The 72089-nt window shown below is 44.2% G+C and overlaps 1 protein-coding gene across 1 annotated transcript; it reads right to left on the bottom strand.

Annotated features, from left to right (window-relative positions):
- Positions 1-2854: 2854 nt before the first annotated feature.
- LOC121877114 lies at positions 2855-36873 on the bottom strand. Its single transcript, XM_042382742.1, has 2 exons — positions 36272-36873; positions 2855-3267 (listed from the first exon to the last, which is right to left on the bottom strand). The coding sequence occupies exons 1-2, from the start codon at positions 36483-36485 to the stop codon at positions 2855-2857; spliced, it is 627 nt and encodes a 208-aa protein (XP_042238676.1). The 5' UTR covers positions 36486-36873.
- Positions 36874-72089: the final 35216 nt, after the last annotated feature.

The raw sequence follows: 72089 nt of genomic DNA on the forward strand, positions 1-72089 counted from the left end.
ACTTCAGTAAGTCACCCACACCATACACCACTCATCCCCCCTCCAACCTCTCCCTCCCTCTCACACCACTCGGCTCAACCTCGCTCCCTCACACTTGAGGAAGTCACTCACACCACCACCCACCTCCCTCTGCCACTAACACCAGGAAGACGTCTGGTAGGTGGTGTGGTACTGAAATTAGTGAATAAATCAGTCAGTCCTGGTAATTGAAGTATTGTAGGTATGGTACTGCGCTGGGGGGGGGAGGGTGGGGGGAGGAACCACCATATTGAGCAGAAGCAACTCTCTCTCTCTCTCTCTCTCTGTGTCCCCCCCCCCCACCTGACTGACCCTGGTAGCGATCGATTTGAACCTCCGGAACATAATGGTCGGACGGACGAGACACATGCACCACCCACACACATCTCTCTCCCTACCAGTCTACCACCATCACCGACACTACCACCATCACTACCACTACCACCATCATCATCACTCGTATCCTAAACATAGCTTATCGTGAACTCTTTCTTGTGTCGCCCTTACGTAAAATATTAGTCAACGGGGGCGAGGCAATTTAGATCAACACAGAGCAATGATGCATTCAGGAGGAGGGAGAGAAGGAAGGGGAAGTGGTGGAGGAGGGAGAGGAGGAAGGGGAAGTGGTGGAGGAGGGAGAGGAGGAAGGGGAAGTGGTGGAAGAGGAAGAGGAGGGAGAGGAGGTGGTGGAAGAGGAGGAAGAGGAAAGACACAGGTAAATAACTCCAGCATTATAACGTGTAGTATTGAAGTGAGAGGAAGGGGTGGTGTTGTGTTATGGTGCTCTCAAAGACACCACACCATCACCACCATCAGGAGCCGAGTGGTGTGAGTGGATGGATTGGGGTAGGTGAGCAGGTAGGTGGATAGGAGTGTGTGGGTAGGTGGATAGGTGGTGGGGCGGTGGGGGGGGGTTAAGCCCAGCCGCCGCCTCTGACACCTAGCGGCAGTGTTGATTTCATGATGGATACGCTCCCCCCGCCCGCCCACCCACCCACCCACCCGGTGCTAGGAATCAATAATTGGTGACCGTAGATGGGTAAGCGGTGGGTTATGCAGCACCAGACCCCACCCACCCCCACCCCACCCACCCCCACCTCACCAACACCACCCAAATCCCACCCATCTCACCAACACCGCTAAATCCCACCCACCTCCACCAACACCGCCCACCCTGCCTCAATCCACTCATTGTATATACTCCTAGTAAGTCCTCGTCATCCACCTGTTAATATACTGTACTGGGTCCACAGAGAGAGAGAGAGTTAAGGCTCCACTCTAATGCCTCGGTAAAAACTAACGATATATAAGTATAGAGGCAAACAACAACAATAAGCAAGAGCCTCAAACAAACAAATATGATAAACACACAAAAGCAAACAACATAACCAAACACAAAAACAAACAAACAAATATGATAAACACACAAAAGCAAACAAACAGACAACTTATACTACACATTAATTCCTGTAATATAATCATGTGGATATATTACACAAATAGAGTCAAAGTGTGTGTGTGTGTGTGTGTGTGTGTGTGTGTGTGTGTGTGTACTGACGGCCGCTTGATTGATGGTTGTATCGCCTGGCTGCCACCAATAATATACAGTACACACACACACACACACGTACGTCTTTAACCACATGAGTACAGTGACAACCCCTCGAGTACGATGGATTAGGGTAGCCTCTGGTTAGGTTAGGTTAGGGTCTGGTTGGGTTGGGTTAGGTTAGGGTCTGGTTGGGTTAGGTTAGGGTAGCCTCTGGTTGGGTTAGGTTAGCCTTTGGTTTGGTTGGGTTGGGTTGGGTTAGGTTAGGTTAGGTTAGGCTCTGGTCTGGTTGGGTTAGGTTAGGCTCTGGTTGGGTTAGGTTAGGGTAGCCTCTGATTGGGTTAGGTTAGCCTTTGGTTTGGTTGGGTTAGGTTAGGCTCTGGTCTGGTTGGGTTAGGGTAGCCTCTGGTTGGGTTAGGTTAGGGTCTGGTTGGGTTGGGTTAGGGTCTGGTTGGGTTGGTTTGGGTTAGGGAGGTAGCCTCTGGTTGGGTTGGGTTAGGTTAGGAGTCTCTGGTTGGGTTGGGTTAGGTTAGCCTCTGGTTGGGTTGGGTTAGATTCAAGGGTCTAATTTGGGTTAAGGCCAACCTCTGGTTTGGTTAGGTTAGGTTGGCCTCTCTGGATTGGAATTGGGGATTAGGAGTAGCCTCTGGTTGGGTTAAGTTAGGCTCTGGTTGGGTTAGGTTAGGCTCTGGTCTGGTTGGGTTAGGTTAGGGTAGCCTCTGGTCTGGTTAGGTTAGGTTAGGTTAGGCTCTGGTCTGGTTAGGTTAGGTTAGGCTCTGGTCTGGTTGGGTTGGGTTAGGTTAGTTTGGGGACTACCTGACCAGGAAAAGCCAGGTGAGTAACGCCCTAGTGTGACATTATAATGGGGACGGCTCACACCCTCCCACCTCCGCTACACACTTCCGCACGAGAGAGAGAGAGAGAGAGAGAGAGAGAGAGAGCATTGTCTCTCTTTGCTTCCCTTCCTCCCCCTCTCTCAGAACGTTCAATAAACATCAAACTGATAAATTAGGTTGGTCTATTAGTCTCCCTTCAAGATGGAGGAGACTTAACCCACCGAGGGAGGTATCATGTTCTCCCTTAAGAGGTGGATCATAGACGACATCTTCAAACTCCCTTTCACGGCGGGCGGGGGGCACTGCCTTAATCATTGTCACCTGTAGCATCACTCACCTGGCGGGGCGGGGAGTAAGATGAACGGACCCGCGTTGTGTACTCACCCACTCAATCATTTATATGGATAACTATGAAACACACAATACACTCACACTAGTTGGGTGGTTCACATTACTGACCTGTAAACCTGGCTAAAGTGACGACTAGGAGGAGGAGTATGGTGAGTATGGAGGGGTGTGAGGGCGTGCCAGTCCTCCACTTGGGAGAGGGTGTGGGCGCACTACTGGTGCTGGAGGGTGGCGTGGGCGGCGGACAGCACAAGTGGTGGGTGGCGGGGGCGGGTGGCAGGCCCGCACTGCCCCCACTGTCCATATTCTTACAGTGCTCACACTGCCCACTCTGGCACCTGCCCCGCCGCCGCCACCTGGGCCCGGGACCCCGCCACCTACACGTCTCCTCCTGCTGCTGCTCCCCCGCCGGGTATTGACTCCTGCACGGTCCCTCACAACACGTTGAGTGCAGCTGCTGGTGTGGCCCTTGTCTCTCGCCCTCGGCTCCGTCCACGCTGCATCGTCGCCAACAACCTGAAAATTGTGAAGAACAAAAATTCAGTTACAAGGAGGACGGTGTGGGGGGAGAGCGCCACCAGTGATGGTGACGGGGCGTGGTCCTCCTACGGCAGGCGGCAGATGCTGTTGCTGCTGGCGGCACTGCACTTGCAGCAGCCTTGTGCAACCCCGCCTGGCTGAGGCGCCGCTCCAAAATAGCGGGTGCCTGGCTCGTGCCTGGCTGACGTCACACTCACACGCCCTCTGCTGCCGCGCCGCCAGTAAACACACCTCGCCCCCACCCACTACGCCTAGGACCTTATCACCCCGGGCAGGAGGGAGAGTGTCCTGGGCGGATGTGGTAGGTCAAGAGGCAGGAAGGAGGCCCACAAGAACCAGACGGCGTGGCTCCCCTCACCTGGTTATCTCCACCACCATACTCTCACAGCCTCCACACCTGGCTCCCTCCAGCTGTCCTGGCGTAGCTCACCTGGTGGGTCTACTGCCGCTGACAGGTGAGCTCCGTGTTGGTAGTCCACCCCTACACACAAACAACCCATGACCCCCTCGGTGTACATGTTGACCATAAAGGCTTAATCTAACCTGACGTAACCAAGACACTGATCCCCCCAGTCCTATACACAACAGGACCACACTCACTACAGCAGAGTCTGGTTTCCTTCCCCTCACGACACTGACCTAACACACTGCTGATACTCGTGTTAGGTCAAGGTACAGCACAGGTCAAACTGGCCCTGGTTAGGTTAGGTTAAGCTAGATTAGATTTGGTTACGTTTGAGTTACGATAAATTAGGTTAAAACGGGGAAGATTAGATTAATTAGATTAGACTAGATGAAACTAGATTAAGCTTCATTAAGTTACATTGGTTTACACTAATTTGACTTAGTAAGGTTATTAGATTAGGTTAAGGGACTATTAGGAATGGGGGTTAGGTTAGGTTAGGTTAAGGGCCTATTAGGAATGGGGGTTATTAACAGTGGAGTCCAATAGTAGTAAGGCCTAGTAGAACTGGGGCCTATAAGCACGGTGAACAGTACAATTTCAATTTGACGCATATGAAGTCTGGGCCCATTGAACCAGAGGCCTATCAGAAGGGGCCCATTGAACCAGAGGCCTATTAGAAGGGGCCCATTGAACCAGAGGCCTATTAGAAGGGGCCCATTGAACCAGTGGGCGTGGGTGGGGTGCAGAGAAAGAGATGGGTGGGTAACACAAGGTCTCCTCAGGTGCAACTGCAACACACACACACACACACACACCGTTGTAAGAGTTCGCTACACCCAGCCAATGACTAGTGTATCTACGTGCAGCGAGACAGTGTATGATAGGTTTACAAGGTGTCTACAATACGCCCTCTCCCTCCCTCTTATTCTCTCTCTTCTCCCTCCTCCCCCCCCTCTGGTGTGTGTGTGTGTGTGTGTGTGTGTGTGTAACAGGGTGGTCAAAAAAAACCCACAAAAATAGTCCAATCTTAGGTACCCATTTACAGCTGGGATCGAACTAACGACTCCCTGGAACAAGAGGCGAGAGTACTGTATCCACTTGACCACCACACACTCGACAGGACGGTAATGAAAAAAAAAATACTTAACACAAGTACATGATGGTAGGGTACATTATGTGACCTCGCTCGGGTCATGATGCTGTTGTGGAAAGGGTGTGACTTTGACCTCTGGTACGCCCCCACCACGGAGAATGTTGGGTGTGGTTGAGAATGGGCGCGGGTGGGCGTGGTGGGTGGGTGGCGGCACATTACCCACAAGGACACATCCTTTACAGAACTCTCAACCACTACCCACCACCCACCTCCTCCCGCCACCACCACCCTCCCACCATCACCACCACCGTCCTCCCACAATCACCTCCACTCCACCACCGTCCTCCCACAATCACCTCCACTCCACCACTCTCCCACAACCACCACCGTCCTCCACAATCCCACCACCCACTCCACCATCATCCTCCCACAATCACCCACCCTCCACCACCGTCCTCCCACAATCACCACCACTCCACCACCGTCCTCCCACAATCACCACCACTCCACCACCGTCCTCCCACAATCACCACCACTCCACCACCGTCCTCCCACAATCACCACCACTCCACCACCGTCCTCCCACAATCACCACCAACCACACTCACCTTCCAGGTACGTATACACAAGAGCCAATTACTGACTGATACACCTGGAAACATCTTACCTGTATCAACACAAACCTTTTGCCTAATGCTCCCCCGCTGAGGTTAACTTCTCAAATCACTGTCATTACCACCGCTAATTCCCTTAACAATATCACTAGCTAGACAAGGGGGTGGTGGTCTTTCCTAACAGTCAATTAGTTTACATTATCATCAAAGTTTGGTTCATTCATTTCAAAATCAAAATCTAATTAAAGTAGACAGCATTAGCCAGAGCCTCGCTATTATATACATTCAAAACACGAATGTGGAATAAGTCATAACTCAAGATAAAGACGGAAAAATTACCCCAATTACCCACCACACGACCTAAATAACTCTCTCTCTCTCTGTCTGTCTGTCTGTCTGTCTGTCTGTCTGTCTCTCTCTCTCTCTCATTACATCTCAATCCCCTAAAGTGTTACTCAAATTATTCAACAACCTCAGTATAGGGCCGAGACACAGACAGACAGAGAGCACAGTATATAATAATAATAATGTCCCACAGTATTTCCCCAGCGCTACACACCCACACACTGCAATATATATATATACTGTATATGGTTTTGCGACACCCTGTAGTGTAGTGTATGTATGTATGTATGACGGATATATATATGTATGTTTGTATGTATGTATGTATGTATATATGTATGTATGTATGACGGATATATTTATGTAAGCATGTACAGGAAGGCTTCACGAGGCATACCTGGTGTCATCGTCCGGGATATCAGTATTGGTTCCTTAACAATAACAAACCGTACATGACGCAAACTGAACAGTGTACAAGCTTCCATTATGGTGACGTAGCATCATCAACAGAGGGGGCAGGGGAGGGGGGCAGGGGAGGGAGAACAGGGGAGGGAGGGGGCAGGAGAGGAGGGGAGGGAGGGAGCAGGAGGGCAGGGGAGGGAGGGCAGGGAGAGGGAGGGTTGTTTTCTCTTCGGTATACACAGGTATTAGGCCGTTGTGGTGGGGCCTTTCACTTACCACACCTCTTTCATAAGCTGTACACCCTGGCAACCAACAATAGTAAGGCCCCTAATGGAAGATGGTAAATACTGCCCACCCCCCCCACCTCCCTCTCATATCAACTGTTATCATATTAGCTCAAGCTTTAACTATTAAGTGGAGTCTATGTAGAGACCCCGTCAAATAACAGTGTTGTTCCCTCTCCAATCTTCCAGGGGAGGGAAAGGAGGAGGGAAGGAGGGGGGAGGGAAAGGAGGGGAGGGGGGATAATTAAGTACAGTCGAGTGGAAGGATAATGAGCAATTCTTCAAGACTCACAAATAAAAATCAATCAAGAAAATATACAATAAATTACTTTTTTTTTTTAAGTTTCAACACCGACTGACAGACAAATATATATTTTTTTCACCCAGTTAATCCTCTAACTGGTGGGTGATGATGAACATTTTATTCTCAAACCCACCTCTACCCACCCACTAGCCCACCACCACTACCCACCCTGATACACTTTGTCACTCACTGGTTGTGGATGAAACGTGGCATCATAACTAGCGCCTCTTCCTCCCTCCTGTAGGTCAATTATTCCCCCTCCTCCCCCCATCTAGACCAATCAAACCCCACCTCCCCCCCAATCTTAACTACCACCTCTAGAACGTAAGACTATAACATTAAAAACAAAACAGGGTCACATTTCGCAAGTTAAGCCGAGATGGGTAGGGGGCGACAACCTCTGTGTGAGTGCTCAATTCCCTCCGCCACTGCTGCTGCCAACACGTTAGCCTAACATACAGTACAGGCTAGGTTTAAATACTTTTTTCCCCCAGTTTCAGAATGGGTTGAGTCAGGTTTGGTTGAGTCAGGTTTAGTTTGGTTTAATCCATGATCCACCTACTGATGAACTAAGATAACTCAATCACAGACACACAAAAACCACACATTAACGTTATTAAAATCCACATACCATAAAACACGCTTGGTATTGTGTTATATTCGTGACGGAAAAAAAATAGTATACGTTTATTTTATATTTTCCGCGAACTGTTTCAATGGATTCAAGAACAGTTTACAACGCAAAAAAAAAAGTTTGTAGAAAGTTTGTAAAAATAAAAGTAGTACGAGGGAATAGAACAAACTGAACTGTGAATATTGAACCATTTTGTCTAGTGTCCAAGTGATAAGAATAAATTTGGTTTTCTGGGAACTGCTGCGGAGGCTACTGTGGTGAAGGCTACTGTGGTGGAGGAGGAGGAGGGGGGGAGGGGGGCTGTGGTGGAGGACAGTGTGGTAGAGGCGGTACAGTTCCCCCATTACCGCCAGCTAAACAACATACATCCACCACAACACTTTTAGCCACACCACCACCACAAGAGTTTCACATTATGACACGAGAGAGAGAGAGAGAGAGAGAGAGAGAGAGAGAGAGAGAGAGAGAGAGAGAGAGAGAGAGAGAGAGAGAGAGACCACCACTCCACAACCAAATTAGGCTCACACAATCGACCCAAATTTGGCGTCTCCTATAAATGGACATGGCTAGAGAGGAATGATCGGGACGACGACGACGCATTTTACGCACACCCGATCGTAATTGACGCTATCTACGGCGTTTCTGGTCACCGTGGGCCGATGTAGAGACGGGGGACAACCTGTGTGTGGGGGGGAGGGGAGGTACTGGGAAGGACCCGTGGGAAGGATGCACATGAAGAGGGGGTACAGAGGGGGAGGGAAGGGAGGGGGGGGGCGAAGGGAGGGGGTGTCCTTGGGGTACGGGGGGAGGGGAGTTGTGTTACCTGGTGTTAGAGCGTCCACACCACCACCACCACACATACATCACTCAAAACCTTGTTGCGTCACCTGTACCCATCACCACCACACACCCTTAACAACTATGACCCCGACACTGTTATAATGCCCCCACCACTACCCCCACCCCCGACCACCAGGAACAAAACTTCTACACTCGGGTACTAACTTATACCTCCCAGGGTGTGAGGACTGTGTGGATAACCTAAATAAAGTTAGAATGATAATGAACAACAAGCGACCCGGGAGGAGGAGGAGGAGGTGGCGGCGTGTTGGCCCGTGGCGGCTCCCACCAACTTTCTCCCGTGCTCCACCTTACCTTACCTTCCCCTCCCTCCTCCTCCTGCCCGCCCTCCAGCCAGCCCGGCCTACCTTGGCATTTGACACTGCACCCTGGACCACCCATCCCTCTCCTCTGATACATACCGCAAACATAGCATATACTGAAGAGGGAAACGGCTGCGAGTGATGTATGTTGTGGATGGCAGATCAAACTCGCTTAAGGAGGATCGAGGCTAGGTTAGGAAGGGTTAGGATAGGAAGGGTTAGGATAGGAAGGGTTAGGATAGGAAGGGTTAGGATAGGAAGGGTTAGGTTAAGAAGGGTTAGGATAGGATTAAGTTAGGAAAGTTCAGATTAGGATAGGGTTGGACTAGGTTAAGTTAAGTTGGACTGGGTTAATTGAAAAAAAAAACTAATTAATTTACAATCTTAAAAAAAATTCCCGGGGATATAATAGAGGACAAACTAATTAATTAATCATAAACTAATTATTTAACCATAGTGTAGTTATATATTAGCTCCAATAACCTAAACGTTTCTTCCATCACTCAATGTCTTTAGGGCAAAACACTATTTCACCAGTGTAGTAAAGGGGGACGATTGATTAATTACTCGAGTGGTTGATTGATTGGTTGATTAATTGGTTATTCGATTGATTGATTGGTTGGTTGGTTGGTTGGTTGATTGAGTGGTTGGTTGAGTGGCTGGTTGGTTGAGTCGCTGGTTGGTTGGTAGGAACCTTGAGTATAGAGACAGGTTAAAAGCAATTTGCACTCCTCGAGACGTAGAAGGGGCGCGACTAGTAGGGTGTATAAGTGGAAGACAGGGCTAAACAAAGAACACAAGGTACTCGATTGTCAGCAAGGCGAACTCGTAGCCTGTGGTTTTCAAATTGAACAGAATTTTAGATTTAGGCATTGAAATAGTGTACTGGTTTTGGAAGCAAATGGTGGATAAGATGGAACAAGTTACCAAATATCATCATTGCTCGGAAATACGCTGAATTGCTTCAAGCATAGGTTGGATGCTCACTTATGAGCAATAGGGGTTGGGTGTAAACAGGACTGCCAGTATGGAGCCAATAGGCCACTGCGTTCCTCCGATGCTTATGTTATGTTCTTATGTCGAGTCGTTGGTTGGCTGGTTGGTTGTCGTTGGTTGGTTGGTTGATTGAGTCGTTGGTTGGTTGATTGAGTCGTTGATTGATTGGTTGGTTGGTTGAGTGGTTGGTTGGTTGGTTGATTGATTGGTTGTGGTAATTACATCCCTGGCGACGCAACAGCTTAGGTCATATGCCGCCGAATTCAAATAAAAGTTTAAAAGACTGACGATGACTAGTTTCTTAAAGCAATATTAAAAAAAAAATCGCTATTTTTTATCTTCACGTTTTTTGCTATTTTTTATCTTCACGTTTCCTGCTATTTTTATCTTCACGTTTCCTGCTATTTTTTGTACTTTACCATTAGGTTCGCGGTCTAATTTTCCGTCTGTGGTGTTTTGGCGGACATGGCTCCAAAATATGAAAGAACTAGGCACAGTCCCCTTCACTAGTGCGTTTACAGGGGCTCGTCATATAGCCTAGGTACAGTCTCCTTCACTAGTGCGTTTACAGGGGCTCGTCATATAGCCTAGGTACAGTCTCCTTCACTAGTGCGTTTACAGGGGCTCGTCATATAGCCTAGGTACAGTCCCCTTCACTAGTGTGTTTACAGGGGCTCGTCATATAGCCTAGGTGCAGTCCCCTTCACTAGTGCGTTTACAGGGGCTCGTCATATAGCCTAGGTACAGTCCCCTTCCCTAGTGCGTTTACAGGGGCTAGTCATATAGCTATATGACGAGCCCCTGTAAACGCACTAGTGCAGGGTGACTGTACGCTATCAGAAGCAAACGGCGTCACGAGGCTACTGGAGGATAATGAAGTACAACAAAATATCTCAAAGCAAAAAGTTTTCATTAATGATTTATTAATTACGAACAAGTGAAGATCTTACGTGCATAAACTGGACAATAAAGACCATCTATTCTTAACTATTTGAGCTTAACGACACGCATTTGACCGGGATTGGAAAGGCCAAAATTTTCAAGTCATACATCCGGTTAGAAAGTGTTTTTTTTCCGCACCCAATAATATTCTCTACTTTATTGTCACTTAATTAACGTGGCTGAGGAGTGATTGTGTGAACCGCGTCTTGGGTAGTTTAGCGTGACAAAATACCTCCCATAGTCTATGATAAATGTGAGCAATCTGTTCAGAGAGTCTTTTGGAAAACAACAAACACATTCTTCTAAATACAACAAATTCCCCTGAAAACAAGAAACAATCCCGGTAAAACAAGAAACAATCCCGGTAAAACAAGAAAATCCCGGTAAAACAAGAAACAATCCCGGTAAAACAAGAAATAATCCCGGTAAAACAACCAACAATCCCGGTAAAACAAGAAACAATCCCGGTAAAACAAGAAACAATCCCGGTAAAACAACCAACATTCCCGGTAAAACAAGAAACAATCCCGGTAAAACAAGAAATAATCCCGGTAAAACAAGAAACAATCCCGGTAAAACAACCAACATTCCCGGTAAAACAACCAACATTCCCGGTAAAACAACCAACAATTCTTCTGACAACAGCGTTTGTTCGGAGGCCATAAATGTGGTGTTCTTCATGTTCTTCTACAGTAGATCTCTCCAGCGAGTTTATTTGCCTGTCGTCAATCTTCTATCCACACTGTGTCTTACGTTCACTCGGTTGAGACAAGTTTGTAGAGCGTGATGAGGTAAGGGGTGATGTGGGCGTGTCTCCTCTCCTGCCGTGTACCCGCCCACCCCGCCTTCCTCACATAAAAACACCTAACTAAATTTACAAGCCCCCCAGCTCACAGGGCGCGAGAGGAGAGGGTAAGACGGGGTACTTTTATCGCTTTGTCTGGTTGGGTGTCTGTGGTGGGAACAAAATACCTCGCCAATGAGTGGTCGAATACTGGTAAAACCTCAGCAGAGAGAACCCAGCGGCAGTAACCTAACCAAAAGAAGGAACAGGGAATACTAAGGCAATCCTGGGTCGATCACGGTACCTAGCCACTAAAAACTTCAATGGAGGGGCCAAATGCAGGTCAGGTAGGTTTTGGTTGGAGTGACACCAGGTTACAGGTCGGGGTTAGAAATCTTTACCCAGTGATCACCACAATATTTAAGAATGAAGAAATCGATTCATGTGAGATTTGACGCCGTTCAGACACATACGAACGAACTAGATTATGATCCAGGAAGGTACACTGTAAAGAAATACTTACTATACATCAGGACACACTACCAATAACAGGTGTATCGTGAAAGAGGACCTGGAAATATTAAGAGTGTGGATGTGTATTACTAATGGCGCTGGAACACTTTAATGGCGTCACAAAATATATTATGAATGGCGACATGGAATTCTAACGACGGTGAACCATGAACTTATTGTAACTAAGATGTTTACTGTAATCTCTAACAAAATATTAAATAAGAAAAAAAAGCAAGGAAATCTGATGAGAGCTGAAAGAATCTATTTGAATTCCAGACACTAGGCATATCACTACGGATCCAAACACAACACAATATTAAATTTATAATCAATTCAAATATTCCTATGGTACGTAACTATCCAATTCATTCCCATTTTCTTATTCAGTTATCAATTCATTCAGATAACTATGTATTCTCAAATGAAAACCCAAATTCAAAAGTATGTGTATGTATAAATAGGAGATATATCAAGGAATACATTAACAGTATCAATCCCGTCTTTTAAAATCAGTCACATGCTACAGTAACGCCGCTCAACCGTATATTTGACATCTTGTTATAAACCCAGATAAATTCGTTATAAAATCTAATGGTAGTTGTCAGTAGTTGTCCAATAGTGTTTACAACTTCCCAGGCGAACGAGGAGCGGGCGAGCGTGGCGAGGTGCGGGCGAGCTGGGTGGTTGTAAGGAGGGGGAAAGGCAAGTCTTCAGAATGTCACCAGGGAGGAGGAGCACACAGTTTATACACTTCCTGTCCAATTAATATCAAAGAGAAACGTCTAATTTAAACCTATAACACCACGCTTCACTTAAACCTAGAACACCACGCTTCACTTAAACCTATAACACCACGCTTCACTTAAACCTATACCACCACGCTTCACTTAAACCTATACCACCACGCTTCACTTAAACCTATAACACCACGCTTCACTTAAACCTATAACACCACGCTCACTTAAACCTACAACACCACGCTTCACTTAAACCTACAACACCACGCTTCACTTAAACCTACAAACACCACGCTTCACTTAAACCTACAACACCACGCTTCACTTAAACCTATACTTAAACCTACAACTTCACTTAAACCTATAACACCACGCTTCACTTAAACCTATAACACCACGCTTTAAACCTATAACACCACGCTTCACTTAACCTATAACACCACGCTTCACTTAAACCTATAACACCACGCTTCCACTTAAACCTATAACGCTTCACTTAAACCTATAACACCACGCTTCACTTAAACCTATAACACCACGCTTCACTTAAACCTATAACACCACGCTTCACTTAAACCTATAACACCACGCTTCACTTAAACCTATAACACCACGCTTCACTTAAACCTATAACACCACGCTTCACTTAAACCTATAACACCACGTCTCACTTGGCTATCGTCAGTCAACGTTAAGTGAAACCAGATCATTTCCTCCAACGCTTTTAACGAATTCATGTCACTTAATTCAGTCTCTCCGTCAACCTCAATCTGTTTAGAGCTGAATGAGGAAGGGGAGGGGGGGGGGGAGACATGCACTAATTCTCATAGAAAACAACACCAGACTTACACGGTCCTCAAGTGAGTGATTTATCATTAGTAACGTATCCACATGTTTGGAAATTTTCACAACTAATCCTTGCCGTGTGTGTGTGTGTGTGTAAGATGTTTTACGGGATACAGTGACCAGTGTTATTTTTATATTTTAACTAAGGTCAAACAGTTAATACATCCAGTACCTCTCCACCTAAAAACAATCTTAATTTATCCGACAACACAAAAAAAAAAACTAACCTAACCTAACTTCCAAATCACTTGTATAAATTCCATTACTCATAATCATTGTTAAAGGTTCAGTGTTTAATATACGTATATGCCGCAGACCAGCCACGTCATATAATGCTCTACCTGAACAGTCAAGAGAGTGTGTGTGTGTGTAGGGTTGTGGGGCGTCAACTCTATGGATAAACTTTTTGTGGAGGAGAGGCAAGAGTGTCGGCGTCTGAGGGTGGCCCCACTCACCATCTCTGACCGAAGCAACAAACACCCGCACTAAGTCAACACCACCTACAGTACTACATTCCTAGCTGACTTACCTACGGTGTTGCCGGTGTGGTGGTGATTGCAGGTAGACGCAATCACACAAGGGGTTTAACTATGCCGTAAGTGACCTTCACCCACTGACCATGTGGCCTGTGAAACCACATAGCTACAAAAATCTAAGACTCACTGTGAGTCTCTACCGCGCCTGGAAATGACGACACCATCAGTACAGAGTTGTGTCGACATAAACAAAGTGGAAGACAGAGGGAGCAGCCCAGTACCATGAGGCTCACGACATCACCAATATACTGCATGACTGTTCAGTGGCAGCTACACCAACAGTACTACTGGTCAGTGGCAGCTACACCAACAGTACTACTGGTCAGTGGCAGCTACACCAACAGTACTACTGGTCAGTGGCAGCTACACCAACAGTACTACTGGTCAGAGGCAGCTACACCAACAGTACTACTGTTCAGTGGCAGCTACACCAACAGTACTACTGGTCAGTGGCAGCTACACCAACAGTACTCCTGGTCAGTGGCAGCCACATTCAACAGCAATTACTGGTCAGTGACAGTTACACCAACAGTACTACTGGTCAGTGACAGCTACACCAACAGTAATACTGGTCAGTGGCAGCTACACCAACAGTAATTACTGGTCAGTGGCAGTTACACCAACAGTACCACTGGTCAGTGGCAGCTACACTAACAGTACTACTGGTCAGGAGGCAGGTACACCCAACAGTACTACTGGTCAGAGTAAGTGCCACACCAACAGTACTACCGCTGGTCAGGTGCAGCAGCTACACCAACAGTACTACTGGTCAGTGGCAGCTACACCAACAGTACTACTCGTCAGAGGCAGCTACACCAACAGTACTACTGGTCAGTGACAGCTACACCAACAGCATTACTGGTCAGAGGCAGTTACACCAACAGCATTACTGGTCAGTGACAGCTACACCAACAGCAATTACTGGTCAGAGGCAGCTACACCCCAACAGTACTACTGGTCAGAGGCAGCTACACCAACAGTACTACTTGGCCGAGGCAGCTACACCAACAGTACTACTGGTCAGAGGCAGCTAAGAATTTTAACAGTACTACTGGTCAGAGGCAGCTACACCAACAGTACTGGTCAGTGACAGCTACACCGACAGTACTACTGGTCAGGCAGCTACACCGACAACAGTACTACTGGTCAGTGGCAGTTACACCAACAGTACTACTGGGTCATGGCAGCTACACCAACAGCACTACTGGTCATGGCAGTTGGCACCGCCCAGCACTACTGGTCAGTGGCAGCTACACCGACAGTACTCCTGGCTGCAGTTACACTGACAGTACTACTGGTCAGTGGCAGCTACACCAACAGTACCCTGGTCAGAGGCAGTTACACCAACAGTACTACTGGTCAGTGACAGCTACACCAACAGCACTACTGGTCAGTGGCAGCTACACCGACAGTACTCCTGGTCAGAGGCAGCTACACCTCGACAGTACTACTGGTCAGTGGCAGCTACACCAACAGCACTCCTGGTCAGGAGGCAGCCACACCGACAGCAATTCCCTGGTCAGTGCAGCACCGACAGCACTCCTGGTCAGTGGCAGCTACACCAACAGTACCCTGGTCAGTGTAAGTGTTACACCGACAGTACTCCTGGTCAGTGGCAGCTACACCGACAGTACTACTGGTCAGTGACACACACCAACAGTACTCCTGGTCAGTGGCAGCTACACCGACAGCACTACTGGTCAGTGACAGTTACACCAACAGTACTACATTGGTCAGTGGCAGCTACACGACAGCACTACTGGTCAGTGACAGCTACACCAACAGTACTACTGGTCAGAGTAGCTACACCGACAGCACCACACAGTGACAGCTACACCAACAGTACTACTGGTCAGGTGTTACACCGACAGCACTACTGGTCAGTGACAGCTACACCAACAGTACTACTGGTCAGGAGGCAGCTTACACCGATTAGTACTACTGGTCGCGGGCAGCTACACCGACAGTACTACTGGTCAGCATAGCTACACCAGACAGTACTGCTGGTCAGTGGCAGCTACACCGACAGTACTACTGGTCAGAGTGCCACACCGACAGTACCACTGGTCAGTGACAGCCACACCGACAGTACCATTGGTCAGTGGCAGCTACACCGACAGTACTACTGGTCAGTGGGCAGCACACCGACAGCACTACTGGTCAGTGGCAGCTACACCAACAGTACTACTGGTCAGAGGCAGCTACACCGACAGCACTACTGGTCAGTGACATACACTAAATATACTACTGGAATAGTGGTGTTACACCGACAGCACTACTGGTCAGTGACAGCTACACCAACAGGCTCATTGGTCAGGAGGCAGCTACACCCCGACAGTACTACTGGTCAGTGCAGCCAGCTAATCGACAGTACCATTGGTCAGTGGCAGCCACAATCGACAGTACCACTGGTCAGTGACAGCTACACCGACAGTACTGCTGGTCAGTGGCAGCCAGCACCGACAGTACTATCGCTGGTCAGAGGCAGCTACACCGACAGTACTACTGGTCAGTGATGTTACACCGACAGTACTACTGGTCGCGGCAGTTTTCGCCACCGACAGTACTACGCTGGTCAGTGGCAGCTACACCGACAGTACCCTGGTCAGTGGCAGCTACACCAACAGCAATCTCTGGTCAGTGGCAGCTACATAATCGACAGTACTACTGGTCAGAGGCAGTTACACCAACAGTACTACTGGTCAGTGGCAGCTACACCGACAGTACTACTGGTCAGTGACAGTTACACCAACAGTACTACTGGTCAGAGGCAGCAACACCGACAGTACTACTGGTCAGTGACAGCTACACCAACAGTACTGGTCATCGCGGCAGCTACACCAACAGTAATTACTGGTCAGTGCAGCTAACACCAACAGTACTCCTGGTCAGAGGCAGCTACACCGACAGTACTACTAGTCAGAGGCAGCTACACCAACAGTACTACTGGTCAGAGTAAGTAGTTACACCAACAGTACTATTGGCTCAAAGTAGTTACACCTGGGGTACTAATACTGGTCAGTGGCAGCTACACCAACAGTACTCCTGGTCAGAGGCAGCTACACCGACAGTGCTGGGTCAGTGACAGCTACACCAACAGCAGCCATTGGTCAGTGGCAGCTGGCACCAACATACTACTGGTCAGTGACAGCTACACCAACAGTACCATTGGTCAGTGGCAGCTACACCGACAGTACTACTGGTCAGTGGCAGCTACACCGACAGTACCTTACTGGTCAGTGGCAGTTGCTACACCAACAGTACTACTGGTCAGAGGCAGCTACACCGACAGTACTCCTGGTCAGTGGCAGCTACACCTCAACAGCAAGTACTACTGGTCAGGAGGCAGCTACACCAACAGTACTCCTGGTCAGTGGCAGCTGCTACACCAACAGTACCCTGGTCAGTGGCAGCTGCTACACCAACAGTACAGTTCCTGGTCAGTGGCAGCTACACCGACAATACATTACTGGTCAGTGGCAGTTACACCGACAGCACTACTGGTCAGACAGCTACACCGACAGTACACTGGTCAGAGGTAGTTACACTGACAGTGCACTACTGGTCAGTGACAGCACCAACAGTACTACTGGTCAGAGGCAGCTACACCAACAGTACTACTAGTCAGAGGCAGCTACACCGACAGTACTACTGGTCAGTGGCAGCTACACCAACAGTACTACTGGTCAGAGGCATACACCAACAGTACTACTGGTCAGAGGCAGCTACACCAACAGTGACACTGGTCAGTGGCAGCCACCGACAGTACTCCTGGTCAGAGGCAGCTACACCGACAGTACTACTGGTCAGAGGCATGCTAATCGACAGTACTATCAGTCATGGGTAGCTACACCGACAGTACCCCTGGTCAGAGGCAGCTACACCAACAGTACTACTGGTCAGAGGCAGTTACACCAACAGTACTATCAGTCAGTGGCAGCTACACCAACAGTACTACTGGTCAGAGGCAGCTACACCAACAGTACTACTGGTCAGGAGGCAGCTACAATCAACAGTACTACTGGCCGAGGCAGCTACACCAACAGTATTCCTGGTCAGTGGCAGCTACACCGACAGTACTCCTGGTCAGAGGCAGCTACAATCAACAGTACTACTGGTCAGAGGCAGCACACCAACAGTACTACTGGTCAGGAGGCAGCTACACCAACAAGGCTTTACTGGTCAGGTGGGGAGGCACACACCAACAGTGCACATTTTATCGAGGCAGCTACACCAACAGTACTACTGGTCAGAGGCAGCTACACCAACAGTACTACTGGTCAGAGGCAGCTACACCAACAGTACTACTGGTCAGAGGCAGCTACACCAACAGTACTACTGGTCAGAGGCAGTTACACCAACAGTACTATTGGTCAGAGGCAGCTACACCAACACTACTACTGGTCAGAGGCAGCACCAACACTAATATTGGTCATCAGTGGCAGCTAGCACCAACAACAGTACTACTTCGTCAGAGGCAGTTACACCAACAGTACATTGGTCAGTGGCAGCTACACCAACAGTACTACGGGTCAGAGGCAGCTACACCTCAACAGTAATTCTGGCTCAGTGGCAGCTACACCAACAGTACTACTGGTCAGGAGGCAGCCATAATTCAACAGTACTACTGGTCAGAGGCAGCTACACCAACAGTACTACTGGTCAGAGGCAGTTACACCAACAGTACTCCTGGTCAGTGGCAGCTGCCACCAACAGTACTACTGGTCAGTGGCAGCTACACCAAACAGTACTACGGGTCAGGAGGCAGCTACACCAACAGTACTCCTGGTCAGTGCAGCTAAGCACCAACAGTGGTCATCATCAGAGGCAGCTACACCAACAGTACTACTGGTCAGGAGGCAGCTACACCAACAGTACTACTGGGTCAGGAGGCAGCTATTAATTCAACAGCAATTCCTGGCTGCGGCATACATTCAACAGCATTACTGGTCAGTGGTAGCTACACCAACAATTACTGGTCAGTGCAGCTACAACAGTACTACTGGTCATGACAGCTACACCAACAGTACCTGGTCACATACACCAACAGTACCCTGGTCGCGACAGCTACACCAACAGTATTCCTGGTCAGTGACAGCCACCAACAACAGTACTCCTGGTCAGTGACAGCTAATCAACAGTACCTGGTCATGACAGCTACACCAACAGTACTCCTGGTCAGTGACAGCTACACCAACAGTACTACTGGTCAGTGACAGCTACACCAACAGTACTACTCGTCAGAGGAAGGCTACACCAACAGTACTACTGGTCAGTGACAGCTACACCAACAGTATTCTGGTCAGTGACTGGTCAGTGACAGCTACACCAACAGTACTCCTGGTCAGTGACAGCTACACCAACAGTACTCTGGTCAGTGACAGCTACACCTCAACAGTATTCTGGTCATGATAGCTACACCAACAGTACTCCTGGTCAGTGACAGCTACACCAACAGTACTCCTACATAGCCACACCAACAGTATTCCTGGTCAGACAGCTACACCAACAGTAATTCTGGTCAGCACAGCTACACCAACAGTAATTCTGGTCAGTGACAGTTACACCAACAGTACTCCTGGCTCAGTGACAGCTACACCAACAGTACTCCTGGTCATGACAGCTACACCAACAGTACTCCTGGTCATGACAGCTACACCAACAGTACTTCCTGGTCAGTGATTAGCTACACCAGCAGTACTCCTGGTCAGTGACAGCTACACCAACAGTACTACTCTTGATACCACATCACCACCACCATTCAAGCCAGTAGTAAGAGCGACCCCTAGGTAGAGAGTACTGCCCTAGGCCCACGGGAGATAGTTTCTCAGGTCAGGTGTAGCCACCCACCAGACACAGGTGGAGCCACCCACTACCAGACACGGGGGTGGAGCCACCCACCTACCAGACACAGGGTGGAGCCACCCACCTACCAGACACAGGGTGGAGCCACCCACCTACCAGACACAGGGTGGAGCCACCCACCTACCAGACACCGGGTGGAGCCACCCACCTACCAGACACAGGGTGGAGCCACCCACCTACCAGACACAGGGTGGAGCCACCCACCTACCAGACACAGGGTGGAGCCACCCACCTACCAGACACAGGGTGGAGCCACCCACCTACCAGACACAGGGTGGAGCCACCCACCTACCAGACACAGGGTGGAGCCACCCACCTACCAGACACAGGGTGGAGCCACCCACCTACCAGACAGGGTGGAGCCACCCACCTACCAGACACAGGGTGGAGCCACCCACCTACCAGACACAGGGTGGAGCCACCCACCTACCAGACACAGGGTGGAGCCACCCACCTACCAGACACAGGGTGGAGCCACCCACCTACCAGACACAGGGTGGAGCCACCCACCTACCAGACACAGGGTGGAGCCACCCACCTACCAGACACAGGGTGGAGCCACCCACCTACCAGACACAGGGTGGAGCCACCCACCTACCAGACACAGGGTGGAGCCACCAGACAGTCGCAGCGCCCATCATAAAAACACGAAGGAGATTTCAATGTTAGTCGACCAAATATAACCCACAGTGCCTCTGGGGATGCCTTGACGAACTCTCGCTTGCCAAACTATGTGAGGTTGTCCCCACCCCTTACATCTTCACTACCCTCCCCTACTTCGCCCCTACACAATCTTCGTTCATACCTGTGTTCAGTACAGTTCAGTAAATACAGGTGTTATGAGTGATCCAGCCCTCCCACACTCCTCCCTCACGCGTTTCCCACCAGGGGCCCCGACACACCAAGCACGGAGGTCAGGTGTGATGGTCGTAATGACGACGGAGTGTGAAGGGTAGCGGTGAGGGTGTAGTGTGTGAGGGTGGTGTGGGTGTGGTGGAGGGAGCCGTACTGGTAAGCGTCATCTGGTGGGGTCAGTGTGTCGTAGACGGGTGGACTGCCTGAGTGACCCCACCTCCCTCTTCCACCACCACTTTATTTTGTAGAGAAAAAGAGGGTGAAAATTAGAGGTGGAGGAAGGAAGTTATAGTTTGAAAATTGAAGCAATTTATGAGAAGGCGAGCTGACAGCCTTGCTGTGGGTTGACTAAGCTAATAGTGTAATAATAATAATAATAATAATTAACGGTGTATTGAAAGAGCTTGGCAGCCTGAAGGCTGAAAATATACAGTTACATATTTGGGGAATGGGTTAGGGTTGTCATTGGTTAGTTATTGTCCGTCGGTACAGGCACTAGACAGCCTACCCTATCCCATATATGGGTGTTTTGAGGGCCTTATTTTATATTCCGCCGACCCTACTGGCGGATGCTGGTCTAGGGAGGTTGTCTATTGCCTGGCCGTATAGATCGGGGGTGGTAATGGACCTTTTGAGATTTGGTAACTTTTTGGGAACCATGTATGGTTGTTGTCGTTAACTGGTGGGAGTCTTTGAAGTTCTTGCTCTGATCGTTCTATCTTTTGCCAGACTGCTGGCCAGGGTGTGCAGCTGCTGGTTGATGGGTTTTATTCTCAGGTCTCTATGTATCTCGGCTGTGGTTCTGGTGAAGGGGTATCTTTCACCTGTGACGAACCTCAGGGCTTCATTTTGGACCACCTGTAATTTTAATATTTGAGTGGTGCTCATAGTATGAAGAGGTACTGCTGGGTAAGTTAATATCGGTGTGATAAATGATGTCACCAGGCGGAGTTTTATTTTCTCAGGAAGCGCTTTAAAGCGGTATAGTTTTCTCAGCTCTCCTTGCCTTTTCCTTCCTGGTGTAGACATGATGGGAGTAACCTGTCGTGGATATATGCAGGCCCAGGAGGGTGCCTCTGCTTTTGTATTCTATCTGGGCATTATTGGTTACTAATGGATGGGTTTTCCTTCTGCATAAGGTTATCACTGCCACAACTGCCCCCTGCCTTATCAGTCCTCTCCTCTCCCAGGAAGGCGAGGGGCAGCGCTGGTTCACTCACTCAGGCTGGTGTGTACCGTGGAGCACTACACTATGGGACCACCTCACCTCAACTGACCTCGCATTCACTCGAGAAATAGGTCACACAGTCAGTCCTAGTGGGCCCCAACTCTAGCTCTGATAAGTTACAATAAATTGGTGCCTAATACCTCTGGTCTGGTACCTATTTCACCCGCTGTAACTATCCTCACCACCAGTTCGCCTCGCTGACGATTGCCACACTTTTCTTGAAGATCAAAACAAGTCACTGTTTCATTTCCACTAAGTAGTAAACATTATAAATACTGTAGACAAACAATAATAATTTATGTTGGGTCTAAGTTCTTCAATCTTGGATAGGGAAAATTGACCAGCAGTAGAGGGCAAGGCAACAGTACATTCTGAGTAGTGAGGGAGAGTAGTGCGTGTGGTGAAGGCCATCCTTTCCACACCACCCTCCTCCGTGTGTGGTGAGGGGGGGGGGGGAGACAGTGGTGGTGCATGTGGTGACGGCCGTAACCCTCCTCCTACCATGCAACACGCCCCACCAGCACCAACAGTGAGGCAAACTGACGTTGAACGGAAACCCACAATATAGATCAAGAAAAAGAGGAAAAGGAAACGAAAAACGGGAATAAGAGGTAGTAGTAGTAGGAAGGGAACCTGAGGTAACCATGGGAAGGCCTCGCGGGCAGGGTCGACACACAACCACCCCCTCCCTACCCGACACAAGGTTGCCACTCCCATAACTCTCTCCTGCATTTCTCTTCCCTCCTTAAATAACTTCAACACTGACAACAACAAAATTCACAAGTAATGATTATACAAATATATTACGGGTGTGTATGGGGGGGGGAGGGGGGAATACACGCGTGGATGGGTGTAAGGTACAGTTCACACTGGTACCATGTGCACCTGACTGTAACACCGCCCACACACACACATTCCAAACGGGGTTGATATAAGTAAACTAACCTTTTCAACTACACTGTACACACAACTCCCCCCCCCCTCTCATAAAATGTCAAGATATCGTCACACGAACACAGATACCACCACCCTCTACTATAATTATCTACAAACGCAAGGACAATTAACACCGCGTAATGGTTTCAACAATCCTTCCTAAGAGTAAACAAGTATATGGTTAACCCGGAGTTAGTGAGATGTGCGTGAGGCAGTAGTAGTAGTAGCAGTAGGATTAAGAGGGAAAAAACACAACTAAACCAGCAGTCCATGAGGTGTTTACATGACTCCGCTCCCGTGTTCTGCGCTGGCCTGGAGTTAAGGGGGTCCTCGTGCCACCCACCCGACATACACTACCACTCAAAACGTGACTTAAATCTTTTTAGAGTAGTGACTGGTCAATATCATACGCACAGGGGCCCACTTGATCTGTGTGTGTGTGTTACGTACGGACCGATATACTGTAATTGGATTGGGGAAAACTTTTGACACAATAGAGGAACTAGTTATGGGTTATAAGTGGTAAGGTGGTGTTCCCAAAGTAATTTAGTGGTCGAGTCTGGGAAGAAACATAATGGCCTCGCTTGTATTTCTTATGACACAACAACGTCTACCAACAGTCACTTCCCCCCTCACCAACACTGGCTCCTACATCTTACAATACCGTAAAAAAAAGATAATCATATTATTTAGCCACATATTACTTAGCCACCGAGTGTACGATGAAACCTTATATCGAACACACGTATTATCCCCGAACAATTCCCTATCTCTCTCCCCTGGTGTAATCATATCAAGGCTAATGTACTGTATTGCCAAATTCATTCGAGCTTCAGGGAACTCCGTCCTACGCATAGAAGATAAGTCACGGACACTACAACAGTACTAAGATTCCGTATATAACCCGTAAACTTGTAGGAATATATAAAAAAAAACATGAAACTAAACCAAGAAGACAACTTTCACATTTCAAAATCCTGATAAATGGTGAATGTACAGTACACATCTACCTATTTCCTGAGCGCCATATGTCGTGAGATGCCCACCCTGCAGGAACACACCTTTGTTTAAGCTACACCATCATCAATAAGACATCTCCAAGTTACACTACGATGGAAGAATAACACAGATACAGTATATTACCCACAACAGTCGCGTCCGGGGAGGTATTCGTCCTAACCATACAAACTCCCCTTGACCACCAGTTGTCGGGAGATCACGTGGATAACAAAACAGTAATTACTACACAACTTGGTGTTTATAATGTATCTACTGGTGATGATAGACGAGGGACAATTATTACACACCAGGGAAACATATCAAGTACAGAGGGCCATTGGGTAGTTATGTTAATCTGAGCATTTCCTTGTATTCACTGAACTACACCTCTGTCAGATACGGTATACTCTTAATTAATACAAGTCGCTAAAACACCAGTACTTACTAACCAAATACACGAAGGTAGTAGGAGTCCCCTTACCGGTAGGAACTAATCAAACTACCTATACAGCAAAACGAAAATATTACACCTTTAATTACGAAAAAGACCACTCAGTGTGTCAGTACAGTGTGAGGTAGGGTGATGGGAACAGTGTGAGGTAGGGGTAGGGTGATGGCTACCAGGTGGTGAGTGTGGACGGGGGGGAGGGGTGAGCACCACTAGTTACCACGGATGTAGCCATCACGAGGAAGAGGTCCACCAGGTGTTGTGCACGTGTCGCCTCCTTCCCCAGCTTTGAGTCATCCATCCTGTAACATCTCCTGCCCCTCCTCCCTAAGCCACGGAATCCCATCTCTTCCCCCTTCCCAAGCCACCGAATCCGATTTTTTCTTCCTCCTCCTCAAGCCACTGAACCCCATCTCCTGCCCCTCACCAAGCCACGGAACCCCATCTCCTGCCCCTCACCAAGCCACGGGACCCCATCTCCTGCCCCTCACCAAGCCACGGAACCCCCCCAACACAAGTTCACTGGAGTTGATAACGAACCTGAAATCGCTGTCAATTTCACCAACTGAGATATTTATACCTAGTAAAGAACTGAAGACTTGTGTTGAATTATCATTTCCCCAAGTCGCTGGTTGATGTTAGTTACGGTACGCGGGACAACAAGCACGGGAGAGCAGAGGTCACAATTACTATTTCACGGAGGTTCACATAACAAGGATGTATTCAAGAAGCCACACTAGTCAACTGATCCCGTGTTATTCGTCGACCATGTCCACAAAAAATATAATCGGTAACATGGAAACCCGTGAAATGGCTCATGAAATGCCTACAATGTGGAGGAGTAATGACAAACACGAACAACCGAAAATTAAAGTTAACGCTATATACCCCTTCCAAATTCGTTACGGAGTGTAAAAAAAAATAGACCTGGGATAACAATAATAAAGATAAACAATTATTCTTTGGGTTGTTTCACCTCTCGGTTCTGTGTGTAAGTGTGGTTGGTGTGAATGAGTCTCTTACCCACTGCCAGCGTGAGTGTGTAACAGTACGCGTCTAACTTGCCCACGATACTGATCCTCTTATATCGTTGGCTGTAAGAGATGTTCCACCACACACGGGTAGTGGACTAAACAGGCTACAACACGACACACTTCAATACCTCGCCATGGTCGGGGCTAATGCTCACATCTAGGCCGTTACTAACTTTAGCTGTCAACCTCAACCTCTTCCGCCATGTTGTTTGAGAAACTTTATCTTAGCGTTCATCATTAATGTAGCTTTTGTTTTAGCTTGAAGAACATGAATCACAAAAACAGTTGCCAAACCGTTAGCAAATTCTTAAGAAATTATGATTAAATTTGCTCGTTCAAAAGAAGTAGGTAACCGGTTGCTGTATCATTAACACTGCACTAAAACGCGAGCACACTAACCAACCACACAATTTAACACTGGATGCGTCGCCCGAGGATTAAAAAAAAAATCAAGGGTGACTGAGCTGATCCTCGACTGCGTTAAGTGGAAAACCATTTGCAGTCAGATCAGAAAAGGCGTGAAACAGACGAAGTGGAAAAACATCTCGAGTTGTTCCCTGGTCTACCCCCCTCTTAAACCATCTATTGGGGCATCCCGCCAAGAATGATCTGGAGTGCAGAACTAAGAATACATTTGCTGAATCTTTAATAATTTAATATCCTATAATTCGCTATTATTTGTAAAGTAAAAAAGAGAAGGAAAATAATATCAACGTGTGATGTTACTGGGGAACAGGAACACTTTTGAGGGCCACACAACACCAGCCGTATTAGGTGTGCGTAGCGGTGATGATGTTTTAAGAGGATACTAACACCAAGACGAGGAAGCTACCTCACACTCACCCGCCCTGCCACACTAACTGGTCCCGCGTGGCCTGCCAACTGGAAGGGCGAGTTTTTAGATGTATCTACCATGTGGACCATCCTGACAGCTGCGCGCGCAACCACTCCCCCCACCTGCCCATTTCCTCAATGTTAATCACCACAGTAGCCCCAAGTTTCATAACGCCAACGCATACTAATCACCACCACCAGATTCACCAGTTTCACACAAGGCAACAATGAGGTTGATTAAAACTAGACCATATTACCACCAGTTGGCCCTAACACGTTATATACACACCTCCTTCTCTTCAACACTACTGTACAATAAGCAACAGTACGCAATACCTCCCCTCCCACCCCACCACTTTACGCCGGACACCACAAGACTACGCTTCATTCTCCCGTTATCATAAGCGTATATCCACAAACGGATGCAGAAGTACAGACACGGTAAAGAGGACCAGTTACCTACCTCCCTGCTCACCTAACCAAGGTTATTTTGGGCCACTTGACACAACACCGCAAGCATGCAGACTAATGCTGCTACCACCACCCGCTTTATATCTACCCTATCCCCATCCGACAGTCACACTCCCAACCTAACCTAGCCCCATCCGACAGTCACACTCCCAACCTAACCTAGCCCCATCCGACAGTCACACTCCCAACCTAACCTAGCCCCATCCGACAGTCACACTCCCAACCTAACCCCCCATCCAGACAGTCACACTCCCAACCTAACCTAGCCCCATCCAACACAGTCCCAACCCCAACTAGCCCCATCCAACAGTCACACCCCAACCAACCTAGCCCCATCCGACAGTCACACTCCCAACCTAACCTATCCCCATCCGACAGTCACACTCCCAACCTAACCTAGCCCCATCCAACAGTCACACTCCCAACCTAAGCTATCCCCATCCGACTGTCACACTCCCAACCTAACCTATCCCCATCCGACTGTCACACTCCCCAACCTAACCTAGCCCCATCCGACAGTCACACTCCCAACCTAACCTAGCCCCATCCGACAGTCACACTCCCTACACCTAACCTAGCCCCATCCAACAGTCACACTCCCAACCTAACCTATCCCCATCCGACAGTCACCTCCCAACCTAACCTAGCCCCATCCAACAGTCACACTCCCAACCTAAGCTATCCCCATCCGACTGTCACACTCCCAACCTAACCTAGCCCCATCCAACAGTCACACTCCCAACCTAACCTATCCCCATCCGACAGTCACACTCCCAACCTAACCTAGCCCCATCCGACAGTCACACTCCCAACCTAACCTAGCCCCATCCGACAGTCACACTCCCAACCTAACCTAGCCCCATCCAACAGTCACACTCCCAACACGGTGTCTTACCTAACAGCACCTGACCCAATTATATCAAATCGAGGCGACCGAAGTATCACCCACAAAACTAACAATTTTTGACCGATAACCGAACTGTTCGTTTGTCTTTTGGTGGACAGTGAAAACAAATATACCCAATTACTTTCTGTAGTACCAAAGAAAACTTCCAAAAACATAATCTCATCTTAATATACAAATCTACTATGACATACACCTGTTACATTTATTTGGGGTAACCATAAGAAGGCGATCATCGTGGCATAGAGGAAGATGGGTGGTCTCCTATCGGTCTTAAAAGCCAGTTAGCCACACAAACCAAGCCGATAATATTCCTGATTGAGAAGAAAAAAATATAATCAATTAATTTTATCTCCTATACCGATACACTAACGTATCTTCACTACTAAGCAAAACTAACATACACTTAATTATTCACCTGAACATAATTAATCAATAGACAAAATTAAGGGCGAGAATGGAAGTGCTGGTACCCAATCTATACTGTACTGCATTGTAATCTGATAATGAAGATAGAGATGGTATAAACTGTGCCCATTAACCCGTTCCCAAGTGTAAAGAATCAAACGGAACTAACTGATAAAATACTGTGTAAAAACCAGAGGTGCCAGAACACCTTTTTAAACCGTTACATCCAAACACGAGAAGCGTTAACACCAAAACCAGCTGCACACAGAGAGAGAGAGAGAGAGAGACTCCTTGCAACTGTACCCAACCTAACCGACCGTCCGGCTCAGTGAGGACGATATACGCAGGCCCAGTCCCCGAATTCCACACAACTTAGATAACCGGACGGTGATGATGGCCAGGTTAATAGAGACCTAGTTTGGCGGAGAGAAAAAAAAAAACTAACAGTAAAACTACGACGTGTTTACAATGCATCCGGTAGCAACGATGTTTATTTTAAGTGATGTATAAATGGTAGTGACTCGCTGGTCCTTTCATCACAAATTCCAGTGACAACCTCGCGATGAATGATCACCATTTCTCAATGAGGCAAACTCCCTGTATAACTTATGTCCAGGATACGGAAGCCCACCCCAAGTTTGGCTGCCTTATACTGTCACACATGGCAACCCCAGAGAAACAAGTAGAGGCGAGTTTTTGTATGAACAGTGTGTGTGTGTGTGTGTGTGTGTGATAGTAGGCTTTATATACGACACACATCTAAACGCTAATACTGTATAATATTGATAATCTAAATTTACATGTACTAGATTTTGATCAATTCCATGGAAAATATATAAAGTAATAATTATCAGAGAAATATACCATGATAAAATTATTTACGCCTTATAACGAATAATTGCACCAGGAAGTCCATCTCGAACTCGTAAATTATATACAAATCTATTAATAACAGTGGAAACGCCATTCACACGTACAGGGACACTACAGGCGGCAAAAGAACGATTCACGTAAGCAATAGCTTCTCCGACATTACTGTACGACCCGGGGAAACTTGTCAAATAACGTGTTTTTTTTAAGTTTTTCAATTACGACCTTATAACTTGCGTAAAACCATAATATTTTCGAAATGTTGTTCTTTGTACTTTAGCTGGGATTATCTTCACCCTCTTCCCCTTACAACCACACTTATTGCTCATTCTTATCCCCTCCACACCATTATTGGTTTTGCTTACTCAACAAAAGATCTCCGCGTACAGGACTTTGGCTCTTCCCGTCTGGTTCAACTTGTATTTCAGTGTTGGGGTAATACAGCTCTTTCCTTCCAGCACGCCACCAAAAACCTGCATACCCACCAGTCCCGTTCTAACGTATCCAGCATTTCGTATCGTAAAATATTAAAAACCAATTAAAACTAAATCTTAATTTAAATAAAACCAAACTCTCAATACACCAGTTAACTTAGTGTGATACAATCGTAGTAAACAGGACAGCTAGGCCTAAAATAATTACCAGTCATACCTCACAACACCTAAGACAATTCTAATTTATTGTATTTACGTGCGGTGGCGAAGTGGATACAGTGTTCGTTTCCTATGGGTCGCTAGTTCACGCCCATTGGACCCCCCCCCCCCCACGTTTACCCAGCTGTAAATGGGCGCTGAACTTCACAGCTAGAGACGTGAGGGCGGTCAAACAGTCCCGCCCTCACTACCTCCCGGCTGTATCCACTAGGCCTATGACATCTACTTTAAATGTTTACCTGGGAAGAAAAATAATTTACCAGGGATGAATGACTCGTGTAGGGACCTGATCCTGTTACCACGTTACAGTTGACAGCTGTTGCCACGTTACAGTTGACAGCTGTTGCCACGTTACAGCTGACAGCTGTTGCCACGTTACAGCTGACAGCTGTTGCCACGTTACAGCTGACAGCTGTTGCCACGTTACAGCTGACAGCTGTTGCCACGTTACAGCAGTTGACAGCTGTTGCCACGTTACAGTTGACAGCTGTTGCCACGTTACAGTTGACAGCTGTTGCCACGTTACAGTTGACAGCTGTTGCCACGTTACAGTTGACAGCTGTTGCCACGTTACAGTTGACAGCTGTTGCCACGTTACAGTTGACAGCTGTTGCCACGTTACAGATGACAGCTGTTGCCACGTTACAGATGACAGCTGTTGCCACGTTACAGTTGACAGCTGTTGCCACGTTACAGTTGACAGCTGTTGCCATGTTACAGTTGACAGCTGTTGCCATGTTACAGTCGTTGCCATATAGTTTGTCAGTTGCCACACGTAAAAGTAGACAACTGAAACTTACATTAACACAAAACAAGTAATACCCGGCACAGTAAGAGCGAGAATAAGATCATGGAAAAAATATAAACGGGAGTATATACCAAGGAGAGGAATAAGCAGCAATAAAGGAAAAATAATCAAGGGTAAAAGTAAGTTGAGGCGGGGAGGCAGATAGGGTTGATGTAGTGGTGAGGCCAGCTGACCCCAACACACTCTTCCGCCCTCGCCCGCCAAGCACTCCCGCCACCCACACCAACCATCAGTACTAACGTCCAGGGCAGGAAATACCTTAAATATTTCACCCAAACCTTTAAAAAACAATTCCATTTACTCGACAAACTTATCAATCACTTTATATAAGTTCTTTTATGTATACCTACCCCGCCTTGCCATAACTCCCTTCAAAAATGGAAAAAAAAATGCGACAAGATTATCACTGCAACGAAACCAAACTGAAATTGGACAAGCAATTTACTGGGTAGACCAACCTCGCTAAAACATACTATACCATAAAACAGACAACATAAAGCAATCTGGTTCAACCTTCTATCACAAAGTTCCATTAACCACTCTGTTACTGGCGGTAATAACAATAATCCGCCTCTTTCATACACCAGCCGTCGACCATATCCTCAACAGCCAGACAAGAACGCATGGCATGATCGGTATGGTAATCCGACAGCAGCGCAGCACTTTTCAAAACCTTGGCTTACGATAATTGTCCAAGCTGCAATTTTCCTTACAAAAAGTATACGTGCATCAATTGGGTATTGTATACTTTACAACACACAAATTACTAATAAATCACCTTGTTGCAACTACAGTATATGCCGATTTCGCCCGGGGAGAACAAGTCCTCTTGATGTTCTGCCAAATATATTCACATACCGTAGAAATGACTAAAGCTTTGAAACAGAAACAGCGAGACTAAAGGTGTATTACGTATAGGCACATAATAACCCACCAATTTCACCTATAAAACTGAATGGAACTGCCGCATTTCCGCCTCCTTTCACAATCCGCCGGAAGATCACTTTTTCATTCAACCTGACAATTTCCCCAAACCTCCGCCATGTTTTACGGCTACAGTACGGTACGCCCATGGTCATAATTTCCAAGTCTAGTGATTTTCCCCAACCAAAATACAAGTCAAAAACACCATTACAAGCACCAGGAGACAGTTTCACGCCCTACACCTGCTTGTATAATAAGAATGTATACATTAAAGTCATCCAGTCAATTTACGGTAATAATTGACTCACGCCAACAGTAATACAATAATTTAATCGACTCGCATAACGATTAGACATCTTTGTTCACCTGAAGATTGAAAACCCTAACGCTACCTGGGGGGGGGGGGAAAGTTAGGGTTCTTTAATCCAGGGTTGAACTGATATTGGCTTGATCCACTTAATTAAATCAACTACTGTATCCATTTGTCAACGTAGAAAAAAAGGTAAGGGCAAGTTACAGGTAGGATTATTATGCAATTAATTTACGCCAGTGCTTAGTTCCGTTGCTCTTAATGCCAGGGTGTTGCTGGTTCTACGGAATTTCTCTTAAAAACTGTAAACTTTGCTATTACTGTATTATCGTTTTGGTCATCCAGCTAATTTTATAAGGATTTTTAAGTTACCACCGTCCGAGAGAGGTTTAGGTTAGGTTAAATTATGGTTTGAACGATTCTGACCTACTTCCAAATAGGTGGATGACCGAAACGACAATTTTACCAATCCAAAGGGGGAAGCAAGACGGTACGGAATGAAAACACAATTCTAAAGCAGCATTGTGTGAAGCTAAACCAAACGATCCCAATACAGGTCGGGTTAAGTTGGTTAATGAGTGGTGTTCAAACTCGTTGTCTTCTTAATCCTCCCAACGAATTTACAGAATATTTAGTGAAGACGATACCAAAAATTATCACGAAAGAAAGTATATATATAGCTAAGCGTCTGAATATATGATACAATTACTTTCAATATACTCTACTGAAGGTTATCAGGATAAACCGTGGGCGAAAACCAGAGGAGGGTAAGGCAAGGACCTCGACAATGGCCAGATTCTAGGTAAAATATAGACACCTCAATAAAACCATGAACGAACAACCGCATCACTGTCAATAATTTGTAACACAGGCACCAAACGTTTTTATACTAGCAGTTAACGGATCGGGTGTCAGTGCAAGGAAAAACACTACACTATTCTGATATTTACTTTAGGAAGCGGCAACCAAACTGTGAACCCTGTTGGCGCTTCATTGAACGAACAAAAACGAACGAGCCCCTGGGCGACATGTGCTGTACAGAAGTTAGGCAGAACGCGGTGGTTTGTTCATCCTAAAATCAGACTTTTAAGTTCAATGACGGATTTCCTCCAAATCGTCCAAACGCTTAAGCTCAGGAGCTACGGCCTACAGTACTTGTCGTTTCCTGAATTCATCATTTTTCGTAGGTCTACCTCAGGTCCCTTAACGACAAATATCTAAATATTAAATCCCTAAAACCGCCACCTTTGAGGTGCCCTGCAGTATGTTCCACTGAAAGCATGTCAAAAACCTACTGTAAATTGTTCACTAAACAGCAACATAACTGATGCTCACATATATATTATCTACAATAAATATCAAACCATTAATAAAGTAACTTAACTTGCCTTCCCATCCGCAATGTTTAGGCCACCATGATAACGCCCAGTCGGTGAACTGCGTAATAACACAACTGTACGCAAATGTCACTCTCACACGAAAAACTGTTGTGGTTACGTTAACGGACCTGCGCAGAAGTGGGCCGCACCAAGCACTCTCAGTGTCAACAAACACCAGCTCGCTGATTGGCTGCTGCTCCTCACCCACCTAACCTCAACAATGTATGTGAAACTATCATCTAGCCTGAACGATTGTTAAACAAGGTGGTTGTGCCTAACGTCTTCACAAAAGCCATTTTAGGCCTGTATAATAAAATAATAAAACCTTTCACATTTATCAAGATGACTACAGTGTATTTTCCTAAACATTATGTATTGTTAACATCTAAAGAATAATGCGAATTGAAATCAGTTTTAGCTCCAAGTGAACAAAGACCTTAAGAGTTAGTATACTGATCATTACACAACACTGGTCTGCGACTGGTCATCTGGGAAAATTCATATAATTTTCAAAAGTCAAATTTCTTAAATATAACAAGCTAAACCCTAAAAGAATACACACTGAACATAATTCTTCAACCCCCTCCTCTGCCAGGGTACACCAGGAAGTGTCAAGGAGAAAAATGAAATCTTGACAAAACACACTTGATGTTTTCTTAAGTGGGACACTCAGTAGGAATCAACAAGCAGGGGTGTGATGAGCGTGTAAACCAGCTTATACTACTTCACTGTATTACGGTAGAGGGGGGGGGGGTAGGGTGTGCATGGCTGGTGTCCGTGAGCTGACTCAATTTCTTTCGTCTTGATTATAGGGTGCGGCCATTGTCGGACAACACTGATTTCCTTAAACGTTCTTATTGAGTGGATTGACGAGGTTGCATGGGTTTATAAATCCCGAATAACATAAATCAGGCTATAACTCTCAACGTGACACAAGCCGCCCTACGCTGGGAAGGATAACACAGTAATTACAGGGGATATATATCTTACTACCCACAGTCACACGTATATACCGTACGTGCCGGTCTCCATAATATAAATCGATACCACGAGGTCACCTCTGCTCACCACGGGAACCCCCCAAGAGCCCACCCACTGAACATTAACCATAATGAATAGGTTTAGAATACATATGCTGGTGTTAGCTGTCGGCTCAGTTGAGTTGGACAAATAAATCAATGGCCGGTAATGCATGAATAAAGGAATAATCATAATCCTCGATTGTTTACGTTAAGTCAAATGGGCCATGTTGGAGCAACGTGTGAGAGATCTTAGCAATGTCGGCGTCACCATCATGGTCATTTACAATACAGGTATAAGCTATACAGTACTAACATCTGTCCATCTATCACAAGCCATATATAATGTGTGTGTGTGTGTGTGTTTTGTATCTTCATTAGCAATAATAAGACATGCCAGACAGCTGAAAATATGATGGTTCAAAATGTGGGTGAAGCACGAAAGATAGGTGGGGTATGGTCCTTCCCTGGCGTGAGGGAGGCAGGAATGCCACACCGCCCAGGTGCTGGAAACACCCAAGACAACGATAATTCATGCTTCTGTTGTTATGTAACGGTGAATTCAAATACATTTATTCGCGATCTTATCAAAGGCAAGTAATCATTATTCAAACTGGCGAAAAGGTTAAATAAATGGATATATCAAATACCGCGAAAAATACGCCTCGTCAAATAGTTTAGAAGTGTGTGGGTCTGGGCATTTGAGTGAACGACTGAGATGGCGTGCCGACTATATTATGCCAGCACGATTTCTGACACGCCTATCACTTGAACAGTCACATTCAACTTATAAAATCCAACATAAAAATCTCGAGGAAATTATACTGCCTCTTTTGCTTAACGAATACGACAGAAAAAAAAGGTTGAAGAAGTTTAGGCAAAATACGCTGCTCCCCAAGAGGGCAACGAGCGAGGTGGTCTGGTGGACGGAAACAACAGGAACAAGAGACGGGGGATGCTGGACGCTCTCACCACCACTTTATTTTCAATTTCTTGTTCCCTTTTAATATAAAATAAGACCGTAATACAGACCTCCATGATAACACTATCAGTTATTACAATCAATCATGTATAAATAACAAACATGCGCAGCAATATTACAAAGGGAAAATTACCTCCAGTGGTAGGAAGTTGGAAAGCTCCGGCTGTGGCTCCAACGGGGAAGTTATCATCAGCGGGTGGAACAGACACACCGCCACCCCTGCCTCTACAAATACTTGTCCTTTTCCACATTTCCTGTAGTTCGGAGTACTTAATATAAAGCACTTCCCTCATTTTATTATGACTTTTACAACACGACAAGGGTCAAACCTGTCCAGTTGTATTCTTGACGATATATTCTCCAAATAATTAATGTTCCCACGATAACAGCGCGACCTTACTCTATTACGCACGTACCCAAGGAACTGGGAGTGAGGACAATGTCTGAGAGACGACTCTACAAGGGCAATTATAATAGGAACATTATCCATTCTATCATGAAGCCCTACCGTACACCAGGAAAAACCCCTTGTACTATACTCAATGAGGTTTAAAAATTACTGTATCAGGAAGGCCTACATGCGTAATAGGTCGCCACCTCTTACTTTTAACCCCAGTAGTTCAACACATTAAAAAAAAAATAGATTTAAATAATAGATATGTAACACGCCTCAAGTCCCACTGGGGTGAACCGATACACGTCACGGTAAAAAAGAAAAAAACGCACACTCTTACCAAGTCTTCATAACACGCAAACGACAAGTTGATCCAATATTCTAGACAAGATGAAGATTAAGGCGAGAGGATAAAGTTGAGACAAAGATGAGAGCACGGTCTTGGTCGGCTGGTCTTGCCGTCCGTCCGTTGACTCGCCAAGCGGTAGCCACCAAGTACAGCACATCCACCACTCCATCATATAACTTTAGGCCTACTTCACTTGTGGGCCAGTCAGTCTCATAATACTGGTGACTGACATAACGGATCCCAACTGGAGATCCTAACCTAACCTGCAAGGATTGGAACCCAGTCTTGATGTGTTCCAACCTTGATAACTCCTAATCGTAATGCCCTGATTAAGCTGGGACCCTTTTATCGCCGTACTACCCACATTACTGATATATATATATATATATATATATATATATAATTTTGCTTTACCAGCTTATGCTAACCCCAATATGTCTGTCAAATTCATAGTAAAACACTAACCTACTTTAAGCACCTGGCAACCATTCCTTTACATCCACAATATAAAACACAGTGATTATCAAGACATGGATAAAATACTGATACACTTGTTAAAAATATTGTACTTCCCAACTGAAAGAGATCCGACACGTGTATTACAAGGGTCAATACTAAATGTAAATGTCAATCACCAGAATCTGAACATTGAGATAGTGGTGTTAACAATCCATGCAAGGTATTAGAGAAGTACTATAGTTACGGTAGTACCTTGTGAGTACTTAACGACGGTTCTAAACACGCCTGAGAGCTGTTGAGAGCACACATGGGTCATAATTCTGACAAGGTGCTCCGACTGTTCCATCAGCTGTTGCGTCTCCTTCCACACCTTCTCCACACTACTGCTGCTGCTGGAGGTGATGCTGGAAATTTCATGGTGCTCTTGGTCACACAAATCCACAATGGCACCCGTCGCACCACACATCCTCACTACCCTAGGCCTATCCAAGTGCTAATCAGGATTCATAGTTACACATCATAATTACGAGTAACAGATCACATGGTTTGAAGATCGTAAGCACATTTTAAACACATATAACTGATTTTTTCTTTATATTTGGCTAGACCAGGTGTGTGCCGTTACCATAAACACTCAGTGAACCAAATGAACAGAATATCACTTTCCGGCAGACTTTCACAACTTAAAAACTTCGCTGTTATCACTCTGAAGTTATTTTCAGTACACTTATATGTATCCTGTAATTATTTGCGCACCATTTTTACGATTTTATCCAAATGCTCCAAAAATCGGTAGTTGTGAGGTAAAGGAGCGGCAGGCGGACGAGACGCGCGTAGTGTACACACTCGACCACTACTCAACACCCTCTGAGGCCACGACCACTGAGCCGCTCCCCCCAGGCCGCGCACCCAGGCCACTACGTCAGGCTTCGTGGGCCGCTAAATCACCTAAGAATACATATATATTTTTTAAAAAGAAGTTATATAATAAATTCATTTCATATCATGGTTATTCGTAATGTCTTGTTGTTTTGGTTCACCTTATGCAGTTTATGCTATATTTAGAAACCATTCTAGAACAGTTTCAGTGCGAAAATGTGTCGTGGATAAATAATTATTATTCTAAAAATTCTTCTTTCACCAAATAAAATAATTATCTTAATGACTGAAGTCTAGTTCATTGATAACTAAGCATACTTTAACCTAACATATAGAAATCTATTCATATGGTGGAACGTTGAACTCTTTACCTAATACTGACGCAAGGGCATGAGGAGGAACTTTCATCTAGCATGGGCGGATGTTTGAACACCGATAACACGTGGAAGAAACTATTGCCTGATAACATTGTAAGCATACTTGGGGATATAACCGGATTCTCTGGCAGGTTACTATACGGAACTAAAAATAGAAGTGACGATTAATTGATAAGGAATAGTTTTATCACGATTATTTTTATAAGATCATGGCGTAAAGTTTGTTTCACACGTATTAGATTCTCCAGTTAGGGAGTTTCCATCACATTACATAATTACCTTCACCACATTACGATTTTATGATACATATTGGACTATTATCATTGTAGTAGTTCATTGTAAAGTAAGTCCAAATTTTCAAAAGTTCGTACTCTGAATATTCGTCTTAACTGAAGATGTAAGAATGCAACTAAATGGTTTACTTAAAGCTTTAGCACAAAACAGCTAATGCAACGCCCCAAAACAGCTAGACTCTACCTTAACTAGATACGTTCACTTAGCATCTAGTTAAGGTAAGAGTCTCAGTGTAAATTTTTCTCCTAACTGAAACTAAGGGAACGTATCTAGTTAAGGTAGAGCCTTAGTGTTAATTTTGTCTCGTAACTAATGCTAAGTGAACGTCTCTAGTTAAGGTAGAGTCTCAGTGTAAATTTTGTCTCCTAACTGATGCTAAGTGAACGTATCTAGTTAAGGTAGAGTCTCAGCGTAAATTTTGTCTCCTAACTGATGCTAAGTGAACGTATCTAGTTAAGGTAGAGCTTCAGTGTAAATTTTGTCTCCTAACTGATGCTAAGTGAACGTATCTAGTTAAGGTAGAGTCTCAGTGTAAATTTTGTCTCCTAACTGATGCTAAGTGAACGTATCTAGTTAAGGTGGAGTCTCAGTGTTAATTTTGTCTACTAACTGGAACTAAGTGAACGTATCTAGTTAAGGTTAGAGTCTCAGAGTAAATTTTGTCTCCTAACTGATGCTAAGTGAACGTATCTAGTTAAGGTAGAGTCTCAGTGTTAATTTTGTCTCCTAACTGATGCTAGGTGAACGTATCTAGTTAAGGTAGAGCCTCAGTGTTAATTTTGTCTACTAACTGGAACTAAGTGAACGTATCTAGTTAAGGTAGAGTCTCAGTGTAAATTTTGTCTCTAACTTGCTAAGTGAACGTATCTAGTTAAGGTAGACTGATGCTAAGTGAACGTATCTAGTTAAGGTAGAGCTTCAGTGTTAATTTTGTCTACTAACTGATGCTAAGTGAACGTATCTAGTTAAGGTAGAGTCTCAGTGTTAATTTTGTCTACTAACTGATGCTAAGTGAACGTATCTAGTTAAGGTAGAGTCTTCAGTGTTAATTTTGTCTACTAACTGAACTAAGTGAACGTATCTAGTTAAGGTAGAGTCTCAGTGTTAATTTTGTCTCCTAACTGATGCTAGGTGAACGTATCTAGTTAAGGTAGAGCCTCAGTGTTAATTTTGTCTACTAACTGGAACTAAGTGAACGTATCTAGTTAAGGTAGAGTCTCAGTGTAAATTTTGTCTACTAACTGATGCTAAGTGAACGTATCTAGTTAAGGTAGAGCTTCAGTGTTAATTTTGTCTACTAACTGATGCTAAGTGAACGTATCTAGTTAAGGTAGAGTCTCAGTGTTAATTTTGTCTACTAACTGATGCTAAGTGAACGTATCTAGTTAAGGTAGAGTCACAGTGTTAATTTTGTCTACTAACTGGAACTAGGTGAACGTATCTAGTTAAGGTAGAGTCTCAGTGTAAATTTTGTCTACTAACTGGAACTAGGTGAACGTATCTAGTTAGGGTAGAGCTTCAGTGTTAATTTTGTCTACTAACTGAAACTAGGTGAACGTATCTAGTTAAGGTAGAGTCTCAGTCTAATGCTCCTATTGTTATTGGATGTTGTTTTTGTTGATTAAGCAAAGGTCAACCAGTCAGGTATTTTCTCTCATCTTCACTCAAGAGTTATAATCACAGCGCTGGGCTTTGTGAGTCAGACCCTTGAATATTATTATTAGTATTAGTATATATTTTATAAAGTAATACTGTATTACTTTAGAAAATATTTACATTTGATTTTGTTCAGGAGTATTATCATCTGGGCGTTCATGTCTACACGTACTGTATGTCTTCGTCCATGTCTACACGTACTGTATGTCTTCGTCCATGTCTACACGTACTGTATGTCTTCGTTCATGTCTACACGTACTGTATGTCTTCGTTCATGTCTACACGTACTGTATGTCTTCGTTCATTCTATGTCTACTGTACTTCGGTCATGTCTACACGTCCATGTCTACACGTATGAGTCGTTCATGTCTACACACTGTATGTCTTCGTCATGTCGTTACACGTACTGTATGTCTTCGTCCATGTCTACACGTACTGTATGTCTTCGTCCATGTCTACACGTACTGTATGTCTTCGTTCATGTCTACACGTACTGTATGTCTTCGTTCATGTCTACACGTACTGTATGTCTTCGTCCATGTCTACACGTACTGTATGTCTTCGGTCATGTCTACACGTACTGTATGTCTTCGTTCATGTCTACACGTACTGTATGTCTTCGTTCATGTCTACACGTACTGTATGTCTTCGTTCATGTCTACACGTACTGTATGTCTTCGTTCATGTCTACACGTACTGTATGTCTTCGTTCATGTCTACACGTACTGTATGTCGTCGTTCATGTCTACACGTACTGTATGTCTTCGTTCATGTCTACACGTACTGTATGTCTTCGGTCATGTCTACACGTAGTTGTGTTAGGTTAGCGTTAAGTTAGTTTTAGTTAGTTTAGGTTAGACTAGCGTAAACTTAGATTATGCTAGATTCAGTTAGGTTAGATTAGGGTTAAGTTAGATTAAGTTAAATTAGGTTAGGTTATGTTGCCGTTAGGGTGGTTAATGTTAAGGTGAATTACAATAACCTTGATATTAATAGTGAAACAATTTATTTAGCCGGAAGAACACAGATACAAAGTTGATAATCTTTAGGTGATCATGTAATGGAATGTTTCCCTCAAGTTATTTCACTCCTATAAACTTATTCATAACTAATGTACCTACTAACCCAGAACCCACGCTTATAAAATACCTTCATCGTAAAAGCAGTGTAACGTATCATAACAACAGCCCCTTCCCTCCCTATCACTTGCTACACTATTCTTGTGTCAGTCCCACCTACAATTTCAGCGTTTTTCTTGAGGTCTCGTTTCCCTTGAACCCTTACTCCACACAAAAAAGTAAAAGCAGAGGAAATGATGATAGATAGATATGTAAGCAAATAAAACCATAAATTTGAAGGGAATTTTTTTGTATAAAGTGTCAATCTGAAATACTATTATGTCGTCAGGATTGGATAAAAATTATTGTTCTTCATTTAGTTGTGATATAATTCTTAAGTTTGTTCAGCTTATGCAACTTTATGTCTATACATTATATTTGGATACGTTTATGAAAGTGATTATTATTATTATTATTGGTAATAGAAGTAGTAGTAGTCGTAATATAAATATAAATAGTCGTAGTAATAATAGTAGTGGTAGCAGAAGTAGTAAGTTCATGTGTCGATAAAGATATGTGGTAAAGAGAGCTATTGTACGCTTACACTATCAACAGTTGCTATCAGGGATCACATTCAGTTTATAAAAAATGTGATTGAGTGAGTGGTGGTGGTGGCGCTGTGAAAGTGAAGTACTGTACTGGTATGTGTGGAGCTTAAGGAGACGTTCTTGCAGGAGCTTTTCGTCTGTCTGGTGTTAAAGATGTCTGGAGTATTTCTGAAGTTGACCTGTTTGTCCATAAATTACTACATGTGTGTGTATTTACCATTTTATATTCTTGGTTGTTAATGTTACCTTTCTGACGTAACAGAGGTATGCACATACTATAAAACAAGTGATTATTCTTCAGCGTTAGGTCAAGCTACAGCCCGGCGTACTCCCTCCCTCCGCCTGCTTACTATTCACTAGCCATGTCGCCAACAACTCTAATGACGATTGACGACTTCTAATCACGAGCATAGTGTCCATCACCTCAGCCTACTTCACTCAAGGTTATTCATTTTAGACGGATAATGTGATGAAATTAATGAATATAGAAATAGATTATTTCTTTGATGAACACCAGTTGGCGTGGCTCATGGGGGAATGACTCATGTGGTGCAGTGATGCCGCAGTTCACTAGCCTACCAAGTCTCATGCCACGCTCCCTGCGTCTTCCTCTGGTATGACCTATATATTCACTCAGATGATGCCAAATGGTCTTAGCTATACACCTGTTGCAAGATGATTTAAACAGAGCTCTTACATTATCCTCAAACCCGTACAGTAAAATAAGGTGCTGTCTAAACACTCTCTCCCATATACCAGAGGCACCCAGTATCAATATTGGTCTTAATTTCGTGTGAATTTACGTTTAACTTAAAATTCTTGGGTGAGATGTATTGTTTAGGCTTTTCTACACTGTATAAGGTTCCAAGGTTTAACCAAGTTGAGTGACGTGAACTTGAACTTTACTTGATCATTCAATGTCGAAGGAACTGGTTATGGTACAGTCTTCACTTATGATTATTTTGTTACCAGGAGCTGTACTGTACAGTTAAGTTTTACTCTTTTATGGAATGTATAACAAAAAAATTCTTGTCATATTGTAATAAAAATAATGTACATATTTAAATTACCTAAGAACCAGTATAGTTTGTGTCGACTTGTTCTAATATGATATAACCTAATTTCAGGCTTAGAGATTTTTTTTTTACTGAACTAACGTAATTAATCCTCTTAAACGTTCATCACCACCACCACTGTGTTACCGAATATTGAAAACCTGTCCAAATTGGTCTCAGATTCATAGTGGGTCCTAATCCTGGCGACTCCTAATCCTACTGGGTCCTAATCTTGGCGACTCCTAATCCTAGTGGGTCCTAATCCTGTCGACTCCTAATCCTACTGGGGTCCCAATCTTAGTGTGTTGCAATCTTAATGGTTAGGTTAGGTTAAGGCGTACATAAAGACTGGGGCTCCAATGGACGTGTAAGCAGCTGTTCCATCTCTCTCACACAGGCGGAAGGGAAAGTGGCCACCAACAATGACGTCTTATGAGAACCACTGAAGGTTGGTGACGTATGAGCTGTCAAGGGATAATCATGTGTTAAGCCTTAAAACGGAGTGGATTCTCTTGGCTAATGGGGATAATCTTAATTTATAGTCATACGGGAATTAAGGACTATATAGCTTAAAAGTTAGGTTAGGTTAGCTTAAATTTGGTTAGGTTAGGATAGGTTAGCTTATAAGGTTAGGATAGGTTAGCTTTACTTTCTTAAATAGGTTAGGAAGGTTCATATTCTTAAACAAAGGTTAGCTTAAATTTGGTTAGGTTAGGATAGGTTAGCTTAAATTTGGTTAGGTTAGGTTAGGTTAGCTTAAATTTGGTTAGGTTAGGATAGGTTAGCTTAAATTTGGTTAGGTTAGGTTAGGTTAAATTTGGTTAGGTTAGGATAGGTTAGCTTAAATTTGGTTAGGTTAGGTTAGGTTAGGGTGGTTAATCTCTAGGTGAAATAAGTTGGGGTAGAGATTCTTCAGCACATTCCTCACCTGAAGAAGGACTGTAACAACTACTGCAATATGACGACGCAATTGTACGTGTCCACCAGCTCTTACTTATCAACTGAGGTAACGGATTAAAGACTACATATATCTGCTTCAGACTGAACCTTCCCAGCAGCCAAGATCCACGGCAAGAAATCGACTACTGACGGGTTTCTTGTGCGTATTATCCTGGGCACCACCAAACTGAGATCTGACGGAAGCAACTTGAAACGTATAGGTTAATCTTGGTTTATGGGAAGACAAGCACAACACAGGTAGACAAAAACGAATAAAAAGTAGGATTTAGACGATTATAAGTCATTTGAGCTGTATGTTTGAATCCTGTTTTAGAGTAATCCTAATATAAAGCGATCAAGAGGAACATGTCTGCTGAGCCTTTTGAGTAAATAAAATATGAAAATGTTTAAAAAATTATATGAAAGTCACAGAAGTTATAGAAGAAGAGTTAGTGATACATTTATAGCAAAATTAAATCCAGGTAAATTAACCCGATTTTTAAACATATAACCTAACCTAACCAAACCCTGAAGCTACCACACTCCTCAGTTTCTCCTAAACCAGTTTAAGTCACGTTAGTTCACGGTCTGACAAAAAAAAAAAACCATTTATATTCACCCGATAGTGTTCAGAATCGATAGACGAACACAGGATGCCAGTATCTATGTTTAACACCTTCAGACACCGGTGGTACAGGTTACAGTTTCCCCGTCAGGTGTCAGTCTTTCTCCTGACAGTCCAGCTTCGGCTACAGGTAAAGCCTAGGGGGTTTTAGTACCCTGTTTGTAAGTGACGAGGGGGCGATGGTTCTCAAGTACTCTATAACTATACATTTTGGTTAGGTTAAGTGAGATGAGGGTTAGGTTAGGTTAGTTTATGTTGGTTAGGTTAGGTTAGAGGTTAGTTAAAATTACGTAATAGGTAAGAGTGAAGATAGTGGGGGCTCAAATTAGATGTCATGGTAAACCTAACCTAACCTAACCTAACCAAACTTAACCTAATGGATCACAAGATACTATGCACCAAGATAATTTACTGGATTAAGAATAAGAATATAATTACAATAGATATTACGGGATAATTAATTTATATTCTTTCATTTAGAAGAGAGTGAACGAGTGGTCAGGTACGGTGTTATGTCATGGAGTAATTATTGGGAGTAATTTGTCTTAGATTACAGATAACGAGGGAATTAAATTTTATATTCGTGCATAAACTATAATCTCGCGGGTTTTATTCTCTTTAACGAGGAATTCTGGATGAGGTGATTATTATTTGCGGTCATTAGTGTGTTTGCTGGTCTTAGGAAGTGTGTGTGTGTCTAGACTTGCTTGTTAATCACTGACTGATCTATATTATTAATGAATCGTCCTTGACCTTCAGGTTCTGTGTGCGTGCGTGTGTGTGTGTGTGCTGCATTGACACTTACACACCGTGACATTTAGAGAAGTTCCGTGGGTGATCTTTAAGTATGCTCGACTACACCACAAGGTCTGTAAGTCACAAGTATTAATATTGCTGCCGCCCCTCCCGTGGTAGGTGCTGGCCCTTACACACACAAACTAGACATCTGCAGACGGGTACTCGGAAAAAATAGCCCAACTCTCAGTATCATGTGGATGTAAAATTGAACTCTAGAATATCGTGTTTTATTTCTTTAACTTTAGCTAGATACAGTATAATGATCCTTTAATAATGTTAATTGTTTATGGTTTGTGTTAATATATGCTTCTGTATAATAATTCAACAAATTCCTATATTAAAATCTTTTGATATAATAAATGCAATATTTTACATGTCCGAGGGGGAGGGAGGTGGTGTGCAATAAAGTGGACGACCATGCTGATTCCGTGTTGGCCTCCCGAGCTACCTCAGAGTGCCCCAGCTATAGTAATACCCTTCCCTTTACTGCTCCATGATCGTTAAACTATATTGAGTGTTTAAGGTCACCCATATACACGACAGCGCCACCAACGAGACAGGAAAAACGCAATATATTACACGAGATGTCGCTGCAGTGGAGGAGGTCTAGGCTGGTCTAGAACACGTCGCCGGCTATGTCGTGGTGTTGCAACGACGGTCGCCGCAGCATCCAAAATAGCTGGGACTAACACACGGCCAGAGCCAGACAGGGCGTGTGACGCAACATATACTTCCTCTGTGTTTGATCCTCCTCCACGTCCTCCCTTGACCCGACATGTTGTACGCGGCGCCAAAGTCACACAAGTGTCCACTTAATGAAATAAAGCTTTTTACAAGTGATTAAGCATAGCCAAGAACACCCGCTATATGGTCCGATTAATTTGACTTATTTTGTTCACATTATGCAATAAAATCAGTAGAATACGATTTAACCAAATGACTTAACATTAATAATTGTATATCACTGAAATAGTTAATTAATACTTAATTAATCGAGTAAAAAAATAATAATTTAAACCCTTATTTTACTTCTCAACTTTATACATTTTTTTGGCGAATCATTAACAATCCTGTGTTCTGTACCACTACCCAGTTGAAGGTCTAACACTAGACAGGTTAAGATAAGCTACATGTTTCCTTATACAGAACCAATAAGGAAAAAGTGAATAAACCTATGAAATTGTAAGTGGATTTTGCTTCTTCAAAAAGTTTATAATTATCAACTAACCTGAATATATTGACAAAGCTTAAGTACACAACAATATAATATTTCTCCAGAACAAGAATCAGAAGGTGCAGGACTTGGCGTGGTCTGATACAATGGTAACGTCACCATACAGTGTAAGTAACCATGGTGATCATGTTATTAACCTAGAGAGGCTTAGTTTATTAAATACTATAAAGATACTTAAAGTTTATTCCTTGCTAACTGTTGCACTGTCTGTAAACTGTTAACATAAATACTCCTACAAGGATCTATGAGGAACTAAGGATGGATCAACTCAACATCGTGCACTAGTACTACATGTTCACTATAACACTAGTACTGCATGTTCACTATAACACTAGTACTACTTGTTTACTATAACACTAGTACTACCTGTTCACTATAACATTAGTACTACATGTTTACTATAACATTAGTACTACCTGTTCACTATAACATTAGTACTACATGTTTACTATAACATTAGTACTACCTGTTCACTATAACATTAGTACTGCATGTTCACTATAACACTAGTACTACATGTTCACTATAACACTAGTACTACATGTTCACTATAACACTAGTACTACATGTTCACTATAACACTAGTACTGCATGTTCACTATAACACTAGTACTACATGTTCACTATAACACTAGTACTACCTGTTCACTATAACACTGGGACTACAAGTTCACTATAACACTGGGACTACATGTTCACACTAGTACTATATGTTCACCATAACACTAGCTCTATATGTTGACTACAACACTATTACTACATGTTCACTATAACATACTTTAGCACTACATGTTCACAATACTCACACTCACTATTGTGATCACTATAGACCTTCGTTCTCTATACCACTGTAGGTCACTGTATGTGTACAGCGCCTCTTACTACATTCTCTTACCCGAGGGCCTATTTTAACCATACAGTACATACCCTTGGTTAGGTTAATAATATAGAGAAGATCAAAATGGTCCGTAAACAAAACTCTCGCCATAGTGAACTCCGCCTCGGTGTAGGGGTGCCTGGTATTGAGTTCTGCCCGACACTCACCTGCAGGTTGGGGGAACAGAATATTACTCTAGAGGTCGACACTGGGGCCGCCTGTTCCTTTCTGCCGCTTAGTATTGCTGAACAATGTAATATGGCTCACCTGTTGTATCAAGGAGATCTTGGCCCATTGTTCATTGTGAACAGGTTCGGATACCTAGATTGTGTTCTGAAATGCGAAAACAACATTAACCTAAATGTTCGTTTCTGTGTCACACCTAGCTGTCCCCTATTACTCGGGGTTGAGGTACTTTATAACTACTGTTGTACAGTGAAAGTGTCCCACAGTAACCCAATACTAATTGTTCGCGACCGCTATTTTAATATAGAATTTGTTGAGAAACCACCCATAAACAAAGTGCAAGTTGGTGAATTAGAGATCAATGCACTGATTGATACAGGGGGCTACACGTACCTCTGTCAGGATGTGCAAGAAAAATATGGCCAGAAATTGAAAGCAGAGAAGATGTCGTCTGTGATCTCCTTCCTCCACGGCCAATCAGGAACAGACTATCAACTTAACACTGAGGTTAGGAATCAACAAGTGAGCTTTGCCGGTAAAACCCAAACGATGGATCTGACACTTGTACCTCCAATTACTGAATGGTCATTCGTTGATAAACATTACATAGATGACGTAGGTATGCTAATAGGATCTGACTTTTTAGACGGTATAGAAATGACTTTTCTACATTCAGGCAAAGTGAATTTCAGAAAATATTAATAATGATAGGCACTTAAGCTCAAAATTGATATTAAATAAAAATATTTCCCAATATGGTAGTTTTTTTTATTTTAAAATCCTTGTATCATATCCTTTAATTATTTCAAGTCACCTCACAGGAGTATTTATAAGTGGGACGTCTCTGATAACGTCACTATTACAGTCTGATCTCTCTGCCTGTACTTCTTATTGGTTAGAAATAGAATTATCTCAGGATGGATGGAAGCCGTGGGCAGTTTTGTGTAAATAATCAGAAGCACTAACAACTGACGCCATCTCCACTCATTCTATTCAAAATTTGGTCTGTTCCAAATTTTTGAAACTTGCATTAAAGATACAGTTTTTCGTTGTGATTTTAAATGTGAAACTCATGTTTTGTGGAAAAGTTTATTTATGACTTTAGGAACTAAGGTTCGGTAAGTCCAAGTGGTGTTACGGGAAGTGGCCACACAGTTCAAAGTAAATTTCTCCTACTTTTTCTTTAATGCAGTATTGTACTCAGGCTGTCTGTTCTATCTATTTATTCTTGTCCAATAGGTCTGGTGGGTGTCTCATAAATAAGAAAAATGCTATATAGCTGTAGGAAAAATAAACGTATTCACAGACTGCTTCAGTACTCTGTTATAAAGTATCACTACGCTTTAACAACTAGGTCCTTTAAGTATTCTGTATATGTGCGTAGTATAAGTCATTAAACATTAAAAAATCAAGAATACAACTGTTTAATTTATTTTAAAAGACGAAACATAAGCCAATCGCTAATTAGTTGCGAGTTTGTCATTGTTTAAGGTCTCGGTAGATCTTGGTGTTGCTAGTCACTCATAATTTATACCTGTGATTTTTGAACGACGTGCTTTAGGGAACTGGCCTGTGCTTGGTTGGTAGTGTGACACCCAAGACCGTCGATGAAGGAGAACTAATTGGGATGCTACAATAGGTCAGTACTGTACTATTATGAATTAAAAAGTAAACGGTAAATAAATAGAATATACAGTAGTGGGAATTTATTCAAAGTGCAAATGGCGGGAGGGAATTTCTGATACTTTTTTTAATGGTGTAAATTGCAACGATTCCAAGTTTATTCCAGTTCGTTTGATATTAATTTGGTTAAGTTCCTGACAAAATCAACCAAGGAACTCTATATTGATTTGTATATACGATGATTAAAAAAAATACGAGTAAAGCGGAGTTTTTTAATACTTTTCGACAGCAGTTTTATGTCTTTATCGTCCTTTGGTTTTCCCTTTGTTATATTGGGTTTAGGTTTACTCACTGGGAGGTTAGGTCAAGTCCTTTTGGTTTTTCTGGTTTGGTTAAACATATATACTGATATTTAAAATTCGTCTTGATATATTTGTTTGGTAAAAAATAATATTTCCTCCACCTTGTTTTAGATATTCTTGAAAAATTTCCTAACTCGGCTTCTTAATCCAGACACCTGTTCTTAAATATTAGGTAGACTACAATCTAAAATTATCTTTTCTTTTACATATTGGTAGTGGATATTTTACCATGACCGGCTAAGTTCCTACTAACGCTATTTCACCGTGAGGGCACTGATAGGCTAATCATCCATTACTGGCGAACAACGCGAAAACTATATCTCACCATGACTGAAGAGGTGACCCAATAGAACTTGACATAACCAACAAAAGAAACCTACCTAACCTTACCTAACTTCTAGCCTGGGGGGCGGACCCACGTCATATTAAACGAAATACTTAGCCAATCAGAGCTCATTCACGGTAAAATAGCATTTGTAGGAACTTAACCGGTCACGGCAAAATATCTACTATGTTATATATTTAGAGAACAGACTTTAAATTTCATCATAAACCGCTACAATATTGGGTAGTGTTTTAGTTTCAATCATCTGGGGAATCTTTTGGAATTTAACCCCCACCAGAAAGGAGGGTTCAACCCCCTTCGGGACGTTGAAATAGTACCTGTGTTCTGTGGCTAGGTTAGGTGACATTAGGTTAGGTGAGGTTAGATTACATTAGGTTGGTTAGGTTAGATTACATTAGGTTAGGTTGGTTAGGTGAGGTTAGATTACATTAGGTTGGTAAGGTTAGATTACATTAGGTTAGGTTAGGTTAGGTTAGGTTAGGTTGGATATCTAAATACAGGGTTGACTGAAACTAAAAATTTATCCAATATTTTACCATAAATTTCTCAAGGTAAAGGTGTAGAAGAGGGTGACCACCAGAAGAAATTGTCCAAATTGGTTGACATTTTTTCTACCCTCTAATACCATGATATTAAACACAAAAATGGAAACGACATTGCATAGAACCTGACCTAACATACCCATAGGTTGGGTTTGTTAGGTCAGGTTCTATTAGGTTCTCTGCATTATCGTGTTAATTTGTGTCTTAAACAATTTACCTTAATATTGAGGTTGATTATACATCAGCAATGGCTAGGAGGAATACGTGGAAGGGTTGTCCATCATTTAGGAAACGATCATTCTTTTGTTCATGTACTGTTATTTGCTCGAGAAAACAGCCTATTATTGTATTTTTTAGATACCTCTGTCTTTATTACACCCCTTTTCTATCCCTTTTTGTGTATTTATGCTTTATTCGGTGTTTAGTATGGCCGTGCGATGTTGTCTTTATTTTCAACTTGTTTCGTAATTTTTTTTATTATTACTAAAACATCGTGTAATTCTCAGCAAATCTCTATATAATTATACAATGTTTGCATGTAATGTTATGAATGTTTACACAGTTAGGTCAAATCACATTATATTTTTTAATTTCCCAATATAATAGTTACGCGCGGGAAAGGAAGTAGACCATTATTAACAAATTTACTTATGAAATAATTAAACACACACACGTTGTATTATTTGGAATGGTGTATAAATTATTAAGATGCGAGTAAAAGGATAAAGCAGTTATATACAAAAAACATTTATTATATGAGAACGTGAACTTCAAACGGACTCTATGTCACACTGATAAATTTGATAATTTCTTGCTGTTGTTGACTAGAACAGTATAGAAAATAATAGTGAATGATACTTAAAGCTCCTAAACGTTGTAACACTACGAGACATTATAACTATAAGATATATACAGTATTAATTTAATATATTTTAAAGTTATACGTAAAACTCGGAATAAGTAGACTGCTTAACATACGTGTATACATACATGAACGGAATTTAATAATTATCTATTACAACTGAATATTACTTACTCCTAAAATTGAAAGGTTAGGTGTGAGTTAAACATTTATCTTCAAAATGTTAAACAATATCCATCTGTTTGTTATTTTTTGTACACTGGGAAATTCCGAGGGCCTGGATGATTATATTTGTCGTGAATATACTCGAGAATAACTTTTAGAATGTAAGAAATATTTGATTTTTTAAAAGAAATTCCTTTAAGTCTCTTCTTTGTTGGTGTATTAAGATTTAAGAGCAATTGAAGAATGTCGTGTGTCGAGTTGCATGTCCATGTGTACTTGACCCTTGTGATAACTTCCCCCTCCTGAATACGTGGAAGTTCTTACAAAAGTTTGCTTTAGTCGTAAAAGGTATTTCTGTGGCGTGAAAATTATTTGATTTATACATAATTAAAAGGTATTCTCAACAGGTGAGTTAATTAGGTTTGATTAAATTATGTGGAATTACTATTTTTTAACTCCCGAATTAGATGAGATTGGATTGGAATATGTTAGATTAGGTTAAATTTTATTAGGATGGGATAATTTAGGCTAGATTAGATTAAGTTAGGTTAGTTCAGGTTAGGTGAGGTAATGTAGTGAAGTAATACGTACATTATACGTGGCAGAAACCTTTCATCGAGATTGAGGGAGACGCAAACTTTGTAACCTTCCATACTGAGGAATTTATGTTATCGGTACAGTCTTCCTCGGCCCTCTGTCGTATGGTAAATATAGAAAATAAACAAATATTGATAATGTATATTTTTACACCAGTAACAACAGGTACTTGCCACGCAATCGAAGGCGTGATAGAACTTAGCAACGTTTTATACATACTGTCCCCGGTATGTAACAATATGCAGTAATTTAAGCCAAGGTTACGCTGACTTAATTTATACAGATTTAATCTTAAAATTAACGTACATAACAGTATAAAATATTTGTTTTTTGTACTTTTGACTTCGTGCGGTACTGTTTCTTATGCTGTAGATTATACAATGAGTATGAATCACTTTGGTATGATTTTATACACGAGGAGAAGAGGCTGAGTCCCGGGATCACTGATGGCAACAAGGGTGGGAAGCCTGTCAAGACTGCCACACCTCTCAACTTGTCAAACATATACTTAGCATTATCTTACATAGCCTGAGAAGATCACCAAACTAACATGACTTGTCGAAGACTGCATTGGACACATGCTTTAAGTAACTTCTAGTTTCAATTATTTTTCTTTCTGTGACCGCTGCTTAAGTAGTATTACCGGATGATAATTTAAATTTCTAGGGATTTATATTTTAGAAAATTAACTTGTGTTTTACTGAGTGTAACTGTCTGACAGGTAGGCATTTTTAGCTGGGTAATTCAGCTAATGAAAACTATTTTGACAGCCTGTCTGACTGACTGACAGATGTACCGTACTGACTAATTAGTTAACAATGACTGAATGAATGAAAAAAGTAGTATCTAGCTAATGTAACCGAAGATCACTTTTGTTAATAAAAAGAAATTGTATTACCGTACAGCTTAGTAATTTGTTTTAACGTGCCGGTATAGCTACCTGCAACCAGGAAATACAGAAAAAGTCGGAACTTGGCTGCTTTTTTTTTAATTGGGCACACCCCTTCATCCTGTGTAAGGTGAAGCGCAGAAGCGTTTACAGCGCCCAACAGGGAAGCATGCTAAGTTCATGCTTGCCTTTATGTCTCATGAGTTAAGGGCGTAGAAGCCTGAAGAGTCAGTGGTTTATGTCATGAAGTTTTTGGAAGCTCCAACAACTTTCCCTGAATACGAATTCGCAACTTTCGATTTACAACAGGTACCTACATTACTGCTAGGTGAACAGGGACTAATGAGGGCTAGGAAGTATGTCCAAACAACTTTTCCACCGGCCCGGGAATAGAACCTGTGACATCTCACTTGCGAGGCAAGAGCGGTACCGTTCTACCATCGACGCCCCCACTGGGCTGCTTGAAGCTTCCTTGCAAGGTCCAGAAGCAGGACGAAGCCTTCCTAAAGTTGAGGACTTTTAAGACTAAATTATGGACAGGAGAGTAAATACTTATTCCAAATGAACAGAAAACATTCCATTTCCATTCATATTTCTCCACCAAGCTCCACCTTAAAGTATTATAGCGAAAGGCTGCCAAGTGGCCATTTGACCTTATATGGCGGTTATTTGGGTGATTTAGGTACAGTAGGCTAACCACATGGTAACCTTAGAGTAATGTACTAAAATATCACCTCAAGACACAAACTCTGACCAGCATCATGTTATATACCACCAGTAGGTAGTAGGCAGCCACCCAACAGGGAGGTACTACCGCCTGGGAAGATATTGGAAGCATAATGTGTTGTCTAATGGCAGACCCTGCTGCCATATGTGTGTGTGAGTGTATGGATGAGTATGTTAATTTTGTGTTACCTCGTGACATGACCGCTTCCCTCTATTACACTTGCTTTATTTTTGTTTCTTTATGAATTCGTGTGTACGCCGTATATGTAGTGGTCTCAAGAAAGATCAATTTGCCAAGGAAAAATTCTGAAATTCACAAATGGCGTAAAATTCTCCAGCCAGGGTATTTCACCGTCAAAATTTGCTATTAATTTGTATACTACGATCAAATACGTGAGATTGTATATTACTTTAGGTTCTTCTCTCTAATTATGGCATATTGGAAACTCTCAGAGTCTCTTGTCGTGGCAGAGTGCAATTTGTAGATCACGGAATCAAATTTCTCCCGGGAAGCCTGGTACTTGTGAAATAAATCCTTGCCTTTGCTGCCGTGTAATATACCATTCCTTTGTAATTTTATTAGTGTACATTTTTTACTCATATTACCTGTGTGGGATGTAATTATCTTGGTATACCTGTGCACTATTGTTCCTGAATATGTTTTGTCTTTTTTACTTTACGCTGTAGTGTGGTCAAGCTGTGGAACAAGTCTTTTGATAGTTCGTCAGCGCATCAAGTGTTCCTCTAGGCCCGTTCTAAACTCTTGTTGTTCTTCTTTTGTATGAAGGTAGACCAAATCTGTATTCATATTGTAAATTATAATCTGCGGTGTTTCATGTTTGTCTTATATATTTACATGTATGTGTTCTGTCTGAGTGGAAACTTCTGCATGGCGTCCTCAAACTGACACTCCTCACAAGATGTTCGTGTTAATGCAGACACACCAAGTTCAGTACCTCGTCGTTATTGACTTACACCATAGTCTCCCATCTGCATCATATCTTGTGTTTTATAGCAACGTTCTCATTGTTTGTCATGTCTCGTTTATGTCATTAAGTTGTTTCATTGTTAATCAGGTATTTTTTTTTTACCGATGACTCGCCTGTGATTAATCTCGGCGTTTTTGGGGTACAAATTTTCAGACTGTTCGTTTCGTGGTGAACTTATGATTATGGAGGCGTGTTTATTGGTAAACTTATGGCAACACAATGTATACCATACTAAGATACTCCTCTCAGTGGTAAACGGTACTCACTTCAGGGTGCGATTTGCTATTCCCATTTTCCGAGATTTATATATGAAATGGCAAATAGGTCACGGCCTAAGTGTATTCAATTACTGAATTATTGTGTTTAGCAGGAGTAGACAAGTGACTAATACATAGTATAATCAAATTTGGCAAAGTTTAGTAATTTGTTCCTGCTAGAATCAGACTATTTCAGTGTTTGTTTTTAATCGCCGGAGTCTGGTGGAGCACTTCACACGAAAATTTGAAGTAATGAAAATAACAAATCGTGCATTAAAATTACGTAGCCCCAGATCTTTTGTGTTATACCCTACACAAACGGAAGGATTGACAGGCAGAGGCAAAAAAAGTCATTACGTTGTGAATGGGAGAGAGAATGACACTCGCCCGCCCACCCGCCATTGACGTGACTCCCATAACTCGTAACATATTACCACGGTCCATTAATAAAACTATTACCATAAAAACCCATGGTCTTACTGTCACATAAAATCAGTCATTCTTTCTTTTTTTTTGTGGAAATGTAAACACAAGCGTCGTCTCTCATAAGTCAGCGGAGGCCATAAATTTGTCGTTTTCTTGTGAGGAAATTAACGTTAAATAATAATGGCTGGTGTCGGTTCTAAGTCTACCATACAATTATGATAGTTAATAACTGTTACTCTAACCTCAACAAGACAGTTTTTTGACCAATTGGGATACAGTTTTTGTGTCTCGTCACCTGTATATATACTGTATATTACTACAGAGGACCAATCCGTCTTCTACCCAACCTGAGTACATTACCCTTTCAATTTTTTACAGACTCGTGGCACATTTTATTTACCTATTCATTAACGCTAGGGGCCACCGTCTCTTTAACCTAGAGACACATCCATCACTGTTAGGCCCTAAGTAATACTGAGGGTCGCGTGTTTAGTGAGGGAAGAGGGACTGGTGCTGCCCCCCCTGCTGTTCTTATACTGAGGGGGAGTAAAAGTATCAGGGAAGCTTTAATTACACCCGGTGATGGTGCTGGACGTGTACAAGAGAAGTATCCCGACACCCCCTGAGAGGAAGGTCTATTATCGGTAAACACTTAGATCCTTTAAACACATATTGGCCCTGAGTTTATGTACGCGTGGTTATGTTAACGATCACCCGTAGTCAAGAGTGATAAGTTCTACTGTATATAATTCAAGCTATTAACAAGTATCTATGGTATATTTGATTATACACATATTAAAGTGGGGTTTTTTTTTCATACTTGTAAGATATGGAAGAATACGATACATAAATGATATGGAAGGTAGTGGTAGTGATTCATACATGTGTTCAGTTGTGTCCCAAATATTACTTAAAAGGTATTGTTTTACTGTTACGCATAAAACATTACATCTTAACGTCTTTTCAATCACTGTTACTAACTAAGACATGACCAAAGATTTCCCTAAAATAAAAATAAAAATAATAATTGTCACTTCAGATGGTTGTGAAACATGTACTCTTGGGAATGATTAGTAATATATTCATTGAGCCTTTAATATGAGGTGTTTAAGCTGAATGCCCTGTACTGACTGACAGGAGAGAGAGCAACGAGGGACTGAGAAATTAATGGAAGATAATAGAATCGTCCTCATAATGTTTGACACCATTGTTTGACAGATCTTGGTAATGTGACCCAACAGAATGGTCTTATTATTATTCTAGGATAGGTTTGGTTAGGTTTGGTTAGGTTAGGTTAGGTTAGGTTAGGTTAGGGTCCGGTAGGTTATGGGGGGTTAAAGGCGGCCGGCCGTCCATAAAAGAGGGTTAGTCTTCCCCTCGTCCAATTCCATACGAGGCTGCAGGGAACCTTGTCCAACTGATTACTTCTATTTTTGGTCACGTATTTTACCCTGCGGTTCGTTTCCATTGAGTCAGGTTGTGGTGGTGGTTGTGGTTGTGGGTCTTTGGGGTTGTTCCTTGTGGGTCTTTGTGGTGGTTGTGGGTCTTTGTGGTTGTTGTGGGTCTTTGTGGTTGTTCCTTGTGGTTGTTTGTTGTGGTCGTTCGTTCACCACTCACCATTATATAATCATCGTCTCATTAGGGCCTCTGGAATATGTCGGTATATTTTTTTGGTTTAGAATTGTTCGATATGTTTGACCAGGTGGTTCGGGCGGTGGTAGTTGTGGAGGTAAAAAAACACGTGGGTTTTTTTCTTTTTATCTGGGGGTTTATGTGGGTTTATAGGGGTTTTATTTGTTGGTTTATAGTTTATTTACGGTTAGAAATAAGATTGTTGTAGACACAGAGAATGGTGGGTAGGTGTTCCTAGTGAGGTAGCTTCTTTGTGGTCTATAAGAACTGGGACCTATTAGTACTGGGACCTATTAGAACTGGGATCTATTAGTACTGGGACCTATTAGAACTGGGACCTATTAGTACTGGGGCCCATTAGGATTGGGGCCCTTTGGGACTGGGGTCCATTGGCACTAGGGACTTTATGACTAGCAACCTGGAAAAATTGATTAATTTTTTTTGTGTTCAGGATTATGGAAGCGTGACTGCTGAAGCTGTTTAATTATGTTACTGTACTGTGTGTGTGTGTGTGTGTGTGTGTGTGTGTGTGTTTGTGGACTGGGTTTTAGCGCTGTGAGGGGCCGGAGAAGTTGACTTGGGATTATATCTATGGACTATTAATGGCTACAATCTTGTTATCAAAGATTATTTGATCCCTGAGGAGTAAAACACACACATACACACACACACACACACACACACACACACACACAGAGCTCCTTGTTGAATGAAAGCTTTAAATGTTACACAGAAAGAACTCATAAAACGTCGAGTCTTGTGGAGTGAATGACTATGTAAATTTTTCATCCAGACTGTAGCCTCATAGTACAGTACAGTCACCCCAATAAACTATCTGTACTCGGGGTGATCGATGAGTCTCAGAATGAACACTGTGACTCCTGTTGTCTCGGTAGGGTTGTCAAAATCCTTCGTCCGGTGAGTCATATTTTTAAAAACAATTTTGTATAGATATTTTTTGAGTGAGTGTACTCGCTTGCCGGTAATAGTGGAGCGGCTGGCTTTAATGCCCCCACGGTGATTATGGTCTTGTTTACGTCTGATGGAGAGTCGTGTTGCTAGCCATTGGAACCTATATTAGATAATAAAACCCGGATATAAAAGTTATACATTCCAGAGAAGACGGTACTGGTGTGGGTGTTAATATAGCTGGTGTATGATGTGGAAATATATCACGTTATGTAGAGATGTATAAGGTTGCTGGTGTATAATGTGGAAATATATCACGTTATGTAGAGATGTATAAGTTATAATGTTGGTAGAGACAGAAGTTGTGTTATATTTAATGTGTTGAGGTTATTGAAACATGTTAAGTTTTATTGTTATGGTTAGTATGGATGGGTATATAGCTGTTGTAGTCCTGTGTGTTCTGTTGTCCGTCTGTCTGTATGTATTTTGGATGTTGTTGTTTTACGGGAATTAGTCCACCAGGGCACAAGTCAATCACCCACATCTGGGCCTGGGTGGCGAAAATATAATAATAATAATAATAATAATAATAATAAATACAAAATTAAAATAAAAGATCAATAGTGAGAAACAAAATATGTATGTTGTGTTGTCAAAAATAAGAAACAATTGAGACCCTGCAATTGTGTGTAAATGAGCCGGACAATACGGTCATTATGCTTCCAATATCTTCTCAAGCGGTTGTACCTCCCTGTTTGATAACTACCGGAAGTAAGTTCGTGGTATGTATGTATGTGAATAAATGTATTAGTTTCATTAAGGATCTTGTAAAACTTTGATGACTTTATGTTCACACCACCAACAGTTGTAAACATGACCATCCTCGTCCTGGTGTAGTTGTCCCCAGCTGACGGAGAGTGGCTGGTAGGGAGAGTGAAGCTTTGTGGGGCCGGTGTGGTGATGGCCTCTTTAGTCTCTATCAATTATTTATGGTGGGTATAACTTTTACGTCCTGTGTGTGTGTGTGTGTGTGTGTGTGTGTGTGTGTGTGTGTGTGTGTGTGTGTGTGTAACCTGAATTGTTAGTTATGTTGGCGACCTATTTACATTAAACGATCCTCTGAGCGCTTGAATCTTTCTACTCACCATAACATGAATCACAACTACTGGGGGCTATTATAACACCTGGTTGTAGAGAGAAGTCTTGGGGGCTTTATCCCACCTTTCTTACCTTAATTACTGCAACGTGATTCATAACGGGACCTTTCTTTGTTCAGTAATACCAGCTAAGGTTCACCGATTCTTACATAGTTACGGTATAAGTATTTGGTTTAGTTACCTGGTATTATTGTCTGCGCTTTATCCTTCTACCACATCTCGGTCGACCAATGGGCCAAAATAACTTCCAATCTCAGTTTAGTGTTGTGGGACGACCGATATAGAGGGATTGGGTCACTCACCAGTCGTCTGCCTCAGGTGTGTTGGGCGGGGAGCTCAGACCCGGCCACGCTTACAGTACTGACCAGTCATATTGTGTGTGTTCGATAGGTTAGGTTAGGTTAGTTTAAGTTAGGTTATGTTTGATTAGGTTAAGTTAGGTTAGGTTATGTTTGATTAGGTTAAGTTAGGTTAGGTTATGTTTGATTAGGTTAAGTTAGGTTAGGTTATGTTTGATTAGGTTAAGTTAGGTTAGGTTATGTTTGATTAGGTTAAGTTAGGTTAGGTTAAATTTGATTAGGTTTTGATCGAACTACACATGCCTAGAACATTTCCAGTTACCCAGGGAACTGTCACAGCCGTGTACTGGGGCGGTGATGGTGGTGAAATATATACGTGTTTGGTATTACTGAGTCGTTTCAGCAACAAGGTAGTAGAAGATTACTTACATTTCTTCTGATGACGTGACTCTTGAATGATAAAATTACAGCGTTTCATAAGTTTTTTGTTCTTGAGTGGTTTATAAACTGTTCATTGTTCACACACCAGCATGTATTGTACCACTCACTGAGGTAAGATATAACTTATGTTGTGTCAAGACTGCCTCTGAGTGACGCCCTGAACTGCCCTCGATGTTTGAGAAGGACTTGTTACTCACTGACTCACCCTCACTCACCCTCATTATTATGGTTGACTCTGACGCAGGTCCTGGTATCATGAGTCTCCTTCCTGGTACGACAATAAGACAGGAATCTATTGATCTTTTGGTTGCATGGACCTTGTGTTGTTGCCAAGGACTACACCACCACCAAGGACCACAGCACCGCCGCCATCAAGGACCACACCACCACCCCCATCAAGGAGAGAGATCCCCACCATGTGTCCTATACCCTCGCTATATAAACCACACAGTAATTCCTTTTAAAACTACAGATGCTTACAGATGGTTCAAGAGTCCTGTGTCGTCATTCGTGCATCACCGGAGTCATCGTGAGGAGGACCTTCGTATAGTGTGTGTGCAAAGATCATAGTTGTTTTAGGATATTATATACATTAGTCAGTTTATAAAATTCCCATCGGCGACCTGTACCTTCCAAGCCACGTCACGCCTTATAGAGAAACAGTACGGTAATGTCAGTATCCCAGAGTACCCCACGACGCAGGGATGGTGGGGTGGGGTGAAAAATCCTCCAACTCTTAACTCACGAGGGAAAAGGATGAAATTAAGTATCGGGGGGTGGGGGGGGGAGGATGTGGTAGTGGGTAGTGGGATGGGTAGAGTGGAGGGGGGGGGTCGATAATGCGGTGAGTGATGGTGATGGTAGCTAGTTATGTGTAAGGGCGTGCATGCAACACCCAGGTAACTAATGATCCGCCAAGCACCTCGTACAAGTGGGTTAGGTAATGGCCTGGTGTCGTGTAGTGTTGTTTAATTCCAGGTTACACTACAGTATATATATATATATACCGGTTAATCAAGGGTGAGTTCTTCGTTTTCCAGGGTATTGGTAGTGATGGTCGTGGACACAACAACACACACGGATTCTACGACCTTGAAGACGACTACTGCTACTACTACTAACACTACCATCACTACCATTCTACTACTATTACCAAATGGGGATGGGGTGAGGTGGAGGTGGTGGTGGGGGTATGTTTGGTACAAGGAGGGGGGTGGGGTGAGGTGGAGGTGGTGGTGGGGGTATGTTTGGTACAAGGAGGGGGGTGTGGGAGAGGGGGTATGCTTGGTACACTGGGCCCTGGTGGTACTCTTTTTGTTCTCTATACTAATTGTTGTTGTTGTTGACGTGGCTGAACAATTATATTTTTTTCAGTCCAATAATATTTTTTCTTACTGACTCGAGACTTGTCATGTGTGTGTTTACGTCACTCTGCTGTTGAGACAATGGACGCTTTTATACAGTTGCCACCACGATTATTACTGGTGAGATTTAATTCCCGGAAGACTATAGCGGTGATTCCATGTTCCGTGTTGACTCCATGTACCGTCTAGCGTTTCCCAGAATAAAACCCCCTACAGTCGACCATGACACTGGAGGGTTAACGCTACAGTCGACCATGACACTGGAGGGTTAACGCTGCAGTCGACCATGTTTACTGGAGGGTTAACGCTACAATCGACGCGGCTTGCTGGAGGGTTAACGCTACGATCGACCATGACACTGGAGGTTGCGCTACGGTCGACCATGACGCTGGGAGGAGTTCGCACTTCCACGATCGACCATGACACTGGAGGTTAACGCCACCAGTCGACCGCTGACGCTGGAGGTTAACTTTACAGTCGACCGCGTGACTGCTGGAGGGTTAACGCTACGATCATTTCCCTTGTTTGCTGGGAGGTTAACATACAGCAAACCATGTTTTACTGGAAGGTTAACATACAGTCGACCATGACACTGGAGGGTTAACGCTACAGTCGACCATGACACTGGAGGGTTAACGCCAGGGGACCAATACCATCTACAGCTTCAAGGAAAACTATAGTACAGTATATGTGTCACGACCAGACGCCATTACTCAGAACCTTTGTGTTTATAAGGGGCGCTGTCGGCGGGCCTGCGAGAGTCAAGGATATAGCCTGGGAGTGTCCTTGTGTCATTAAAGATTTACTTGACCTAAAAGTCTAGCAAAAATATGGGTCTTGGGGAGGGGCAAGAGTGGGGATGGGTGGAGGGAGGGGCAAGAGGGGGGATGGGTCTTGGGGAGGGGCAAGAGGTGGAGGGGATCACCAAGGTTCAGGAGTGGAGGAGTTCAGAGTGAGGGTCAGGAGGCCGGGTTAATGCAGGTAGATTAATTAATGAGGTCACCGGGTCACTTACACACCTGGGGTCATGGGGTCACTGTGCCTAGGGGGGGGACAACCATAACTTGATAATGGAGGAGAACTAGAGGATGAAGGAGAAGAACTTGAGAGTGAAATAGAAGAACTACCAATACGAAAGATAATTAGCCTAACCTAACCTAACCATTTTGAGTGTTTCTGGAGCCTTAAGAGTACAAGCAACACACACCACACACACACACACACACACACACCACACACACACACACACACACACACACACACACACACACACACACACACACACCACACACACACACACACACACACACACACACACACACACACACACACACACACACACACACACACACACACACACACACACACACACACACACCACACACACACACACACACACACACACACACACACCACACCACACACACACACACACCACACACACACACACACACCACACACAACACACACCACACACCACACACACACACACACACACACCCACACACACACCACACACACTCACCACACACACTCACTGTACTTCCTCCTGGCTGAGACTCATGCTGTCAGTCCAGGTTTTTTTGTGCTCGAGGGGTCACTTCTTTGTAATAGTTCATTCGTGTCAACCTGGATAAGAGATAGATGCTGTACATGTGTTCTTTATCCGTGTCTCTGGTTGTGGTTCGGTGTTGGTGTCGGTGGTTCGGTGCTGGTCTCAGTGGTTCGGTGCTGGTCTCGGTGGTTCGGTACCTGGTGTTGGTGGTTCGGTACCTGGGGTCGGTGGTTCGATGCTGGTGTCGGTGGTTCGGTACCTGGTCTCGGTGGTTTGGTACCTGGTGTCGGTGGTTCGGTGCTGGTGTCGGGTTTGTTTCATGTTAGAGCTGCCGACTTGAGTAGAATCTTCACGACGGTTGGGACCAATAAAGCGGCGGTGGTGGACGTCTGTTTTGAGGACGTTCAGGTTGTGTTTGGATGGCGGGACGGGGAGAGGGGTCCAAGGATTATTATTATTTTATTCACACAGACAGATTGTTTATTTACCTGGAGATTTTAAATAGAGAGAGAAGTGCCATTGTGTGTATATATCCACTGTCTGATGTTTTCATATTGATAGGAAACCGAAGTTGTAGTCAAGTGAAAGCATTCGGATGAGGGTCAGCGTCTAGCTTGGTGAAGGAAGCTTAAGGCAGGCGGTGTGTATGAAATTCCAATCACAGTCGAGCGTGCAAAGACTTCTCCTAGTTTTCCCAGCGTTAAACGGCGATTTCAATAATAACGAGTAACTGGGGACGCCATAAATGACTCGCTATGATGGAGATTATTCACCAGCCGCGTCGAACCACCAAGATGTGAGGAAATGTTTCAATGGTTCCTTTTTATAGCAACTGACTCATTTGTATTATATTTTCAGTTAGGTGTAGGAGCTTGTTGCGTGTGGTTGGTTTATATACCGTCACCCTCAGTTCATTGTTATTATTTTTGTTTAAATGTTTATTTTCTCCTCCTCTTCCTCCCCCCACAGTCTTTTCATGTTATTATTATCTTACGTTCTTCACTAACTCATTCACTTCGTCACTTAGTTAGCTTGGTATTAGTCTTTCGCTCAGTTCTCTGTTACACACTGTTGACAAATACTGGGCATGTTCACTACACGGACTCTTGAATGTACAGTATGTGAACAAGTACTCTGCAGTGCTGGTTAACTCGGACTCTAGATTAATAGACGCTAACACAGAACAGTACTCGGCTATACTCACCCTGAACTATATAGCGTCTTGTGTCAATATATATTAATACGGGTTGTGTATAAGTAATGTGACCCATTTTTAAGGCTCATAACCTCAAAAGAGAAACATTGAGTTCTTTAGTCATATTAAAACCTAACCTAACCTTACCTTACCTTACCTTATCTTATCCTATCCTATCCTATCTTATCTTATCTAACCTAACCTAAGCCTCACCTTACACACACACACACACACACACACACACGGGATTAATTTTTAATGCTATTTAAGAGGTTCGTCTATACAGTTTAGACCAGATTAGATTATAAGAGTCATTTCCGGCCCTTAAATGACGATGGTCCCACCAGCTGATGATCAACTGACTGTATGGTGCAGGTTGACTGACTGTATGGTGCAGGTTGACAGAGAGAGAGAGAGAGGTCGAGTACCACTTCTCAACCCCGTCCAACCTGACACAATTTTAACCTCACTCCACGCGTATGAGGGTTTCGCCATTGTTATATACCAAGTCAGTCGAGTCATATGCCCTTTTTCAGTCTCGGGAGAAATGACACACAATTTACGATTTAATTCCTCGGAAATGTAAGTCAGCTTGGGTGTAATAGCGAGTGAATGGATGACATTTTTTTTGGGAGATTGAAGTGGGGGTGGAAGGGTAGAGGTGGAGGTGTAATTTAGAAGAGTGACCCATTATTGTCATAACTTTTGCTTGTGTGTGTGTGTTTAACAGTCGTGGGTGATGGTCTGGGGCAGGTTAGGTTAGGTTAGGATTAGTTAGGGATTAGGGTTAGGGTGCCTTGATGTGTTCCCTCAGCACCCCCAAAGACAGGAAAAAGCAGTACACATATATAACATTGTATAATTATTACTAAATGTTTGTTTGTCCAAGTAATAATAATTAACCGCTTCCCACCATTAATTCACACACACATACACATATACACACATACACACACACACACACACACACACACACACACACACACACACACACACACACACACACACACACATACACATACACACACACACACACACACACACACACACACACACACACACACACACACACACACACACGAACAGAGAAAGTTGGAGGCAAATTAAGAACAATTAGAGGAAGAATGGAAGGGAGAGAGAGAGAGAGAGGGAGAGACAGACAGACGAGCAGAGAGAGACAGACAGACAGACAGACAGACAGACAAAAAAATATGAAACACGTCTTCCAGAATCACTCCTGAATGGACCATTATTTTTAGCGAAGAATGAGAGGGAATTAACCACGTTGGGGTTTTTAAAGAGAAGAAATAAGAAACTCCACTGCACTTCCTTCCTCTTGCCTTTACTTACCCCGTGGTTTATATACAAAGACGTAGAGCACTTCCGGGTCAGCTGAGGTCACTGGGTGGTTACCATGACAACGAACGACATGGCGGGGGGGGGAGGGGTGTTGACCTATCTTGACCCTTTTGCAGTTCCCATCTCTCTCCCCCTTTTTTCGTTTCCTCTTCCCCATAAACACACACATACCCCACACACACACACACACAGCATGAAGATTACACACACACACACACACACACACACACACACACACGGCCAAATTATCTATACAAACTGTGGTGAAAAAAATATATACTAAATGGACGAAGGATTTTGACAACCCTACCGAGACAACAGGAGTCACAGTGTTCATTCTGAGACTCATCGATCACCCCGAGTACAGATAGTTTATTGGGGTGACTGTGCGTTACATATACACATACATGCCTACATACATACATACATACATAAATACATACATACATACATACATACATACATACATACATACATACATTCATACATACATACATTCATTAAGTCGAAACTGTCACTCGAATACCTAACTGTACTTTCGTGTGGTTGAGTATAGGCCATTGTTGCAGGTGTGTGTGTGTGTGTGTGTGTGTGTGTGTGTGTGTGTGTGGTTTTGCTAGTATTGTATATTATGGTGTGTATACAAACATCAATAGCTTACTAAACCTAACTTTAACCTAACGTAATCTTAACTTAACTAACTCAACCTAACCTAACCTAAACTAAACCTAACCTAATCCCATCTCTTAACCTTAACCTAATCCCATCCTTAGTTCCAACCTAACCTAACCTAACCTAACCTAACCTAACCTAACCTAACCTAACCTAACCTAACCTAACCTAACCTAACCTAATCAACATCCTCGGGTACAGGTGGTGGTGGTCACTCAGCCAGGTGGTGACACACACACACACACACACCTGTAGGGGGTCACCGGGTGTGTGGCTGTCACAACACTACCTCCCTGTCTATATGTCCTGTTGTCTGTCACTTATGTTGGATTGACTGTCTATTTGACTGTCTGTCTGTCTATCTCAAACAGTTATCTACCTGTTTTATTTATCTGTTTGTTTATCGCTGTTTGTGTTTTATATAATATAGTTCATATATAATTCTGGGCGACTCTTAAGGCTTCTTGTTGGGGGTTTATCTTCCTTTAAATCTCTTAATCCTGTCTGGTTCTTAACACACACACACACACACACACACACACACACACACACACACACACACACACACACACACACCCATACATATACTGCTGAAGGGTTCATTCACAACATTCAACACACACACACACACACACACACACACACACACACACACACACACACACACACACACACACACACACACACACCCCCCATACATACACTGCGAAGGTTCATTCCAACATTCCAACACACACACACACACACACACACACACACACACACACACACACACACACACACACACACACACACACACCCCATACATACACCAGTCATTCACAACATCACACACACACACACACACCCATACAGCCTCCGTGCTTTATCTACCCGCTGGCGTCATTCACTCTCTACCACTTGTAATGGCTATTTACATTTTACCTGACGGCCCATTCACGCACTGGGAGGGGGAGTGGGGGAATGGGTCAGAGAGATGATTGATGGAAATGGTTTGATTGGGACCATGGTTAGGAATGGTGAGAGAGAGAGAGAGGGAGGGTGTGTGTTGGAAGGTGTGTGTTGGAGGGAAGGTGTGTGTTGGAAGGAGTGTGTGTTGGAGGGAAGGTGTGGTGGAGGGAGGGAGGTTGTGTTGGAGAGGAGGGAAGGTGTGTGTGGGGGAGAGGTGTGTTGGAGAGGGAGGAGGTGTGTGTTGGAGGGAGGGAGGGAGGGTGTGTGTTGGAGGGAGGGAGGGTGTGTGTTGGAGGGAGGGAGGGTGTGTTGGAGGAGGGGGTGTGTGTTGGAGGGAGGAGGGTGTGTGTTGGAGGGAGGGGGGTGTGTTGGAGGGAGGGGTGTGTGAGAGGAGGGGTGTGTGTTGGAGGGGAGGGTGTGTGAGGGGAGGGAGGGTGTGTGTTGGAGGGAGGGAGGGTGGTGTGTGTTGGAGGGGAGGGAGGGTGGTGTGTGTTGGAAGGGAGGGAGAAGGTGTGTGTTGGAGGGAGGGGTGTGTGTGCTGGAGGGAGGGAAGGGTGTGTGTTGGAGGAGAGAAGGTGTGTGTTGGAGGGAGGAGGGAGGGGTGTGTGGAGGGGGGAGGGAGGGTGTGTGTTGGAGGGAGGGAGGGGTGTGTGTTGGGAGGAGGGGTGTGTGTTGGAGGGAGGAGGGAAGGTGTGTGTTGGAGGGAGGAGGGGTGTGTTGGAGGGAGGGAGAGTGTGTTGCTGGAGGGGAGGGAAGGTGTGTGGGTGTGTGTTGGTGGGGAGGGAAGGTGTGGTGGAGGAGGGAGGTGTGTGTTGGTGGGAGGAGGTGTGTGTGTTGGAGGGAGGGAGGTGTGTGGTGGAGGGAGGAGGGTGGGGCAGGAGTATCCGGGCAGGTGACAACACATCCGGCAGTGTGTGTGGAAGGAACACGACTACCGGATATGTTGGTTACATTCACACTGCCACCACCACCACTATCACCATCACCACTGTCACCATCACCACTATCACCATCACCACTGTCACCATCACCACTATCACCATCACCACTGTCACCATCACCACTATCACCATCACCACTGTCACCATCACCACTATCACCATCACCTATCACCATCACCACTATCACCATCACCACTATCACCATCACCACCTATCACCACCTCATCACCACCACCACTCATCACCACCTCTATCACCACCACCACTACATCACCACCACTCATACACCACCACTCATCACCACCACCATCACTCCATCACCACTACTATCACCACCACCCTACAACCACACCTGTATACTACCACTGGGACACACTTGAGGGGTGCACTAACACACTACAGTAGGTGGGGGGTGTACTCTTAATCAATTACGAGAATATTTTACTCGAGGTGGTGGGATTGGGTTAGGGCAGAGTTAGGTTAGGTGGAGTTAGGGTAGGTTAGGTTAGGTTAGGGTAAGTTAAATTAAATTAGATTAGGATTGGGTTAAGGTAGGTTAGGTTGGGTTGGGTAATTTAGATTGGGTTAGGGTAGGGGTTAGGTTGGGTTAAGGTACACTAGGTTGGAGTTAAGGTAAGGTTAGGTTAGGTTAGGAACTAATTTAGATTAGGTTAGGTTGGGTTAAGGTAAATTAGATTGGGTTAGTGGATTGGGTTGAGTTAAGGTACACTAGGTTAGGTTAGGGTAAGGTACACTAGGTTGGGTTAAGGTACACTAGGTTAGGTTAGGTTAAGGTAGGTTAGGTTGGGTTAGGTACACTAGGTTAGGTTGGGTTAGGTAGGTTAGGTTAGGTTAAGGTAGGTTAGGTTAGGTTAAGGTACACTAGGTTAGGTTAAGGTACACTGGGTTAGGTTGGTTAAGGTACACTAGGTTGGGTTAAGGTACACTAGGTTGGGTTAGGTTGGTTAAGGTACACCAGGTTGGGTTGCCCTCATCCTCTCATCTTAACTTAGGGCCATTTTATACCTAATATGACAATCGACATATTTTACTAGACTATTTTTCCTTCTATGACATAATATAGTTTAGCCCAAGAGGATGATGTAGGATGGGTCGATTGTCACTCCTAAATAGCTGTCACTCAGTGGTCACTCGCTGGTTAATCACTGGTCACTCACTGGTCACTCACTGGTCACTCGCTGGTCACTCACTAGTCACTCTGGTCACTGGCAAATCACCGGTTACTCACTGGTCAGTCTGGTTAATCACCGGTCATATTGGTCAGTCTGGTCAATCACTGGTCAATCACCGGTCACTCACCTCAAACAATTAACAAAACCATTTTCTGTCAACAACATTAACAACAACAAAAATAAAACAGGAAGGAAAACAAGTAAGGTTCAACATCCGGTTTTGTTTGTTTGTTGTGTGTTCTTGTTTGTGTGTTTGTGTGTTTGTGAAGGTGTGAGTTTATAGTCAGGTGTGTTGAGTCGACATAGTGGTTACCTGTAAGGCTTCACCGCTGCCCCACAAACTATGGTTAGTCTGAAGGTTAACCCTCCCTGCTGCTGCCCCTCCCCACTGTTGCCCCCCCGTTGTTGCCCCCCTGTTGCCCTCCTGTCCCTCTGCCCTCCACATACGGACTCTCCTCATACCACTGCATCTCTCCCCACTTCCTCCTGCTGCTGCCCCTCCCGCGTTCTCCCTGCTGCTGCCCCTCCCCCTGCTACCTCCTGCTGTCCTCCTGCTGCCCTCCTCGCTGTCTCTCCCCTTCCCCTTCCTCGCTGTTCTCTCCCTCTCCCCTCCTCACTGTCTCCCTCCTCGCTGCCCCTCACCTGCCCCTCCTCACCATCCTGTCCCTCCTCGTGCTTCTCTCCCATTCACTGATTCTCCCCTGCTCTCCCTCACTGACCCCCTCCCCTCCCTGCTTCTCCCCTGCCGCCCCTCCCCCCTGCTTCTCCCCGTCACCCCTCTCCTCACTATGGTACTGCCTCTTCCTAGTCCACCTCCCTACTCTCACACTCACACGTTCCTCCCACTTCCTCACACTTCACACGTTCCTCCCACTTCCCCACACCCCACACGTTCCTCCCCACTCACCCTCACACGTTCCTCCTCCCACTTCCCCCCACCCTCACACGTTCCCTACCACACCTCACACGTTCCTCCTCCCACTTTCACACCCCCACACGTTCCTCCCTACTACCTCACACGTTCCTCTACTACCCCACACGTTCCTCCTCCCTCACTCTCACACCCCACACGTTCCTCCCTACTACCTCACACGTTCCTCTCTCTACTACCTCACACGTTCCTCCTCCCCTACTACCCACACGTTCCTCCCTACTTCCCACACCTCACACGTTCCTCCTCCCTACCACACTTCACACGTTCTCCCCACTTCACACCCCACACCCTCCCTACCACCCACACGTTCCTCCTCCCCACTCCTCACACCTCACTCCCTCCCACACCTCACACGTCTCCTCCCTACTTCCACACCCCACACTCCTCCCTACTACTCACACGTTCCTCTCACACCACGTTCCTCCTCCCTACTCACACCCCACACGTTCCTCCCTACTACCACACGTTCCTCTCTACTACCTCACACGTTTCCTCCTCCCTACTCTCACGTTCCTCCCTACTTCCCACACCCCACACGTTCCTCACACCTCACACCAATATTAATGGGTAAAGTTGAGGGGCTGGGAGACTGGGATGGATGAATGAACTTATGAACTGAGGCCTGAGAGAGACAAGACTTAGAACGTTTGGGGTGGAGGGCCAGTCCCCAACCTCAGAAGACCTCAGAACGTTTGGGGTGGAGGGCTGTGGTCGCCAACCCTCAGAAGACCTCAGAACGTTTGGGGGTGGAGGGTGGTCGCCAACCTCAGAAGACCAGAACGGGGTGGAGGGTTGTGGTCGCCAACCCCAGAAGACCAGAACGTTTGGGGGTGGAGGGCTGTGGTCCCCAACCCTCAGAAGACCTCAGAACGTTTGGGGGTGGAGGCCTGTGGCCCAACCTCAGAAGACCTCAGAACGTTTGGGGTGGAGGGCTGTGGTCGCCAACCCTCAGAGACCCCCAGAACGTTTGGGGTGGAGGGCTGTGGTCCCCAACCCCAGAAGACCTCAGAACGTTTGGGGTGGAGGGCGTGGTCGCCAACCCTCAGAAGACCTCAGAACGTTTGGAGGTGGAGGGCTAGGTCCCCAACCCTCAGAAGACCTTAGAACGTTTGGGGTGGAGGCTGTGGTCGCCAACCCTCAGGACACCTCAGAACGTTGGGGTGGAGGGCTTCCCAACCCCTCAGAGACCTCAGAACGTTGGGGGTGGAGTGCTGTGGTCGCCAACCCTCAGGAGACCCCAGAACGTTGGGGGTGGAGTGCTGTGGTCGCCAACCCTCAGGACACCTCAGAACGTTGGGGTGGAGGGCTGTGGTCGCCAACCCTCAGGAGACCTCAGAACGTTGGGGGTGGAGGACTGTGGTCGCCAACCCCGAGATACAAGGATGGTGCTGTGATATATATAGTTCTTATTGATTCTAATGATGAGCTGACGTGATGGAAGGAGGAGGAGGAGGGAGGAAAGAAGAAGGAGGGAGGGAGAGAGGAATGAGGAAGAGAGGGAGGAATGGAATGAGGGAGGGGGGGAGAGGAAGGAGGGCTGTAGACCGGTCAATGCCTGGATCAGCTCAGGTGTATTTGAGAGAGGAAATCCGTGTACAGGGTGTGTGTGTCAACCAGGGCTGATACCTGTGTTGTGTCAGGACTTAGATTACTTGGGTTTTATCTCGTGTGTATAACTGTTTGTATGTATGTGTGTATGGGTGGGTTTATGTATGTGCGTGGGTTTATGTCAGAAACTGTGTGTGTGTGTGTGTATGTGTGTGTAGATAATCATGGGTGTTTCCTTATACGTGTGTGTGTGTGTATGTATGTCTATGAAGGCCAATGCTTGCAATTATGTATACCGTACGCGGAGGTGTATGAACGTGTGTGAATATGTGTGTATGACTACAGGAATGTGTGCACTTCTCTGAAAGTGTATGTGTGTGTGTGTGTGTGTGTGTGTGTGTGTGTGTGTGTGTGTGTGTATGTTTTTGAGGTTGTATAATTATGTGTATAATTACAGAGGCGCGCGTGTGTATATATGTGTGTGTGTGTGTGTGTGTGTGTGTGTGTGTGTGTGTGGATAATGATTACAAAGGCCATGACACAGGTACTGACTTACACCTGGACACGACTACTAATTAACCCGTGTGTGTACAGGTAGTATTGTCTATGTGTATTACGGAGAGTAATTAATGACAAACTACCTGATTACCTGTCTGAAGTAATTAGTGATTATTTACCTTTTTAATTGAATGGGTATGGAATATTTTATCCCTTGGTTACTTAACTCATTCACCCTTACTCATTCACCCTCACTCATTCACCCTCACTCATTCACCCTCACTCATTCACCCTTACTCATTCACCCTTACTCATTCACCCTCACTCATTCACCCTTACTCATTCACCTCACTCACCCTCACTCATTCACCCTCACTCATTCACCCACACCACGATTTTCTGCTTCTTACCATGAGGGGAGGAGGTGAGGAAAAATAGGAAAAGGAGAGAGGGGAAGGTGTTATAGTAGGGGAGAAACAAGGGAGGAAGGAAAGGAGAGGGAAGGTGTAATAAGAGGGGAGAAACAAGGAGGAAGGAAGGGGAGAGGGAAGGTGTGATAGGACAGGGAAACACAATAAGAGCAGGAGAGAGTGGTGATTTCTGCTGCCCCCAGGTGACAGGCGCCAGGTCACCCGGGATAATTGTGTAACCTTGACCTTGCTTGACCTACCTTGTCACCTGTCCGTCGCTTACCTGTACCGGAGACACGAAGGTGATGGTTCCCCACACGTTGTTGTGGTTGTAGTAGTTTGGATAGTTTGAGTACATTATAAAAGTACATTACATGGTGGTTGAAGGGACTCATTTTTCGGGTCACTTAGAGTATAACCAATTTTTAAAAACACTACAAAAGTCACAAAAACAGTATAGTCCCACCAGAAGTTTAGATCACGTAATAACGACCCAAAATGCTGCTTCAGATTAGTCTATGTCTGACTATGTGAATGAGAGAAAGACCTTGGAGGAATTTCTGAATGGTGTAGGTCAAATGGAAGTAAAATGAACTATAAAAACTATAAATGAACCTTAATGAAATGTTCAATATTGTGTTT

Source organism: Homarus americanus, unplaced genomic scaffold (genome assembly GCF_018991925.1).
Source record: "Homarus americanus isolate GMGI-L3 unplaced genomic scaffold, GMGI_Hamer_2.0 scaffold59849, whole genome shotgun sequence".
Classification (NCBI taxonomy): Eukaryota; Metazoa; Arthropoda; class Malacostraca; order Decapoda; family Nephropidae; genus Homarus; species Homarus americanus.

Bases quoted from the DNA above. Each gene is read 5' to 3' on its own strand.
- LOC121877114 (XM_042382742.1), bottom strand. From the start codon at position 36,485: ATGTGTGGTGCGACGGGTGCCATTGTGGATTTGTGTGACCAAGAGCAC. The intron at 3,268-36,271 runs GTACTACCGTAA...CACAATTTTCAG, and splicing joins CGTCGTTAAGTACTCACAAG to GTTGTTGGCGACGATGCAGC.